Here is a 60,426-nt window from a genome sequence, read left to right as displayed (position 1 = left end):
TCTACCAAGCAAGCTGCTGTGTCTCATGGCTTATTTTCAAAGAGGGCCAGCAAGGTAACACATCATATTGTATTACTTTGAATCCCCTACCTAACTCCTTCCAGAATGTTACCTCATTTTGGTTAATCTGAATTTGTACCTCTCAAATAATGCATAAGCACTTAACCTTTACCTGGAAGACAGGGTCCACATTTTTAAATGTTTCTGTTATTCGCAGCACCTAGTATATGGCATTTGGTGTTCAATAAAATTTTTTTACAATTTTATTTTTAAGGAATTTCTGTATCCATTATGGGGCTCAAACCTACAACCCTGAGATCCGGAATCACGTGCTTTATCAACTGAGCCAGTCAGGCGCCCCAATAAATATTTTAATATATAGTCAATGTATAAGAGTTCCCTTTCCAGTGTAAAATAACTATGGTAGTGTACTAGAGAGAAAATGCACAACATACAATATATATTAGGTGTTTTTACTGTTTGTCTTTTAGTATATAATACATTCACATGGTTCAAAATTCAAAATGTACAAAATGGACTAACAGTGAAAAGAATTCCTCCTATCTTTGACCCCTAGCCTCTTCATTTTTTTGAATGAGACAACCAATGTTCTCACTTTCTAATGTATCTCTCCAGAGGAAGCTTATGAAGTTTATGGATATATTAGCTTGTGTGTGTGTGTGTGTGTGTGTGTGTGTGTCCTTTTTTTCTACTTAACAATATATAGGAAATATTTTTAAACAATACATCTTGGTAATAACTCCTTATCATTTTACAGTTACACAAAGAACTTCATTCTCTTCTATTGCTACACAGAAAGTATCCACTGTATCAGTTTATCATAGTTAGTTTAAGGTTCCCCTCACTTTTGCTATAAAAATAAGCCTGTAATAAATTGTACGTACATCTTTTTTTCTCCATTTTCAAGATAAACTGCTGGAAGTAGAATCTCTTGGTCATCAAAGTTAGTTTCTGACTGATGGTATCAACTCTTTTAGGGATGACTTTTGCTCTTCGGGGGCCTTCACTGCTTTCCCCTTCTCAATGACCTGAACAGCCCTCAGCAAACTATCCTGCAGAGCCTGGTTCTTTACCATGTTGGTGATCAGGCAAGCAACATCCCTGATATACATCTGCCTCACTTTAGTACCATAGTATTCTGCCTTGTTACCATGGGCAATAAAGAAGGTACAAAGTGCTGTGATATCTCCTTCTTGCAGCCCACACTCCGCCAGGACAGACTCCCACACGACTCTAATGCGCTGGTTCTTGACTTTTCGTCTCAGGACAGAGGCTAAGGTGGGAAGACCTTGCACCAGGTCTGGCAGCTTCTCAAGCACACAAGTGTGCAAGCAGATGAGTACTTCGATAATGTAGCTGTATAAAATATTCAGTTCCATTGAAGTGAATCTACAAAAAATGTGGAGAGCTTCTTAATCAGTAGAACTCCTTATGTACAAACATAAAACTAATTCTATTAGGATACAAACCCATGAGAAGAACCAGCGACTGTATTTTATTTTATTTTTTTTTTTATAGATTTTATTTATTTATTTGAGAGAGAGAATGAGATAGAGAGAGAGCACGAGAGGGAAGAGGGTCAGAGGGAGAAGCAGACTCCCTGCTGAGCAGGGAGCCCGATGCGGGACTCGATCCCGGGACTCCAGGATCATGACCTGAGCCGAAGGCAGTCGCTTAACCAACTGAGCCACCCAGGCGCCCGCGACTGTATTTTAGAAAATATTTTAGAATAGGGCATGCCCTACATGGGGTAGCTTAGTTCTCAGGCCCCTCACACTACACATTTCTCAACAGCAGAGGAGTTATGTCACCCATCTCTGTGTTAGCAAGACACTGTCAGAAAAGAGACACTGTGACGAGATGTATATGGCAGTACTGGCCTATCAACAGGTGCTCAAATTAACTTTTTTGAATGAATTGACCTCCAAAAATATAATTTCTTCACAACCCATTCAAATTCAAGTTTAGAATGACCACTGCAAGCTCTCATGAAGCCACAAAATTCCACCGCTTTCTCACTGGATACTCACTTCGTTGCCAGAACTGCTCTCCACAGCTCATCTTGGGCTGCCTGGCTTGCCAGAGCCTTGCTATGCTCTTCAAATCTCTGGGTCAGACTATCCTTGGTGCAGTCCAGTTCTTTAAACTGTGCTTCTAAAGCTTGGAGTTTGTGGTCTACTCTATAGAATAAAAGAATCAAGCGGGACTTTAGGACAGGGGACAAAACCTTAGTTTTGCCTTAAGATAAAGCTCTAAAACAAAAAAAAAGATAAAGCTCTAATACACTGTTTATAACTGCCATTAATTTGGGTAGCTATTTAAATGATGAACAGATGTTCCTATTTGCTGTTCTCCCTAACCATCATCCTATGTCCTATATTCCTTATATTGCCAAACCTTTCAATCGTCTGATTACTTGAATTATCTGCCATGTCTTGATTTTTGTATTGTACTTTATATTTTCAAAAGTATTTTAGGGGCACCTGGCTGGCTGAGTCAGTGGAGCCTGCAACTCTCAATCTCAGGGTCTTGAGTTCAAGCCCCACATTGGGCATGGAACCTACTTTAAGAAAAGAAGTATTTTAAATACAAGCATTGCTTTGATTCTCACAACAACCATAAGAAATGAAGCAGTCATTTTTATCATTTTACAGGTAAAGAAATTGAGGTGTGCCTGGCTGGCTCAGTCAGAAGAGCATGAGACTCTTGATCTTGGGGTCATGAGTTCAAGACCTACATGAATGTAGAGATTACTAAAAAATTAAATAAACTTTACAGATAAAGAAATTGAGTCTCCAAAAGATTGAGACCTAATGTCATAGCTAGCTAGTGCTGGGACCAGTATTTAATAAGGTGCATTTCTCTATTCTGACTGCCCAAATCCTATCCTACCTTCAGGATAAGCTCACTTTCCACTGTTTGCTTGAATCCCCTAGCCTTTCTGCCTGGAGATCACCCTGCCGACTTAATTTTCACAGGGACTGCCTCCATTACCTGTCACTCCCCACCTCCTGCTTTATTTTTAGAGTTAGCATTTCATGAATGAAATTGTAAGCTTTTGGAGGGAGGGAATCAGAGACTATTTCTGAGACAACTTTATACCTGTCCCCTAATACCTAGCAAAGGCCTTAGACAGAAGTAATAAAATAACGTCTCATATGATCCACATCGACGATGTGAATGAGTTGCTGAGCTGTGTAACCCAACATGGGCATTTTGGGTAGCTCTGAACAACCTTAATCATCAGGGGGCGCTGTGGCACCAGAATTATGTCAAACTGACTCCGAGAACTGAAACAACGCAACTCAATGGCCTCAAGACCCCCCACATTGTTTTTCATGAAAGAAGTGATAGATAAATACATATACCACTTCCCTGAGCTTCCACGTCCCCAGTGACCTGAATACTTTTAGAGTTGCCCAGGTTCTGTCCTTGGCCATCTTTTCTTCTTGGTCCTCACTTTATCTCAAGGCTAATTCAGCTTCAGGTACCACATCTCTCCTAAACTCTAGACCTGTATCTTTAACTGTGTTTTGTGCATCTCACCTGGATGGAGACATCAAACTGTCCTAAACTGAACCTGCTAACTATCCCCCTCCCCCCAATCATCAGAAATTACTATGGTGGAATTTTCTCACTGTTTTGGATATTTTATTTACATATAGATAAGGCCCTCTATGAAATGTATGGTGTTTCGTAGGAGTGTAAGCCTGCAGGACCTAATATGCCAGCAGTCTCCGTTTGCATGTCAAAACAATGTCATCTGGCATACTGTTGGTATTAATGTTGACACCTTTAAGACTATATTGCTTATAGGTCATCTCTAGGTTGAACTCTATAGAGAGAAACTCTAGCTTGTCAGTCAGTATAAAAGTTCACAATTGTTAACAGTTTTTGGGAAGCCTCTCACCAAAAGGCATTCCCACACCATTCCAAATAAACAACATGTCTGCGAATCCAAGTCTGCTTTCTACTACAATCCCCCAGTTTAGTTAGTGATATCACCAGCTATTCAATTGCTTGAACTAGAAATCTCAGAATAATTTTTACCTTTTTTTCTTCCTCTCCATTAATGCCTCTGAACTATCCCTTCCTCTCCATCACCACTAAACCAGTTAATAACTATCTTTCACTTTGACCTAGGATTACAGGAGCCTAACTGAATCCTTGCTTTCAATTTCTGCTACCTCTAATCCATCCTCTAGAAATATGCTTCTTTTTTTCTTTAAGATTTTTAAAAAATTTATTTGTCAGAGAGAGAGCATGAGAGAAAGAGAGAGAGAGGGAGAAAGAAAGCACAAGCAGGGGAAGCGTCAGGCAGAGGGAAAAGTAGGCTTCCTGCTGAGCAGGGAGCCCAATGCAGGACTCGATCCCAGGACCCTGGGATCATGACCTGAGCTGAAGGCAGACCCTTAACCAGCTGAGCCACCCAGGCATCCCTAGAAATATGCCTCTAAAACACAATTCTGTTCATGTAACTCAACTGATTATCTATGTTGTCCATTGATACAGTTAGAGCCAAATTGGATATCCTCAGGAGGTTAAACATAAAGCCCTTAGCCCTTTGCTCCCTTCTTCTGCCAGTCCTCTCATATCCTAGTCACTAACCACTTGCGACATCTAGCAGCTGACTGAACACAGCACACGATTCCAGGCTTCTGTGGCTTCCAAGTACTTTTCCTCACCCCAGAATTCCTTCCCATATTTTTCTTTCTCATAACTTTTTACTCATACTTTAAGATCCAGCTTAAATGTCTCTCTGTGAAGTGTTCCTTTTCCTAGTATAAAAGGCAAAATTTATTGATCCTTTCTTCATGTTCTCATAGCCCTTTAGGAACATTACCATCATAAGGTCATAAGGTCAATCACATTCTAGTATTTATGAATACTTCTGTTATCCATATAGGCTTTAAGCTCCTTGAGGACAGAAACCGTATTTCACTTATTTTGTGTACCTAGAATATAGCACATGAATGGAATTCACCTGGGAGTAATTTTTCTTTCTTATTTAGTTATATATATTTTTAACCTGGAAGACTTAAATCACTTTAAACAGAGACAGAATTCTAATTAGCATGTCTATAGTTCTTTGCCTATTTTTATTCTTTATTCTTCTCTTACCCATTTTCCCAGAAAAGCAGGCAATGCTTGCTCCCTCCCTGTAGCCCTTAGCAACCTTTTCATTGCCTCCTTCAAGGATATCAGGGCTGTGGTCTCATTGTTCATCTTCTTAAGGCAAAATGAAAGGAAACCAAAGAAGGAAAACAAAAACCTAATGGAGGTTTGAATCCAGGGTTTTCTCCTGTCTTCCACTCAGCAACAGGCAGCAGCAGTATGAGTATTTGATCTAATTCTGCCTGAAAGGTCACTCAGTACAAGAAGCTTTTAATAGCTTGTCCATCCAAATATAGTTTCAGAGAACTCATCTTGTGAGCACAGGTGTCTTAGAACGCACATATTTGCTTTTGTAAAATGAGCCATAGTACATCAACATAGCAAAACAATCAGATGTAATCGTGGCTCTGTGTGTATTCCAATAAATGTATATATGGATATATACAAGGATTAAATTTGATGGAAATATTAGTCTCAAATTTTAACAGCATCATTATTCAACTATAATCTAAATTAGGTTTAAAGAGATCCCCAGACCTTCTGTGATGTATTGTATCAATGCTAAAAATCTGATCATCCTTAGAAACTAATAATTATTTAGTATTAGATTAAGTATTGAGAATAAAAACAGACAGGGGTGCCTGGGTGGCTCAGTCGTTTAGAGGTCCAACTCTTGACTTCGGCTCAGGTCATGATCTCGGGGTCATGAGATTGAGCCCCGTGCTGGGTGTGGAGCCTGCTTAAGATTCTCCTTCTCTCTGTCATGCTGTCTCTCTCTCTCTCTAAAAATACATACATACAGGGCGCCTGGGTGGCTCAGATGGTTAAGCGTCTGCCTTCGGCTCAGGTCATGATCCCGGGGTCCTGGGATCGAGTCCCGCATCGGGCTCCCCGCTCAGTGGGAAGCCTGCTTCTCCCTCTGCCTCTCTCTCTCTCTCTCTCTCTCTCTCTCTCTCTCTCTGTCTGTCTCTGCCTCTCATGAATAAATAAATAAAAAAAATCTTAAAAAAAAAAAATAAATAAAAATACATACATACATATATATGTACATAAATAAGGAAATAAACGCAGACATAAAACAGGACCCCTGAATTCAATGTGTTTAAAGTCCAAGTGGGAAGGCAGGACATATACTTAAAAAGAAAATGTATATAAAATGTGCACCAAATAAGACCACAGAAATCATAGATGAGAGAGTAAGTCACTAAAGCCTTGGATAATGGAGAAATGCTAACATTGAAGGTAGGATTTGGGCTTAGCCTTAAAGGAAATGTAAGTCTTTGACTATCAGAGAAGACAGAGAAGGGTATTATAAACTGGAGTAATGTGCGCAAAATCACAAAGCAAGGTACATGATGTGGTCAGGAGACAATGGGTGGATATGCCTTAAGCAAAAAATTCATGTGAGGAAAAAAACAACAACATTTAATAAGATCTTAATAAAATCTTATTTGTTTATTTAAAAAACATTTAATAGGATCTTAATATTTATTTGTTTGTTTGTTTGACAGAGAGAGAGAGCACAAGCAAGGGGAGCAACAGAGGGAGAGGGAGAAGCAGAGAGCCCGCCATGGGGCTCGATCCCAGGACTCTGGGATCATGACCTGAGCTGAAGGCACATGCTTAACCAACTGAGCCACTCAGATGCCCCTGAATAAATAAAATCTTAAAACAAAAAAACCAGAACAAAACTTAACCACATTTTACCATTTTTAAGTGTACGGTTCCGTGGCATTAAGAACATTTACCCTGTTGCCCAACCATCACCACCATCCTTCTCCAGAACATTTTCATCTTCCTCAGCTGAAACTCTATACCCATTAAATACCAACTCCACATTCTCCCCTCTCAGTCCCGGAAACTACCATTCTACTTTTTGTCCCTATGAATTTAAGTCCTCTAGGTCCTCATATAAGTGGAATTGTATACTATTTGTCCTTTTGTGACTGGGAAGAAAGCTTTTCTGGTGACAAAAAACACACACATAGTAGAAATGGTCTCTCTTCATCCCTCATATTGTTGAATCTTCATGTAATGCCTGGTACTGCAGCAATCACCCTTTTCTGACGGTGACGGAACCAGCCACAGAGAGCAAGCCAGGATAGCAGAGCAGATAGATGAAAAGAACCTGTCATGATGGAAAGTAGTATAAAGGTTCCTCAAAAAATTAGAACTGGAAATCATATGATCCAGCAATCCCATTTCAGGGGATATATTAAAAAAAAAAAATGAAAAGAGGATGTTGAAGAGGTTTCTGCGCTCCAATGTTCCTTGCAGCATTACTCACGATAGCCAAGATATGGAAACAACCTAACTGTCCCGAAAGAAGGAAATCCTGCTGTTGTTTCAACATGGATGGACCTTGAGGGCGTTATGCTAAATGAAAAAAACCCAACAGAGAAAAACAAATACTGCGGAGTATCACATATGTGGAATCTAAATAAAAAGTCAAACTCAGAAACAGAAAGTAGAAAAGTGGTTGCCAGGGGTGGGTGATGTGGTTTTGGAATATAGGTGATGTTCGGTGGAGTGAGGTCTAGAGCTGATGAGCAAGAAAGAATTTTGAGACGCCTTTGGTGCAAAATGGTGGTTTTATTAAAGCACGGGGATAGGACCCGTGGGCAGAAAGAAGCTGCAGCACCGGGGTTGTGAGGGGTGACTGATAATATACTATGGGGTTGGAGGAGGTAAGGAAAAGGGAGGTTTTCAAAACAACTTTCATATGCCAAAGAGGACCCACCTACAAGATACCAGAGGCCTTGCCATTGTCAAGTTAAGGTTGTTTTCCCCTCTAGCAAGGTATTAACATTAAGATAGTTGGGAGATTCCTGGAAGTCACACATGTCCCAGCCAGGAGTGGGGGTGGGAGTAGGCTGCCGGGGGTCAGCTTATACTTTGTCTTCAGCTAGCCTTTTGCTCCCTCATCAGTGAGGAGTGGGGGAAATAAGGAGAGGCTGCTAAAAGGGTAAGAAAAAAAAAAAACCCAAAACCAGAAACCTGTCCCAAATTAACCTCCCCTAGAATAATTCCATTGCTAGCGTGCTTATTGTAAGGAGTAACTTTGCCTTATTGATTACGCCTTTTTATTTGGGCTTCTGTACTTTTGTTTTTTAAAAAATTTATTTGACAGAGAGAAAGAGAAAGAACACAAGCAAGGGGAGCTGCAGGCAGAGGGAGAAGTGAAGTGGACTCCCTACTGAGCAGGGAGCCCGATGTGGGATTTGATCCCATGACCCTGGGATCTTGACCTGAGCCAAAGGTGGATGCTTAACTGACTGAACCATCCAGGCACCCCTTGGGCTTCTGTTCTTAAGGCATTAACAGTTCAGTGAAGGATACTTTATATATCAAGTTCCTCTTTGCTGAGGTTTCTTCTGAAGCCCATTCGTTTTCTTATGGGTAGGTCAGTGGCCAGAACCTTGACAAAGAAATAAAACAAGAGAAGGAAGGAGAGAATGGCGGAGACTCCGATTTAACCTGGTATCTCTGTCTTCTGCTCACTCAGAATAAGGCATTGTGGAACCCTGTCCCCAGAAGAATGTTTAAAGGAGAGCAAAGAGTAAAAAGTTCTGCTCTGGGGTCTCAGGTCATGACCTGAGCTGAAGGCAGACGCTTAACTGACTGAGCCACCCAGGTACCGTCCACCGACTACCTTTTGTCTGTGTAGACCTAAGCAATACCTGCTGATCACTCCATCCTTGATTGCCTGATTGCCTTTTATCTGTCCAAACTTTTGTAATTTCCTGATCTCGTCTGCTAGACTCATCTTCCAGACCCTCCCGGTCCCCTGTCATATTGCTTTCCAAACTATTTTTTAAGTAGTGAATTTGATTTTTTATTTTTTTATTATTCTTTTTTTAAAGATTTTATTTATTTATTTTTTTGACAGAGAGAGACACAGCGAGAGAGGGAACACAAGTAGGGGGAGTGGGAGAGGGAGAAGCAGGCTTCCCTCTGAGCAGGGAGCCCGATGTGGGGCTCGATGGGATCACGACCTGAGCCAAAGGCAGATGCCCAACGACTGAGCCACCCAGGTGCCCCTAATATAGCTTTTATAATAAATCAGTAATAATGACTAAACTTTCCCTGGGTTCTGTGAGCCATTCTAACAAATTATCAAGTTTGAGGAGAGGGTAATGGGAACTTCTGATTTATAGTCAGTCAGAAGTGCATGTGACAACTTGGGACTTCTGATTGGTTTCTGAAGTGGGGACAGTCTTGTGGGACTAACTTGCAGGGTCTGCGCTAAATCTTGGGAGTTAGTTTTAGAATTGCATTAAACTGTAGGACACCTCACGAGTGTCTTCCAAGAACTGGAGAACTTCTTGGTGTGGAAAATCCCATACGTTTGGTGTCAGAAGTATTGAGTATAGAGAGGAAATGGTGCTTTTCCTTTCAGACTTATCACAAAGTGAACACCCTCATGTAACTTTAGCCCATATCAAGAAATAAAATATTGCCGGGTGCCTGGGTGGCTCAGTTAGTTAAGCGACTGCCTTCGGCTCAGGTCATGATCCTAGAGTCCCGGGATCGAGTCCCACATCAGGCTCCCTGCTCAGCAGGGAGTCTGCTTCTCCCTCTGACCCTCTTCCCTTTCGTGCTCTCTATCTCTCATTCTCTCTCTCTCAAATAAATAAGTAAAATCTTTAAAAAACAAAAAAAGAAATAAAATATTGCCAACATACCAGAATTGGCCGGGACCTCAGGGGCCCTCCCCATGATTGCTCTCCCTCTCTTCCCAAAAGGTAACTACTTATGTAGTTTTGTAATGTCGGTGAGGTTCAGTGGGCTGAGGTCCGGAGCCGACGGCCAAGAAAGAATTCTCGAGACGTCTTTGGTGCAAAATGGTGGTTTTATTAAAGGACAGGAAAGAACTGCTGCACCGGGGTTGTGGGGGGGAAGGGAAAACGGAGATTTTCAAAAGAACTTTCATATGCTAAAGAGGACCTACAGGAGACTGGAGGCCTTGCCATTGTCAAGTTAAGGTTTTCCCCTCTTGTAAGGCATTAACATTAAGATAGTTGGGAGGGGCGCCTGGGTGGCTCAGTCAGTTAAGCGTCTGCCTTGGGCTCAGGTCATGATCTTAGGGTCCTGGGGTCGAGCCCCGCATCGGGCTCCCTGCTCAGCAGGGAGGCTGCTTTTCCCTCTCTCTCTGCCTGCCACTCTGCCTACTTGTGTTCTCTCTCTCTGTCAAATAAATAAATAAAATCTTTAAAAAAAAAAACAAAAAACATTAAGATAGTTGGGAGCTTCCTGGAAGAATGTCACACATTTCCCATCCAGGAGTGGGGGGTGGGGGCGGTTTGCAGGGTGTCAGCTTATGCTTTGTCCTCAGCTGGCCTTCTGCTGCCTCATCAACTACTATTTCTCATTATATGTTAGTCTTGCCTATTTTTTTACCTTTTTGTAAATGGAATCATACAGTATGTATTTTAACAGCTTAATTGAGATATAATTTGTATATCATATAAATGACCCATTTTAAATGTGCAACTCGAGTTTTAAACATATTCACAGAGTTGTGCAAGCATCACCACAATCAATGTTGAACATTGACATCACTACAAAAAGAAACCCTGTACCCATCAGCTGTCACTCCCCATTCCCTCCTAATCCCTCCACCCCCTGCCCCGGGACTAGCAACCATTTATCTACTTTTTGTCTCTATAGATTTTCTTGTTCTGGACATTTCATATAAGTGGAATCACAAAATATACAGTTTTTTGTGACTGCTTCTTTTACTTAGCATAATATTTCCAAGATTCATCCATATTATAGCACATATCTATATTTTATTCCTTTTTATTGCTCTCATTATGTGGTGCAATGGACTGAATTGTATCCTCCAAAATTCATATGTTGAGACCCAGTGTGACTATATTTGGAAATAGGGACTTTATTTATTTTTTTATTTAAAAAATTTATTTATTTATTTGAAAGAGAGAGAAAGAGCAAGAGCAAGGAGGAGAGGCAGAGAGAGAGAAAGAAGCAGACTCCCAGCTGAGCAGGGAGCCCGACATGGGGCTCGATCCCAGGACCCTGGGATCACTATCCAAGCTAAAGGCAGATGCTTAACTGACTGAGCCACTGAGGCGCCCTGGAAATAGGGACTTTAAAAAGGTAATTAAGGTTATGTAAGGTCATAAGGGTGGAGGCCTAATCCAATATGACTAACGTCCTTATTAGAAAAGGAGATACCAGGGATGTGCATGCATAAAAGAAAAGGCCAGATGAAGACACAGTGAGAAGGCAGCCATCTGCAAGCCAAGGACTGAGGTCTTGGGAGAAACCAAACGTATATACACTTTGATATTGGACTTCCAGCCTCCAGAAATATGACAAATACTATTTGTGGTTTTTAAGCCATCCAGTCTCTGGTATTCTGTTATGGCAGCCCTCGTAGGCTAATACAAGAACAAATGGAAATTCTAGCACTGAAATATATAACATCTGAAATTAAAAATGCACTGGATGAATTATGAGCTAGAGATGAGAAAGAAAATGATGAAGGATAGTTGGAAGAAAGGCAGGCAGGGACAAGGGGCCTACACCCTAAGAGGAAACCACCCTTAAAAGGATTTTACACCACCCTGGAAAGAGCCCTCTACCCTTTCCCACATGACAGGTGAATGACAAAAATCTGATTGGATGACAGGCTCATGAAAGGTTAATCAGATTGAAACAGCCCACCAACAAGCCCATAAAAACCCCTAGACTTAGAAACGATGGTGGCAACCCTCTCGGGTCCCCATCCTCCTCAGGAGCTTTGTATTATCACTCAACAAACTTTGCTTTACTATCACTCAATAAACATTGCTTTGTTGCCCACCACTTTGTCTGGTCTACCTTTTCATTTTTCAAAGCATGTGACCAAGAACAGTGGGCCCTAAAGGAAAAGAAATCCTGTAACAAAAAGATCAATGAATCTGAAGACAGGTCAATAAAAACTCTTTATACTGAAGCACAGAGAATTAAGGCTGAAGAATAATTAACAGAGCCTCAGTAAACTATGAGACAATATCAAGAATTCTTACATATGTATATATTAGAGTTCTGGAAAGAGAGGGAGGGAGGTAGAAAAAAATATTTGATGAAAGAAATGTTTCCTAATATGACATATGACACATATAATTCCTTGAAGTTAAAAGAAGCCCAAGAAGTTGTATGTATGTATGTGTATATATATATATATAAACATACCAAAGGTGACAGTATTTGATAACACTGTGTTGCATAATTGAAATTTTCTAAGAGTAGAAATTAAATATTTTCACTGGAAAAAGATAAATATGTAAGGTAATGTATGTGATAATTAACTATATGGGTGGAATCCTTTTACAATGTGTGCATATATCAAATCATCACACTGTGCACTTTAAATATCTTATAATTTTATTTGTCAGTAAAGCTGGAAAAAAAAGAAAACCATACCAAAGCACATCAAAATCAAATGGTTGAAAGATAGCGATGAAGAGAATATCTTAAAAGCACCAAAGGAAAAAAAAGATGCATTAAATACAGAGAAATAAAAATAAACATCACGGGCGCCTGGGTGGCTCAGTTGGTTAAGCGACTGCCTTCGGCTCAGGTCATGATCCTGGAGTCCCGGGATCGAGTCCCGCATCGGGCTTCCTGCTCAGCGGGGAGTCTGCTTCTCCCTCCGACCCTCTTCCCTCTCATGCTTTCTATCTCTCATTCTCTCTCTCTCTCAAATAAATAAAATCTTTAAAAAAAATAAATAAACATCACTGCTGATTTCTCATCAGAAACAATACAAGCAGGGGAAGTTGGATTGTCTTGGAAAACAATTAAAACAAAAACAAAGGGAAAAAAATTACCAACCTACAATTCTCTATCCAGCAAAAATATCCTTCAAAATTAAAGGTGAAATAAAAAGACGTTCATAAATAAGAAAGATAAGATTGGAGTAGGGTGGGCCCTTAATCCAATATGACTAGTATTGTCTTAGTTCTTTCAGGCTGCTATAAAAAAATATCACAGACCCAGTAGCTTATAAACACAGGAATTTATTTTTCATAGTTCAGGAGGCTGGGAAGTCCAAGATCAAGGCACCAGCATGGTTGCCTTCTGGTGAGGGCCCTCTTCCTGTTTCGTAGCTGGTACCTTCTTGTTGTATCTTCACGTGATGGAAGAGGCTAGGGATCTCTCTGGAGTCCCTTTTGTAAGGCACTAATCCCATTCACAAGGCCTCCCCCCACATGACCTCAGCACATTACAAAGGCCCCACCTCTTGATACCTTTGGGGTTAGATATCAACATATAAATTTTAGAGGGACAGGTTCAGACCATAAGTGTCTTTATAAGAAGAGAAGAGACCCAGAGAGACACACATAAGGGCAGACTGTCATGTGATGACAAAGGTAGATTGTACTCCTAGAGGCTGTAAACCATGGAATGCCAAGGGTTGTTAAACTAGGAAGATGTAAGGAAGGATTCTCTCCTACAGGCTTCAGACCCTGATGACAATTTGTTTGCAGACTTCTAGTCTCCAGAAAATTCTTAAGACATATTCTTTTATGTCTTAAGCCACCCAGTTTATGGTACTTTGGTATGGTAGTCCTAAGAAACTAATATGCATGTGTCCCTAGAGAAATGAAATGTATATCCACAATATATTTATATTATGAATATTTATAGCAGCTGTATTTATAATAGCTTGAACTAGAAACAAGCCAAGTTTCCATCAATAGGTGGATCAATTGACAAAATGTGGTATATTCATACAATAGAATATTACTCAGCATTAAAATTTAATTTACCATGGATAAATACAACAAAATATACAAATTTCCAAAACATTATGCTTAGGACAAGAAAAGGCGCTATGCTGTATGATTCTATTTTCTTGAAGTTTGAAAATAGGCAAGACTTATCTATCATGAGAGATAGTGGTTCTGATAGTTATGCTGACAAATGGTTATAAACATTTGTTAAAACTCAACTATATACTTAAATTTTTAATTATGTAAATTATACCCAACATTGTTGATCAAAAATACATACTGTAAAAACTTGTAATGAATGTTCATAGCAGCATTATTCGTTATAACCAAAAAGTGGAAACAACCCAAATGTTGTGCATCAATTGATGAGTAGGTAAATAAATTGTGGTTTAGCTATATGTGTTAAGTCTTTTGTGGCTATCGATGTGATTTTTGGAGTAGTGTGGGGGTCTGGAGCCAACAGCCAAGAAAGAATTCTAGAGACATCTTTAGTCCAAAAGGTGGTTTTATTAAATCATGGGGCAGGACCATGGGCAGAAAGAGCTGCTGCTGACTCGGGATTGTGAGGAGTTATTGATTATATACTTTGGGGTTGGGGAAAAGTAAAGATAAGGGAAGTTCCAAAAGGACTTTCATATGCTCAAGAAGACTCACAGGTTCCTGGAGACCTTGGTATTGTCAAACTTACGTTGTTTTTCCCTCCAGCAAAGCATTAACATTAAAACAGTTGGGAGTTTCCCGGAAGAATGTTAAACTCTGCCTATCTCAAGTATTTGTCAATGGGGTGCAGGTTATAAGGACATTTAATTTTATCTACAGTTCCTTCTGCCTGTTTTCCACATCAGCTACCATGATAGAATCATATGGGCTGGATGGCATTTCATTTTCTCATAGTTTTGGTGGCTGGAAGTCCAAGATCAAGGTGTCAAGGTGTCAAGTTCAAGATCAAGGTTTTATTTCTCCTGAAATTTCTCTCCATGGCTTGCAGATTTCTATCTGCCTTCTCACTGTGTCCTCATATAGTCTTTTCTCTTGTACATGTACCTCCCTGGTGTCTCTTCTTTTTGGAAGAACAGTAGTCATAATGGACTAGGGCCCCACCCTTATGAATTCATTTAACCTTTATTACCTCTTTAGAGTCCCTATTTCCATATATAGTCATATTGGGAGTTAAGGCTTCACCATATGAATTTGTGAATGTTAGGGGAACAATTTAGTCCATAACGGTTTTTTTATAGTTTTCATTTCTGTCCTTATTTATGTTTTCCTTAAATCCTGACAACATTTATAATACCTCTTTTAAAAACAGACTTTAAATGTCATTTACTAGCTGTGGCTAGCAGACTGGCGCAGCGGAAGCGTGTTGGGCCCATAAATGTCATTTACTTCTATCATGTATGTCATATAAAGTTCTGTTTCTCCTGACTAATTTTTCTCCTGTGTATAGGTCACATTTTCTTGATTTTTCAACATCTATGGGATTTTTTTTTTTAAAGTTCACCCATGTGAAGTGACAATTCACTGGATTTTAGTATATTCACAAAGTTTGTACAACCATCACCAAATCTAATTTTAGAACATTTTCATTCACCTAAAAGGAAATCCCATACCATTAGCAGTCACTTTCCATTCCTTTCATGCCCCCAGCCCTAGGCAGCCACTAATCTACTTACTAGCTCTAGTAAGAGAATGAATTTGCCTATTCTCACCATTGTCTAGTAATTTTGTTTGGATGCTTGTCATTATGACTGTTACATTGCTGATTTTATGGATTTTGGTGTGTTCCTTTAAAAATGTTGAGTTTTGGGCAGTAGTGTGGCCGAGTAGTCTAAGGCACTGGATTTTGGAGAAAAGAATTTGAGTTTTATTCTGGTAGGCTGTTTAGTATGAATTAGAATGGTCCTTTCAAGGCTTGTCATTAAGCTTTGTGATGATGGCTCTAGAGTAGCCTTTTCTGTAGGTCTCACTTAGTCCTACTGAATGCATCAGGTCAATAAAGTCTCTCAACATCAGTCTCCCAACAAGATCTCCTAACACCAAGGTCTCTCTGATGGTTGTTTAGCTTACAGTTCTCCAGTAGGTTTTCTTTGCTTAGCCTCAAGGGGTCTCATCCTACCTTTGCACAGCATTGTATTTGGCCAAAGACATAAGGAAACTCCTATGCAGATTTCTGGATCTCATTCTCTGCATAGTTCCCATCTCTCTGATATTCTGCTCTATAACTTTTAGCTGCCTCAGTTTCTACAGGCTTTGACTTTTTTCTTCTCAGCTCATCAACTCTTCCATGCCTTACTTGGGATCCTCCTTTTTTTTTTTTTAAGATTTTATTTATTTGAGGGGTGCCTGGGTGGCTCAGTCAGTTAAGCATCTGCCTTCGATTCAGGTCATGATCCCAGAGTCCTGGGATCAAGCCCCACATCAGGCTCTCTGCTCAGTGGGGAACCTGCTTGTCTCTATCCCTCTGCCTGCCACTCCTTCTGTTTGTGCAAATTAAATAAATAAATAAATAAATAAATAAAATCTTTTAAAAAAAGATTTTATTTATTTGAGAGAGAGAGAGAACATGAGCAGAAGGAGAGGGAGAAACAGACTCCCTGCTGAGTAGGGAGCCCAACATGGGGCTTGATCCCAGGACCCTGAGATCATGACCTGAGCTGAAGGCAGATGCTTAACGGACTGAGCCCCCAGGCACCGCTCCTTTTTTTAAAGATTTATCTATTTATTTGAGAGAGAGGGAGAGTGCATGCAAGCAGGGGAGGGGAGAGACAGAGGGAAAAGGAGAGAATCTTGAGCAGACTCCATGCAGAGCATGGAGCCTGATGTGGGGCTCGATCCCATGACCCTGAGATCATGAACTGAGTGGAAACCAAGAGTCCAATGCTTAACCAACTGAGCCACCCAGGCACCCTGGAATCCTCCTCCCTATGCTGATATTTGGTAAATGCTACCAGGAAGAAAGCTAGGGAAATTGTAGGGCTCACTTCATTTGTTCCCCCTTCTCTCAATAATCACTGTCCTGTGCTGCCTGTGGTACAATGACAAAAATAACTATTTCACATTGTTGTAGTTATCTAGTTGTGTATGACAGGAGGTTTAGTCTGATACCAGTTACTCTGTCATGGCTATATGTGTGTATTATTTTTTGACTGGTTCCTTTTTGCCCAATTTTATATTTGTAAGATTCATGCTTGTTTTTTGTTTTTTAAGATTTAAAAAAATATTTTATTTATTTATTTATTTTTAAGTATTCTCTACCTACAACGTGGGGCTCGAACTCACAACCCCGAGACCAAGAGTCACATGTTCTACTGACTAAGTTAGACAGGTACCCCTCATGCATGTTGAGTGAAATATTTAGCTCACTTTTTATTTCTGTATGTTAATCCATAACTGAATATACCACAATTTACTTGTACATTCTATTGTTGGACACTAGAGTAGTTTTCATTTTGGAGCTTTTTTTTTTTTAAAAGATTTTAGTCATTTATTTGACAGAGAGAGACACAGCAAGAGAGGGGGAGTGGGAGAGGGAGAAGCAGTCTTCCTGCAGAGCAGGGAGCTGGATGCAGGGCTTGATCCCAGGATTCTGGGATCATGACCTGAGCCGAAGGCAGACACTTAACCACTGAGCCACCCAGGTGCCCCCATTTTGGAGCTATTTTAAATAATACTGCTATAAACATTCTTGTATCTGCCTTTTGGTATATGAATTCCTTTGGGTATGTATCTAGAAATGGAATTGCTGGATAGGCTATGCATAATAGTCAGTTTTACACATACTGCCAATTAGTTTTATGAAATAGTTGTACTTATTTTCATGCTCATGTGCAGTTGTATGTGAGTTCCAGTGACTCCATGTTTCAACACTTGATACTGTCAACTTTTTTTAAATGTTAACTGTTCTGGTGGGTGTGTTTTAGCTTGTACTTTCTGGTTTCCAATGTAGTTGATCACCTTTTCATATGTTTATTGCCCTTTTGTATGTCTATTGGCCTATTGATATCTTCTGCCCATTTTTCTATTGGGTTGTCCAACTTTTTTCTTTTATTAATTAATCAGTTAATCAATTATTTTTTCATTCTAGATTTCAGTCCTTTGTCAGTTATATGTTTCCCACATATCTTATTCCACTCTGTGGCTTGCCTTTTTATCTTCTTAATAGTGTGTTTTGATGAACAGAAGTTCTTAATTTTAATGTAGTCCAATTTATCAATGTTTTCATTTTGATGTCTTCTATTTGAAATCTTTCCTACTTCAAGGTCATGAAAATATTCTTTTTCTTTTAATTTAGAAGGTTTATTACTTTACCTATCACATTCAGATCTGAAGCACACCTAGAAATAATTTTTGGATTAGTGTAAAGAATCAATATTCATTTCTTCTCCATATGGACATACAATTGACCAAATCCCATTTATTGCAAAGACTGTCCTTTTCTCACTGCTCTGCAGTGCATGTTTGTCATTAATCAAGTTTGCATGTTCATAAATATCCATTTCTGTTCTCTATTCTCCCCAATTGGTCTATTTATCTATTCTTGTGCCCATACCACACTCTCAGTTATTGTAGCTTTATAATAAGCATGTCATATAATGTGAGTCCTCCACCTCCATTCTTCAAGTTTAACTGGGCTATTCTAGACCATTTGCATTTTTTTAAAGATTTATTTATAAATAAATAGAGAGAGAGAGGGAGAGAGAATCCTCAAGCAGGCTCTGCACTCAGTGGGGAGCCTTACAGGGGGCTCAATACCAGGACCCTGACATCCTGACTGGCCGCTTGACCAACTGAGCCATCAAGGCGTCCCTAGACCATTTGCATTTTCATATAATATTTACAAAATTCTTCCTAATTTTTATAACAGTACTAGCTGGGATTGATTAGAATTACACTGACATCTTTATAATATTTGATCTTCTAATTCATGAATATGATAAAACCCTCTTTTAGATTTTCTTTAATTTTTCTCAATCATGTTTTACAGTTTTTATCTGTAGGGTTTTCATATGTTTTTCATTATATTTATTAGTAAGTATTTGATGTTTCTTGATGTTATCATAAATGGTATTTTTAATTTTTCCTTTATTGTTGCTGTCATATAAGAACACTATCATTTTTTTTGTATATTTATCTTTTTTTTAAGATTTTATTTATTCATGAGAGACAGAGAGAGAGAGAGAGAGAGAGGCAGAGGGAGAAGCAGGCTCCCAAGGAGCAGGGAGCCCAATGCTGGACTTGACCCCAGGACTCTGGGATCATGACCTAAGCCAAAGGCAGAAGCTCAACCATCTGAGCCACCCAGGCACCCTATATTTATCTTTTTATTCTGCAAACTTACTAAACCCATTTTTAATTTTAGCAATTTGTCTCTAGATTCCTTTGATTTTCTGAATACACAATCATGTCTGTAAATAACTGTTTTACTTCTTTTTAATTCTTATGGCTTTTATTTTTTTCTTGCCATATTGTACTACCTAGGACCTCCAGTAGAATCTCAATACAAATAATGGTGGAGATACCTTTCTCATCTCTTGTTTCCAATACTAGAGGGAAATGTGTCAATATTTGCCCTGTTCCTAAATAATTCATGTATCAAAGAATAAATCACAATGAAAATTTAAATTTTATATCAAAAAAATAAAATGTTATATCAGAACACTAATGAAAGTGTGGCACATAAAACTAGCAGGATGTAGCTAAAGCCATACTTAGAAGAAATTGTATAGCCTTAAATGCATATATGCCAAAGGTTGGGGAGGGTGCTAAAAAAATCAATGAGCTAAGTGTCCATCTCAAAGTGTTAGGAAAAGAGCAAATTAAACCTGAAGATAGCAGAATGAAGGAAATAATAATAATTGGAGCAGGAATTAAACAGAAAACAAATAATAGTATTATCCAAGGCAAATATTGGTTCTTTGAAAAGGCTATTAATATTAATAAAAACTCCTGACAAGGGGCACCTGGGTGTCTCAGTTGGTTGAACATCTGACTCTTGATCTCGCTCAGGTCTTGATCTCAGGGTCATGAGTTCAAGCCCTGTAGGTTCCATGCTGGGCATGGAGCCTACTTAAAAAAAACAAAAAAGCAAAAAAAAAAAAAAAAACCCTCATGACAAGACTAATAAAAGAGGATATTACAAATTCATGACACTAATTTGAAAATACATGAAATCCAGTTTGCTGTATGTATCAATAGTTCCTTTTTATTCTGAGTAGTATTCCACAGTATGCATATATCAGATTGCTTAACCATTTACCTCTTTAAGGAATCTGGGCTGATTCCAGTACGGGGCTATCCATGAATAAAGCTGCTATTAACATTAATGTACAGGTTTTTATGTGAACATATTTTTTTAAAGATTATTTATTTGACAGAGAGAGAGAGAGAGCGAGAGAGGGGACACAAGCAGGGGGAGGGGGAGTGCGAGAGGGAGAAGCAGGCTTCCTGCGGCGCAGGGAGCCCCATGCAAGGTTAGATCCCAGGACCCCGGGATCATGACCTGAGCTGAAGGCAGACGCTTAACAACTGAGCCACCCAGGTGCCCCTGAACACACGTTTAAATGCCCAGGAGAGCAATTGCTGGGTCATACGGTTTTGGCATATTTTTTGGTAGGAAAATGCCCAACTGTTTTCCAGAATGGCTGTACCATTTTACATTCCCACCAGCGACAATTGAGAGATCTAATTTCTCCCACTTTCTTTTTTTTTTAACTGAAATAGTTGACAATTTTATTTTCACATTTCACCATACAAATGAAAATTGCCTTTTTTTTTTTTTTTTGTCCCACTACTCCCCAGCAAAAACCATTCTCTCTTTGATAGGAAGGGGGAGCAAGTCTTGTCCTGCTGTGAGAAAACACCCAGAGTCACAGCACCATGATCTCCTGGTGAAGTAGAACAAGTAATATAAAATGAATATAAAGAGGTTCCTGTCTCTCCTAATCTGTCTGGTCGAGTCATTCCTGGCAAAGTGGGCACCATCGTGGGGCGGGCAGGAGGTCTCATCATTGGGGGCCCAGGCATCATTGGCATGTGGCCTCCCATAGGTGGCCTCATTCCAGGAGCAGGTCCCACTGGCATCATCCCAGGAGGAGGAGGGCCCATCATTGGCATCATGGGAGGGCCCCCCACATGGGGCGCTGGCATCATACCAGGGTGAAGAGTAGCCGGGAGACTGGGGGGGGTGGGGTCATTGCCCCTGCAGGAGGAGGAGCAGAGAATGGAGTAGGAGGGATCTTTCCTTGTTGAAATGCAGCGGTTGTTTTGTCGATTAGGCCTGAGCCGGCTCTTCCATCCATTTCTTTTCTTTTTTTTTTTTTTAAAGGTTTTATTTATTTATTTCAGAGAGAGAGATAGAGAGCACGAGAGGGAAGAGGGTCAGAGGGAGAAGCAGACTCCCCGCTGAGCAGGGAGCCCGATGTGGGACTCGATCCCGGGACAGTAGTCTTTCACATTCTCTGTGTTTCCTACCACTGCAGTGTGTCTTTCTCACAAAAGGAGAGTCATGGGTGAGGTACATGTCGCAGTAGTCACAATAAAACTTAGGCATGTTGCTCTGCAGGCCGTTAGCCACTCCGTCCAGTGCCGCCCGGAAATGACGCTTCTCCCACTTTCTTACCAGCATTTGGTGTTGTCACTATTTTTTATTTTAGCCATTCTGACAGGTATACAAATCAATTTAAAAATATTTCAGATTATTTAGTATTTTTTAATGATTTTACTTTTATTTTTTATTTATTTTTAAAGATTTTATTTATTTGAGAGAAAGAATGAGAGAGAGAGAGAGAGAGAGAGAGAGGGCACATGAGAGGGGGGAGGGTTAGAGGGAGAAGCAGACTCCCTGCTGAGCAAACCGATGCGGGACTCGATCCCGGCACTCCAAGATCATAGCCTGAGCCAAAGGCAGTTGCTTAACCAACTGAGCCACCCAGGCGCCCTAATGACTTTACTTTTAATTAATCTCTACACCCAGTGTGGGGCTTGAATTCACAATCCTGAGATCAAGAGCTCCACCCACTGAGCCAGCCAGGCACCCCCCACATTATTCAGTATTTTTTCTTTTTAAGATTTTATTTATTTATTTGAGAGAGAGATAGAGAGCACGAGAGGGAAGAGGGTCAGAGGGAGAAGCGGGCTCCCTGATGCGGGACTCGATCCCGGGACTCCAGGATCATGACCTGAGCCGAAGGCAGTCGCTTAACCAACTGAGCCCCCCAGGCGCCCCTTATTCAGTATTTTTGAAGGGTGAGTTAATCTGCAACATAATGAATCTCTGATGGTACTGAATTGGGTTTTTGAGGGATAGGACTTGGGCACCTAGATATTTTTTAAATCTTTATTGGTGAATCTGATTTGCAGCTAAGATTATGAAGACATCTTGGTCTCAGAGGACAAGAGCTTTGAAGGAAAAGTCACCCTTTGGAGAAACATCCATATCCATTGATGGGAATGTCATAGACAATGAAAATATGTGGTAGGATAGTAGAGCTGAATGACATTTCAGAAATACAAACAAGGATTCTATAACCCTGGAAAATAATATTTTTGGAAAATAGTTTTTTAAATTTTGGAAAATTCAAAAAATTAATTTTATTTAATTTTTTTCCTCTCCCCATCTCCAAAATGGAGGTCTACTTATTTTTAAATTTTGTTATCTAAATAATAAATGGTTACTTAGAGCCATGAAGAATTCCTTATTAACAAGAAAGAAAAAAGGAAGTAAGTTAGTTGATAAAAAGATGTATAACTGTCCAACTCACTTAGAAAAGAAAAAAATAGAAAAAAGTTCAGGTAGGGACTAATCCAGTTATTTGACTAATTTGAGGCTATCAAAATCTGTGAACACCAGGAAAGTTATGAATTATGTCTCTAGGGGGCGCTGAATCTCTACAGAGCAATGCAGGAAAGGAAAATATTGAAAATTCTAAGAACCAAAAAAGGTAATGCTTCATGAACAGCATCGATTAGAAAATTAGAGCGTATTATTAAGAAAGAAGCAATTTAAGGGAAACAAAGAGAAAGAGAAATGTCTGCCTAGTCCCCACTCTGGCTTAAGGAGTCCACTAATATTCCAAATCACCCCTACCTCTCCAGTGCAGCCAGACTCCTAATAACAGCTCTGTGCCATTTTGGAGAGCTGATGGTAATGACACCAGAATGGCAAGGACCAGTCTGGGCAGATAAGGTAGGTCTAAGTAGTCAAAACTGCCCAACTTCTTGTGCTCCCTACCTGGATTTATAACCCTCGGATCCACCCAGTCTCTGAAACCAAAAACTTGGGCTTCATTCTTGACTAATACCTCCTACTGATTATGTGACTAGTTTTCCTATCTGGTCATTTTAGAATTTATTTTGACCAATCCATGTTTCTCCAAAATATCCTCTAACACAGCAAACTACTGGTTCCATCCTTGCTATTTCCCCACATTCTCCGGCAACATCACTTAGTGCTAGTCTCACATGGAGATGCTAAAGGCCACTCAAGAAGATTTTCAGGACTCTATCTACATGTCCATGCGTTCAAGCTTGGGTACTGTATGTTTTTTTTTAATTTAATTTTTTTAATTTATTTGACAGAGAGACACAGAGAGAGAGATAGCAAGAGAGAGAGAGAGAGCACAAGCAGGGGGAGCAGCAGGCAGAGAGAAACGGAGAAGGAGAGGGAGAAGCAGCAGGCTCCCCCGCTGAGTGCCCACTGGGCTCGATCCCAGGACCTGGGGTCATGACCTGAGCTGAAGGCAGACACTTAACAACTGAGCCACCCAGGCATCCCAAGTACTGTATGTTTTTAGAAGAAAAAAAATATTAGGCTTCTAGGATTAGTAATTACTTATATTGAAATTACTTTTAGTGTAATGTTGCTTAAATATGTCCAAATGCAACATTAGGTATCAACTTCTTTTAACTCTTATGTGACTATAAAATGCAAAGAAACATACATATTAAATACCAACCAAATTACAACTAATAAAATTGTCAACATTTATTGTGATAGCTGATGCTGTTTTGCTGAAACTAAATTACCTCTCACATGAATTTGGCACTAACTGCTTTAGAGGAGGTTCTTTTGCATTTGGCAAGTTGATACTACCTTGGGCAGAATAATGGCTCTGTTACAAGACATTTCTCTAACTGAATTACGTGCATCACTTGGTTCATGCATTCTCACTTTATAAATTTTAGATTTACAGAATTTTGTAAAAAAAAAACTATACCTGGTTTATTTTAAAGCATTATTTTTTTATTTCATTCCTTCCTTCTTTTCTCTCTTCCTTTTTCTTTTTCTTCTTTCTTTTCTTTCTCTCTCTTTCTTTTGTAATCTCTACATCCCACATGGGGCTCGAACTCACAGCCCCAAGAACAGTCAGTCGCATGCTCTTCCAACTGAGCCAGCCAGGCACCGCTAAAACATTTTTAGATTTTATTAGTTTTTTTCAGCCAAAGATACTCTATGACATGATAAATTCTTCCTGTTAACTTCTGCTACTGCTGTTACTGGAGAACTGATAATGGAACATTGGAGAGGGGGTTTACTGATGCTTGTATTTAGTGACTCTATTGGCTCTGGGGGACTGGTGTCTGCTGAATAACCAAAGTGTTTCTGTTGAACACAGGCCCAGTTTAAACTCTTGTATTAATATTTCTAACATCATAACTTTCAAATTAGAAAAAGGATGGAAAAAACATTAACTTGGGGTGCCTGGGTGGCTCAGTCGTTAAGCGTCTGCCTGCAGCTCAGGTCATGATCCCAGGGTCCTGGGATCGAGCCCCGCATCGGGCTCCCTGCTCAGTGGGGAGCCTGCTTCTCCCTCTCCCACTCTGCCTGCTTGTGTTCCCTCTCTCGCTGTCTCTCTCTGTCAAGTAAATGGATACAATCTTTAAAAAAAAAAAAAAAAAGGATCCTGGGATCGAGTCCCGCATCGGGCTCCCTGTTCTGCAGGAAGCCGGCTTCTCCCTCTCCCACTCCCCCTGCTTGTGTTCCCTTCTCACTGTGTCTCTGTCAAATAAATAAATAAAATCTTAACAACAACAACAAAAAAAAGAAAAAACATTAACTTAAATTGTGAAACCTAAGGGAAAAAATTCTAATTTTAAGTGAAAAATTAGTAGTGATACAGTAAGACACACATTAATGGTGTGAGAGCTCTAAACTTTCTATTTACAAGGGCTTTGGTGGTTACAGGTTTGGAAAGAGCCCTGACACTTGTCTTGAAAATGCACTTTTTGGGGCACCTGGGTAGCTCAGTCAGTTGAGCGTTTGCCTTTGGCTCGGGTTACAATCCCAGGGTCCTGGGATCGAGCCCCGTGTCAGGCTCCCTGCTCAGCGGGGAGTCTGCTTTTCTCTCTCCCTCTGCCTGCCGCTCCCCCTGCTTGTGTGCTCTCAAATAAATGAATAAAATCTTAAAAAAAAAAAAAAAGAGGGCGCTTGGGTGGCTCAGATGGTTAAGCGTCTGCCTTCGGCTCAGGTCACGATCCCAGGGTCCTGGGATCGAGTCCCACATCGGGCTCCCTGCTCCTTGGGAGCCTGCTTCTCCCTCTGCCTCTCTCTCTCTCTCTGTCTCTCATGAATAAATAAATAAAAAATAAAAATAAAAAAAAAGAAAATGCACTTTTATAGCATGCAGTCTTTTAAAAAATACATTTTGAATATAATTTGCATACAATAAAATTCAATAATTATAAAAGTATGATTTTTTGAGCTTTGACAAATATTTAGTCATGTGACCACCACCACAATCATGATAAAGATCACAGAACATCACCCCTATCACTCTCAAAAGTTCTCTTGCACTTTTTTGCAATCAATCCTATACCCTACCTCTGACCTCTGATAACCTTTGTCTACTTTCTTTGCCTTTTCTAAAACGTCTTATAAATAGAGGTGCCTGGGTGGCTCAGTTGGTTAGGCAACTGCCTTTGGCTCAGGTCATGATCCCGGAGTTCTGGGATCGAGCCCTGTGTTGGGCTCCCCGCTCGGTGGGGATTCTGCTTCTCCCTCTGACCCTGCCCCCTCTCATGTGTTCTCTCTCAAAAAAATAAACTCTTAAAAAAAAGTCTTATAAATAGAATTATACAGTATTTTGTATCCAGCTTCCATCATGTATCACCCTCCCCCCTCTCATGTGTTGTCCCTCAAATAAACTCGTCTTATAAATAGAATCATACAGTATTTTGTATCCAGCTTCCATCGTGTATCTTTTTTTTTTTAAGATTTTATTTATTTAAGGGACGCCTGGGTGGCTCAGTCGTTAAGCGTATGCTTAACGTAAGCGTACGACCTGCCTTCGGCTCAGGTCATGATCCCGGGGTCCTGGGATCGAGCCCCGCATCAGGCTCCCTGCTCCACGGGAAGCCTGCTTCTCCCTCTCCCACTCCCCCTGCTTGTGTTCCCTCTCTCGCTGTGTCTCTGTCAAATAAAATCTTTAAAAAAAATTGATTTATTTAAGAGAGAGAGAGCACATGTGGGGTGAGGGTCAGAGGGAGAAGCAGACTCCCCACTGAGCAGGGAGCCTGACATGGGGCTCATGACCTGAGCCAAAGGCAGACACTTAACCAACTGAGCCACCAGGTGGCCCCGCCATCATAATTATTATTTTAGGTCTTCTGGAACTTGCATGGTCCAATACAGTAGCCACTAGCAACAGGTAGCTATTGAGTAGTTGAAATGTGACTAGTCCAAATCTATGTAGTGTAAGTACAAAATACACAAAAGGTATTTGTGTATTTTGGGTATTTTCTTACTTGAAGACCAAGTAAGCAAAATAATGTAAAACCTTTAGATGTTTATATTTTATATGCTCTTCTGTAAACATTACCCCCCTCTTTTCCCATTAGGTTCTTCACAATTAGCCCTCATGCTCTCCTCATCTACACTCATTATTTGTCCCCCAAAATTCATATGCCGAAGCCCTAATCCCCGATGTGACAATAAAATTCAATAATTATAAAAGTGTGATTTTTTGAGCTTTGACAAATATTTACAGTCCATAGCTTGCCTTTTCCTTTTTTTTTTTTTTCAAGATTTTATTTGAGAGAGAGAGCACAGAGTAAGAGAGAGAGTATGAGCAGGGGTGAGGGGCAGAGGGAGAGGGACAAGCAGACTCCCTGCTGGGCAGGAACCTGATGCAGGGCTTGATCCCAGGACCCTGAGATCATGACCTGAGCTGAAGGCAGATGCTTGACTGGCTGAGTGAGCCACCCAGGTGCCCCAGCTGCTTTAACTGTTTATGGCTTCCCTCATTAAAGACTCAAGTGAAGCCAAGCTACATTTCTGCTCTAGTAAACTAGAGAATTCTGCTCCCCATGCCCTGATAGTAAACTTCCCTTTTGCCTCAGCAGTCTGAGTGGGTATGTTATCAGCAAGCAAAAGTTTAGGGCTGATGTTCAACTCTGGTTTAAGTACTTCTTACCTTATTCCCATAAATTTATTCAGACTCAATAGCTAAAACGATGCTGTACTTGGGTAATTTTTTCAAAAGATCCCTCTAAAACCTCCAGAGATTAGCCATGAGCATTAGTCCTTTCTGGTATTTTAATATTAGAATCATTGGATAAGCATAATATTATGATGATGGTATTTTCATTTCATTTAAGTGGCATGAAAGGTACCTTAGAGGATTTCTAATTCGAGCCCTTCACTTTCAAGAAAACTAAAGCCCAAATTGGAAAGAGCCTTGCCCAGTGCTCAAATTAGAACCTTGTCTCTGTCATTACTCAGGCCAAGGTCCTTTGCCAATAATAATTTTTTTAAAGTAATCTGTGTGCCCAACATGTGGATCAAACTCATAACCCCCAGATCAAGAGTTGCATGCTCCACCAACTAAGCCAGCTAGGTACCCCTACCAATGAAATTTTTAGGGCCAAGATGGTATTGTCCTTTCCTTAAATTCCAAGTGAGATCACTCAACAATATTTATTGATGGCCCACTTAATTGGTCAGGACTCTTAGTTGCAAGTTAAAAAAAAAAAGGCTCTAGGAATACATTTGTTTCAGGTAAGGTTGTTTCAAGGCTCAAAATCACTGAGTATTCTCTCTCTCCACCTGTAGGAAAGACTTTCCACAGGTGGGGAACCTGTAGACTCACATCTTATCAGCTTATCTATCCAGCCGTACATGCTGGATTATCCTTGGACTTCTCAGTTATGTGAGCAAAAAAACTCCTTTTTACTCCCTTAAGCCAATTTGAATTTGGTTTCTGTCACTGAACAAGTGTTCGGACTAAAATCACACTTATTAAAGAATTCTCCACAAACAAGGATAATGATAACCAGATTCTCTTCAAAACTTGGAATGAAGAGTAGTTAGTATAGGGGCACCTGGGTGGCTCAGTTGGTTAAGTGCCTGACTGTTGATTTCAGCTCAGGTCATGATCTTAGGGCTGTGAGATCCAGCCTCCATTGGGCTCAACACTGGGTATGGAGTCTGCCTAAGACTCTCCCTCTCCCTCTCCCCCACACCCCCTGCTTGCCCTCAAGCTCTCTCTCTAAAAAAAAAAAACAAACCATAAACAATAGTAGGCAGTATAAGTAGAAGCAAAAAGAACATGTAGAGAAGAGAGCCATCCAGGCCATGATGAAAAGGAAACTACTCTTGACATACTATCTTGGTTTCTATTCTCTACTTTTTTTTTTAAAAGATTTTATTTATTTACTTGAGAGAGAGGAAGAAAGAGAGAGAGAGAGAGCACAAGTACACATGCAGGGGGAGGGACAGAGGGAGAGGGAGAATCCCAAGCCGACTCTGCGCTAAGCCAAGTCCAACGCTCGGCTAGATTCCATGACCGAGATCATGACCCGAGCTGAAACCAAGAGTCGGATGCTCAACTAACTGAGCCACCCAGGTGCCCATATTCTTTACCTCTTCTATCTCTTCTCTACCTTTTATCTTCTTAGTCAGAACTTCTTATTCATAACTTCAGCCTATTCTTGGTTCTATCAGCACCATAGCTTGGATTACTGCATAATATCCTAAAGCTGATTTGACCTTGAAGCCCTTTTTTTAGAAACAACAAAAAGTAATTGTCAGCAAAGCCTTCTGAGCTTAACACAGAACAAGCAAGAAAAGGTTTCCTCTTCCAACTTGGTAAGGCTCCTCATGACATCCTATGATCTGAAATAATCAGTTATAACTAATGTGGAGACTACATGTGGAATAGATCACATGTGGGCTTCCCTGAAGGAGGCTTGACAAGACAACTATGATCCTTTCCAGTAAGTAATCATGCCTGCAATTTTCCTTGTTCTTTGTTACTTAATATCTTTGAGTCTCAATTACTGTTGCAATAAAATAAGGGAAATCACCCACATCATGGATTTGGAAGAAGAAATGAAACATGTAAAATGGCTAGTATATGGCCATCACTCAGTGAATATTAGTTCTCTTCCCTCAAATTTTAATACATCATTTACTATATAAAGTATTACCCAAATGCCTTATAATTTATACAATGGAACAGTACTATTCCACATATGACAAACATTAAGAATGACAAGAATCAGGATTTTTTTTAACCTATAAAAAGTTGCTGCAGTTTTTCAAATAATTTTATTGGATTTAAAATTCTTTTAAGGGATATACAGATATACAACTAGTTTGATCAGCTACTAATATATTTTGGTATCCTTTTATTCTTGTACTCAAGAGCCAGTTCACCTTTTCTCCATGTTCAATACTTAGCTTTGGTAAAATTTTGCCATGTTCTTCTTCATCTGTTACTGGAGCATGAGTGCTTCCACCCTGCTTGGTATAAGCTGCTCTTTTAGTTTTCTTCCTGTGAGTAGGTTTCGTAGGACTCTTCTGTTTTTTTTCAACTTCACTGCTTACATCCCACAACATTATCTTCCCATCATTCCCTCCAGTAAGCAGCAAATAGGATTCTGGCAAAAAGCAGACCTGGGATACTCCCAAAGAATGGCCCTTAAATCCCAGTTCTTGTTCACATTTAACTCCCATCACCCTAAAGATTCGAACCTTACCATCTTCTGCACCACAGCTAAAAATATTGCCACATGATGCCACAGACACAGAGTGGGCTAAAGCAGGGTTTAAAAGCTGACCAGGTGATTGTGGGCTTTCCATCTCTTCTGTTTCATCTTCCTGCAAATTTGTAATCCAGAGTGGCCGTGCTTTCTGAAGGTTCCAGAGCATTACCTTTAAATAAGAGGAAGTTACGTAGTCAAACAGAGGTTCAGCCATTTTGCTCAACTATTATGCTTACTCCACTTCTAATAAAGTCATCAAAGTAGTCTGACAATAATTACTATGACACAGTTCCAGCAATATTAAATTTTTATTTTCTTTTTTTTAAAAGATTTTATTTATTTATTTGACAGAGAGAGACAGAGCAAGAAAGGGAACACAAGCAAGGGGAGTGGGAGAGGGAGAAGCAGGCTTCCCGCTGAGCAGGGAGCCCGATGTGGGGCTCGATCCCAGGACCCTGGGATCATGACCTGAGCCGAAAGTAGACGCCTCACAACCGAGCCCAGGTGCCCCAACAATATTAAATTTTTAAAAGTTCATATGGCACCACAATATGCCAGTGGAATGCTACCCTGGTGCCAAAACTAGGATGCCAATGGGCAGTAAGGTAGGGTTTAGAAAACAAGATCCTAAATAACTTCTGATTAACAACCCCATTACAGTGTAATCCACATTCTTAAGTTTCTTTAAGTCATTGTACCCTCATCTCTGCAAGTAAAATAGAAGACTATGAAATTTATCTTATTTTTAAATACTTCATTTACTTATTTGACAGAGAGCACAAGCAGGGGGTGCGGCAGAGGGAGAGGGAGAAGCGGACTCCCCGCAAAGCAGGGAGTCCAATGTGGGGCTTGATCCCAGGACCCTGGGATCATGACTTGAGCTGAGGGCAGACGCTTAACCGACTAAGCCATTCAGGAGCCCTGAAGATTATGAAATTTATTAATTTTAGTCTATGCCGGTTGCAAGTCAAAAAGCTGTCAATTAAATAAATGAAATCTGGAATGCTTTCTCTTTCCTTTCACACTACCTAAATTACCCATTTTAGGGGCTTACCTCAAGTCGCTATCCATCTAAGAAGGCTTTCCTAACTATTCCAGCCTACTTCTCTTTCCCATATTTAATTTCTACGCTATTAACTAACATATACTACTAGCTTGTCAGTTTGAGATTTAATTCTTCTTTTTTAAAAATTTTAAGTAGATTCCATGCCCAATGTGGGGCTTGAACTCATGACCCCAAGATCAAGAGTCACACACTCCACTGCTAAGCCAGCCAGGAGCCCCGAGATTCAATTCATCTTTGCTAATGTCTAGCACAATGCCTGGAAAAGAGCAAAAATTCCATACCTATCTGTTGGTTAATTTGACATCCTGATATATGCGGTTTTTTGTTGTTCCATACTATGATTTTGAACCTACTAAATTGATTTAAATGAAATGCTAATTAAAGCCTGTATAAAACAAAACAAAAACTTTTGTGAACTGATTTTACTCTATAATCTAGTGATTCATTTTATTCCCACAGCAACTAATCCGAAAAGGAAGATATTCTTCATATTTTAGAGAATAGAATAGCCATATTTTACCATCTAGTATTTTTATTTTTTATTTTTTTAAAGATTTTACTTATTTATTTGACACAGAGAGAAACAGTGAGAGAGGGAACACAAGCAGGGGGAGTGGGAGAGGGAGACGCAAGCTCCCAGCTGAGCAGGGAGCCTGATGTGGGGCTCAATCCTAGGACCCTGGGATCATGACCTGAGCCGAAGGCAGGCGCTTAATGACTGAGCCACCCAGGCGCCCCCCCATCTAGTATTTTTTTAAAAATATTTTATTTATATATTTATTTAAGAAAGTGCACGAGCAAGTGGGGAGAAGGGCAAAGGGGGAGAGAGAGAGGAAAAAAAAGAGAGAGAGAATCTCAAGCAGACTCCACAATGAGTGCAGAGTCCAATGTGGGGCTCGATCCCATGACCCTGAGATAATGACCTGAGCCGAAAACAAGAATCAGATGCTTAACTGACTGAGCCACCCAGGCACCCCATATTTTACCATCTAGTATTAGCCTTAAATTATGACTCACAATTTAAAATGGACACTAGAATAAGCATGACCATGTTCAGTCAAAAGCATAGATCTGAATTGATAAGATTACCACTGCTGATGATATTAAGGATTGGTTTTCTATTGAAGGTAACTTCCCTCAACTCAGCCTTCCGAAAGAAGTGATATCTGATAAAACTTACATTCTGTTTCTATCAAGGGAAGCACTGAAAACCCTTTTGGATTAGATTTATAACATTATACTAAGTGGCCAGCAGTTGCTATTTGGCTGAAGACAAAATGCTAAAAAATCGAAGTAAATTAAAGTAAAATAAAGAAATATCAGAAAATATAACAAAGATGAACAAGCACTAAAATGTAATGTGGAAACAATCTCTATAAAAAAGTCTGAACACAAGGAAGATAGACATTCCAGAATCTGCTAGTTTAAATGTCTCGGCAGGTATCCCCAAGTCTTTCTTGCACAGCCCTGCGTGATGCCTGGATTATATTTTCTATCCTCCTAAGGCATCTAAGCATAAACTATACCCAAAGTGTTTTCAGCAGATTAAACATTTTTTTGTATTTACTGAAATCATCTAAATGTGTTAACAGGCATCCCAGATTCTACCAATCCAAGAATCATTTCCAAGTACTGAAAATTCCCAGACTGTTCCTGCCTGGACATTCTCTATACCATTTTATTCTAACTGCCAAAGATTCTACAGTGTTTTACAATTTCTCAACCACTGGTTCAAGCGGTGTCACCCTAAGCAAGAAAGCAAGAGATACTAAGAAAAGAATACAAAAGTTTGGGGTATATGGTCCTAAAATATGTCAGAGGGGGAGAAAGTGGACAACTGGCAAATGTTCAGAAGAGAATGCAATCACATCCAAGTGACCGTGCTTAGGAATTTTTCCCCCTACAAAAACATTTCCTTCCACACAGAAGAATCATTTTCAAGGAAAAAAAGCCTCTTCTACCATCCTGATCCTTAAGTGTTGGTACTAGTGATCTTTCAAACTCCAGAAAGAATAACTAATGTTTGAACCATTTATTTTCAGATGTGGAAAGGAAGAGCAAAAAAAATCAATGTGTATGCCACAGAAATATATGATGGCCTTAAATTTCCAAAGGTCTTTACAAGAGAAAACTATATTTGAGTGATGGCCACTGATGTATTTATTTAATTTTATTCTTATACTTTACACACATATCTTATAGCTACTTAATAAAAATTAAACAGTCTTGGGTGCCTGGTTAAGCATCTCAGTAGGTTAAGCATCTGCCTTCAGCTCAGGTCATGATGCCAGGGTCCTGGGATCAGGCCCCACATCAGGCTCCCTGCTCAGCGGGGAGTCTGCTTCTCCCTCTGCCTCTGCCCCTCCCCCAAATCATGCTTGCACTCTCTCTCTCAAATAAATAAATAAAATCTTAAAAAAAAAATTAAGCAGTCTCAAATGTCTTAATAAATCACTGTAAGGTCCCTGCCCCTCCAAGTGTGCTTTGCTTAATTATTTAAACCAATCTAGATGAAGGATATAATTTGTATAATTTCTGTAATAACAAAGATAGGTACACTGTGTGTGGCAATAATTCAATTCCTGCTTTGAGATAAAATATTTGTTCAAAGAGAAACGCTCCCCAAATTAACCTTATAAGAATTTCCTTCTACTACTATACCTACATTCTTGGACCCTTCCATAGGCTGGCTGTTCTTAAAGTTCATTTTTTTATTTTTAAAATATTTTATTTTATTTATTTGTCAGAGAGAAAGAGAGAGCACAAGCAGGGGGAGAAGCAGGCTCCCCGCCGAGCAGGGAGCCTGATGTGGAACTCGATTCCAGGACCTGACCTGGGATCATGACCCGAGCCGAAGGCAGACACTTAACCAACTAAGCCACCCAGGCGTCCCCTTAAAGTTTAGAATCATACTGGATAACCAGGTTTTAAGAAGTAAATTGTGGAAGATATTACAGTTTCAACTTCAGTTAAGGAAAGTAATTTCCTAAAGGCATAGTTGTGCTGTCTTACCACTGTTGTTATAGCACAACCCAATACAGAAATTAACCTACAGTGAATTTTTAGCAAGTCTTGGGAGTCAAATCAATTAAGTAATCGAAATCTCCTTCTCACAAAATATTTATATCCTATACTATTTTCTAGCAGCTGTCTGCCACTCTTCTTTCCCAGAACTGGAGGCAAAATGATAAATTCTGGATGCCCATTTCTCACTAATCTGAAAAGTATAAAGTTTACTGCCATGCCTAAGTTAATGAACCAGTGACTGACAACTGGTATAGGTTAAGGATAAAAAAATGACTAGTCAAAGAGACACTGTACAATCTGTCTACTTAAAACAGATATCCACCTGGACGTGTTAGGTTTTTCTGCACAAGCAAGTAGGCAGGTTATCACCACAAGGGTAGAAAATGCAGGTTTGTTAAGGGCTTGGTCAAGTGGAAAAGGAGTTTATAGGTCATAGGATCACTGTGCACCTCAAGTGTAGAATGATTCTCAGTAGAGGAACTATACACATTTTTGGTAAGACAATTTTTTATTGTTTCGGGACTGTCCCAGCGCTTTAAGACAGCCCCTGGTTCTGCCTACTAAATACCAGTAGTCTGGGGGAGGGTAACAGCAGTCATTATGAAAACAACAACAACCAGCCTCATTTATTTCTAACTTATGAGGGGGTGAAGAGGGTAGAGAAGGGAGTAGTAAATACTGCTGGCCAAAAAGGCAGAAAGTCAAATCTTTGATGCTGTTAATGGAATCATACTCTTGAAAGATACTTACACAGTTAAGAATGTAGATTAAATGCCTAGAACAGTGCAGGGCACACAGTCATGAATCAACAATGGTTCTTTTTCTAGAAGTCACCTGTTCCCAAACCAAGAACTTTTTCTACTACATTACTCATGATATCCTGCTTGATACTGCTGGTGTCACAGAAAAAATATACAGGCTTTGGAGCCAGAGAGACTGAAGTTTGGAATCTCAATTCAGGCAGCTATGTGGACACTTATTTTAAACCCCAGTCTCATTTCGAAAAAAGAAAGAGTAACTATCAGGGAGTGATTAGAATAAAAACTAATATATGTAAAGCACTGGCAAGTACTAAGTGCTCACCAAAGAGAAGCCATGATTATTCTCACTCCAGTGATACAAGATTTACTTTTAAGAGGAAGTACATCTGCTATGGGAAAGTTCAAGCTCTCTGAAAGCTCCCCTTTACTAAGCCAAAATCTGGGGGTACCTGGGTGGCTCAGTCAGTTAAGCGTCTGCCTTTGGCTTGGGTCATGATCCCAGGGTCCTGGAATCGAGTCCCATGTCGGGCTCCCTGCTCGGCGGAAAGCCTGCTTCTCCCTCTCCCCACTGCTCGTGCTCTCTCGCTCTCTCTCAAATAAATAAAATCTTAAACAAAAAACCAAAATCTGCTTCCCTAGGACTTCTATTTAGACTAGCACATTCCACTTTTTCCTCTCATGAAAATCAAGAATTAAACACTTCCATTTACCCCACAAAATGGAGTTTCTAGATATATCTACTCTCCTGATGGCTTTCCTCTGAATTTGGTCTGTTTGTGATGTTCCTCTTAAAACTCACTGAATGCAATGCTCTGACCTTGATCACCAATACACAATACTTCAATTGATGTACCACAGAATTTTAAAGTAAGAAAAAAATCCAGTTCCTCATTAAAAAAAAAAAAAAACAAAACAGAGTTTGTAGAGAATGGATGATAACGTCTGCCTTCAGCATGCTCTTTTGTTTAAAAAGATATTAAAATCGGGGCGCCTGGGTGGCTCAGTCGGTTGAGCGACTGCCTTCGGCTCAGGTCATGATCCTGGAGTCCCGGGATCGAGTCCCACATCGGGCTCCCCGCTCGGCGGAGAGTCTGCTTCTCCCTCTGACCCTCTTCCCTCTCATGCTCTCTGTCTCTCATTCTCTCTCTCTCAAATAAATAAATAAAATCTTTAAAAAAAATAAAAATAAAAATAAAAAGATATTAAAATCAAATATTCAAATTCCCAGTTTATCACTTTTAAGCATAGAGAAAGGAAGGCTAAAGGATAAATGATTACTTTGTGAATGAAACCTTCTAGGCTTTCTCAAGTTAGCATTAAACATGCAGCAGAAGTAAGGCTTATGATTCATACATAGAAAAGACATGTCAGTAGAGAACAGAAAATGCAAAGATATATTTAGCCTGATCAGTAATCCGATCATTACCAAACCCATTTAGAAATTACCCAAGTACTCTCTGCAAAGCATTACCTGCATATCCAGTCCACATGATACCAGGCTCTGAGGCCTTTGAGGCCGAAAAGCTACAGAGGAACAGATATTGGAATGTCTCTTCAGTGATCTGCTAACTTTCTTATTTTCCAAGTCTAGGATTTTAATTGCCCCGGAGTCATCAGCAGAAGCCAGCAGGTTTTCAGTTTCATTCAATGAGAGACAATTGATTTCTTCTTCATTCACATGAAATTGGTCCAAGGAACCTTTGAGGGATCTGACATCCAGTAAGCTAATGGTTTCTCCATGTGATGCATAGAGCTTGGTGGGGCAGGAGGGAGAGAATAAGACACTGGTAACATCATCAGCCCCTTGGAAGCGTGTATGTCCTAAAGGAGTCCCATCTTCACCCCAGGCCATGAGATCACCGCCCTCTGCTCCAGAAGCCACTAACCCTTCTTGACTTGCATTCAGGCAGAGAATAGGAGAAGAATGTCCACCAGTCCACTTGACTGCCATTATGGCCCAGGAGACTCTGTGAAGAGGAGGGGGGAAAAACTATAATCTCTTATTTATGAACCTGATGGTAGCAGACTAATGCAATACGCAGTATTTCATTTAAATATTTTTAAAAGATATCTAAAAAAACTTAATTTTAAAAAAGACATTTGAAGATCAAGTCTACAAAAGACTAGTTGGACACAGGATTGTGGGGTACCTGGCTGGCACATGCATAAATAGGCTTTTTTTTTTTAAGATTTTATTCATTTATCTGACAGAGAGAGACACAGCAAGAGAAGGAACACAAGCAGGGGGAGTGGGAGAGGGAGAAGCAGGCCTCCTGCTGAGCAGGGAGCCCAATGCGGGGCTGGATCCCAGGACCCTGGGATCATGACCCGAGCTGAAGACAGACACTTAACGGCTGAGCCACCCAGGAGCTCCATAAATAGGCTTTCTTTGTAATCACAGACGCAGGCAAACCTGGTCTTCCATCATTTGATGTGAAGCCCACATAAGAATAAACATAGGGGCACCTGGGTGGCTCAGTTGGTTGTCTGTTTTAGGCTCAGGTCACGATCCTGGGGTTCTGGGATTGAGCCCCATGTCTGGCTCCCTGCCCAGCGGAGCCTGCTTCTCCCTCTCCCTCTGCCCTCTGCCCCCCATTCTCTACCTCCCCCTGAAGTAAATAAATAAAATCTTTAAAAAAGGGAATAAACATTATATAAATTAGGAAAAATACTTTTTAAAAGAGAGCCGCTCAATCATCAGATTCTATCTTTTATCTGAACGTTTTAGAGAATGAGCTCTGGAGCTAGATTCTCTAGGTTTGAATAGCTTTACTACCTATTATTAGCTTGGTGACTTTGGGCAAGTTGCTGAACTTCTCTTGTGATTCATTTTCCTTCTCTATAAAATGGGGGGGGTAATAATAATAGCATCATTTTATAGGATCATAGAAAATTAAATAATATATATAAAGCACATATAATAGTGCTTGGTACATAATGAGTGTTCAACAAATATTACCATTATCACTTTCTCTATTTTTTTTTTAAGATTTATTTTTTAAAGTAATCTCTACACCCAATGTGGGGCTCAAACCCACAACCCTAAGATCAAAAGTCGCATGCTCCATTGACTGAGCCAGTCAGATGACCCTCACTTTTCCTATCTTTATTAGGCTGGTCAAAGCGGCATCACAGATCTACACCAGTGATGCTCCAAGTTTGGCCTCCAGATCGGCAGCATCACCTTGGAACTTATAAATATAAATTGCCCAATACCACCCTGGACTAACTGAATCAGAAATGCTGGGGTTGGGGCCCAGCCATGTGTTTTAAGAAGTCCTCTGGGTGAGGCTGATGTATACTAAAATTTGAGAATACTACACCAATAATCATCCAGGGATTTGGTTAAAAATGTAGATCCTTGGGTTTTACCACCAGAGACTAATTCAGTACATTATTTAACCTTATTCTCAACACAACCCTTCTGTTTAGTATTATTCCATTTTAAAGATAATAAAACTTGAGTTTCAGAAATGTTAAATAATTTGATCAAAGTCATCTGGCCCTTAGGATTTGTACATAGGATCCAATATACAGGGATCCCAAACTTTTAAATAACAAAGACCATTTTCTAACAATTCCACTTGACAATAGTTTTTAACTTGTTAGTATTCTCTGAAAGTACAGAAAATAACCAAAAGCCACGAATAATTCATTACTGCTTTTAAATGTACTCAGCTATTTTTATTATTTTTTAAAGTTTATTTATTTATCTCTAGACCCAACATGGGGCTCAGATTCACAACCCTGAGATCAAGAGTCACATGCTCTACTAAGTCAGCCAGGCACCCCATACACACTTTTTTTTTTTTTAAGATTTTATTTATTATTTGACAGAGAGAGAGAGACAGTGAGAGAGGGAACACAAGCAGAGGGAGTGGAAGAGGGAGAAGCAGGCTTCCCGCTGAGCAGGGAGCCCAACGCGGGGCACAATCCCAGGACCCTGGGATCGTGACTCAAGCCAAAGGCAGACGCTTAACGACTGAGCCACCCAGGCGCCCCTACTCACACATTTTTAATTACCTTTTTACCCACTTACACTTCACAGTAGTATTTACTGTACTTGTGTACTTACGTACTTTTGTACTTATGTACAAAATTTAGATTTCCTGATATACTAGGCATCCCAGATTTATACAATGAAATTGCCACATAATTCTACCCTGCCTCGACTGCCTGTTGGGTAAAGCAAAAAAAGGAAATAAGGGCAATTTATATAACTCGAACTGTTCAGACAAAAGGAAGCAAGCAAATCTACCTGAACAAATTTAATGTTTCATTTCACAATACAAGGGAGAATTTCTCTAGTGAGAAACTGCCATAGTTGCTTTCATATTTTCAGATATGATACCTGAATTCAATCCAATTGTACAGATAAATTTCCTAATATTGTTTTGAAAAATAATTTAAAATACTGGCAATTTGCCTAAAGTTTCTATTCCTGACACAAAGCTTATTTCCTCCCATTTTTAGGCACTCACACATACACAAAATAACTAACTAGACTGCTAAAAAACCTCTAATCTTTCAGTAATCAAAGTAACAGAGGGGTGGGGGAGTAACAGAAACATGGTCACAAAATCATATACAGCAATTTTCATAAAGACGACAAAATGGGAAAGACAAAAAGATACTTTATTTCAGCAGAAGCACTGAATTAGAATACAGAGGAAACTAATTAGAGATCAAAGCAAGTAAGTTTTAAAGGAGAGGTTTAGAGAGGAAATGACTCAGAGAGGTAAAGACAGGGAACTCTGGTGGTTTGATTTTTGCTGACAAGTAATGAAATAGTAGTTAATTTTCTACCATAAAAAAGACTTTTGCCAAATGTTCAAGATAAACCAAGAAAAAAGGACACTTAGCACAATTTAAAATGAAAGGTATTAACAATATTTAGGCCTAGGGACTGCCATCTGTGGTGACTACTGACTTGCCATATAATATAGATAATATACTACCTTAAAATATGAAGTTTGTAGTAACCATTGAAAAAGCCACTTAAGTTACAAATTTTAACTCCTTTCTTTAGAGATCTGATCACTTATTTCCTACGTTAGTTTTAGTTTTTCTACAGTGAATCAACTTTAAAGTCCTGAAGTCTGCCCTCTACAGCTTTAGGATTTTGTGTGCATAGAGGTTTTGGATCCCTACTGGGATTTTAGGTTTTATCTAAGACAAGAATGAAATAGGGTTTCTCGTACTTCTGTTTCTCCACATTATCTACCCACAGGGGACCTAAGTAAATGCTGACTGGCAGACAAAGTTTTAGCATTTTCTTCTGAATATAATTTTTTTTAATGGAAAAGATTAATTGAATTTTAAAGACACATTTGGTTAAGCTCACCCCAAAGTGTGAGAAATTAGGCAATAAATGGATTTTGTACTTAAAGGAACTATTATAAATAACAACACTGTTCCCATAAAATTTTCCATAATGGAACCAGTAGTATCTATTAATCTCACAACAAGGTCAGCTCTACCTTCACCTCTTAAACAAATTAAACTTCTAATCTCTACATCACATGGATAATATTTACTGATCACCAACCTAGTCAGAAAAATAAAAATGGAGACCATTATCTTATGCAGACTATTAATCATTGAGTCAACCAGAGCCCCCCAAATCACGTTTAGTCTACAAAATTAAAATTGTTATTACTTAAAACATACCCAAAGACCACCATCAAAAAGTATTAAACAACAGACTGCTGTGGTAGAAGGCAGTGGGAAAAAAATGTAATTAAATCTGGGTTAAATGAAAACAATCTTTCAGAAATGAGTTGTCAAGCCACTGTTTCTTGTTTTTCTCTTACTGGGACTGGAAAGCCTACCAGAAATAGGTAAGTGCCATTATCTCCATATTTAGGTATCAGGTCAACAAACTTCTCTTCTCATAGGTAACATCTAAAGGGTAATGTCTAAAGCACAGCAATTAATCATGTCCTATTGTGAATTACTCTAATTAGATAATAGATTCCTTCAACACCTAATGAGATCGTGGAGTGGGCAGGGAAAGGTAGGGTATCTTGAGAGCAGTTTTAGAAAGGGTGGAGGGCAAAGATGGAAGTTCTGAACAAAGGGCAAGAGGGTACTAAACATGGGGGAGGGGCAAGGTCGGGAGGGTGATCTGTAGAAAGAAAAGGACCTAGTCATAAAGAAAATCTTTTCCAGGGGCGCCTGGGTGGCTCAGTTGGTTGGCCAACTGCCTTCGGCTCAGGTCATGATCCTGGAGTTCCGGGATCGAGTCCCGCATTGGGCTCCCTGCTCAGCAGGGAGTCTGCTTCTCCCTTTGACCCTCCCCCCTCTCATGCTCTCTCTATCTCATTCCCTCTCTCAAATAAATAAATAAAACCTTAAAAAAAAAAAAGAAAAGAAAATCTTTTCCAGGGCACCTGAGTGGCTCAGTCGGTTACGCATCCGACTCTTGATCTCAGCTCATGTCTTCATCTCAGCGTGGTGAGTTCAAGCCTTGCACACTGAGCATGGAGCCTACTTAAAAAAAAAAAAAAAAAAGATTTAAAAGAAATTTAAGTGCCTTCCCAGACAAACCTGGACCTCCTTCCTTGGAGGTCCTATAGCTGAAAGTTGAAAAATGAATAATAAAACTCCCTAGCCTGAGATTACACTACCATTCAAATAATATAAGGTAATCATTATCACTATAGTAAGTATAAGTCAACTTTTCTTCACATGTTTGGGTTTCCCAAAGTTGGTCTTGATGTGGAGAAGCTGGATAGCAACCAAAATGATTGAAGGCCTATGGCATCAGCACTAGTAAGGAAAGAATGCTGGGAGAAAAAAACATCTGGGAAGAAGGGACTAGCAAATAATAACCAAACACCATTTACCAGAGGGTTGAGAAGGTAGTTGCTGTTGTTTTTAATGGAGAACTAGAAAGGTATTATATACGGCAGGGGAACTACTGGAAAGGTTTCTTACTACATAAAGGCAAGGCAGTGGAGTTAACTACTAAGGAAATCTGTGAACCCTATAATTATCTCAGAGTTGTTTTGAAAATTATATAAAACCCGAGCAAAGGACCCTACCACAGTGCCTTGTTCACATGACGGTTAGTATTTTCTCTCACAAAGCATTCTTTAAAGGCGGTCAGAAAACTTTTGGCCACCTAGGAAAATGCAGTATGACCAAATAATGCTTAAATTCTTTCTCTTCCAAGAAGTCATCTATAATTATAACCTCCACATCATTCTCCCTATTGGAATGTCTAATTATATAAAAACACGCTGCCTTGATCCGCCCACTAATCGGGTTAGTAGGAAAGACTGGGAAAGGCTACATTTTGTCCAAAAGAATGGAGTACTTAATCAGCAATTACGTGGCACTTTCAGGCTATCTAAACATTTGGGCGGGGGGTGGGGGGAGACTTAAATGACCTTACTTGCCAAATACACGCTAGGACACATGTTCTGATTAAGTACCACTACCAATAAAGAACAAAAAGGTCTGACCAGGAGAAGACGACCTCAGCTGCCGAAAGTAAAGGAAGAAGATCCAATTCAAGCCGAAGGTGGCGGAGCTAGGAACTGGCTAGCAAGGAGAGGGAAGTCATGCGTTAGGTTGGAGTCTGAAACAGAGACATGACACGGGGAAACCTCACAGGGAAAGGGGCCCAAGAAGGCCGACGCGAGAGCACTAGATCAAAAAGAGGAAAAGGCACCGGAGGACAGCCACAAAAGCCACAGGGGCCAGCCTCATACCTGCGCTTCCCGCTTCCCTCCTCGGCGCCTCGTGATGACCTCACCCGTGGGCGCCCAATCCTCTGTCGGGTTGGGCGCGGGGAGCCTCAGCCAAACAGTCACATCCGGGGCCGAGAGGAACCGCGAGCGAGCTGGGCGTGCGCCCTTGCTTCGTGCCCTCAACCAGTATGGCGGAGCCACGGGCGCGCCGGGGGGAGGCCGTGCGAGTCCGGCGGTTCCGACGCCCGCGCTGAGCCGGGGAGGAGGGGCGGGGGACGCCCGTGCGGCCCGTGCGTCTGCCCTCAGTGAGGCGGGGCGCGCGGCGGACGCCCCCGGGCAGGGGCGGGAGTGGTAGAGGGCCGGTGGTTGGCTGTGAAAGGGGCGGTAAGCGAGGTGCTCCGGTCTCGAGGCGAGGCTTGGCCTCCCCAGCAGAGACGGGGGGAAGCGGCGGCGGCAGCGGCGGCCCTTGGGCCGGCTGGTGAGGCGATGGCGGCGCCAGCCCCGGGGCCTGGGGCAGCCTCCGGCGGCGCTGGCTGTAGCGGCGGCGGCGGCGGCGCGGTCGGCGGCTCGGGCTCCGGGTCCGCGGGGGCAGGGGGTCGGCTGCCCAGCCGGGTGCTGGAATTGGTGTTCTCCTACCTGGAGCTGTCCGAGCTGAGGAGCTGCGCCCTGGTGTGCAAGCACTGGTACCGCTGCCTGCACGGTGATGAGAACAGCGAGGTGTGGCGGAGCCTTTGCGCCCGCAGCCTGGCAGAAGAGGCTCTGCGCACGGACATCCTCTGCAACCTGCCCAGCTACAAGGCCAAGGTGAGGGAGCCCCGGGCCACGCCGCTGCCCCCAGTCCCGCTTCTCTGCGCCGCTCTCAGTCTCAGTGCTTCTCATCTAAGCTCTGACTCAGACGCCTCGCCTCACCATCCCGCCTTTGCGCGGCTGCAATCAATACCTTACCTCACCTCCCCCCTCTGTAAAGATCCTCTTCTCTTTGAAGTTCTGCTCATTAACCCACCCCACTTCCGAGATGCACTTTTTAAAGGACCAGATAGTTTGCAATTCCTGGTTTCCACCACTCATTCCACTTTTCCACAGTCTTCTCCCAAAAAGACCCCCCACTCCCCATTATTGTACCTTTCAATACTCTTACTCTGTTTTTTATTAGACCATCTCAGCTGCCTTAACACCGGCTTAGTTTCTAAGATCTTTGCTTTCATCCCACATTCACCTCACCTTTTCCAGGCTCTGATTTTTAACTGTTTGGTTTTTTTTCCCCATTTTCTCCCAAGTTCTCTAATTCCCTCCATTATGTTTCAGGCTTATAAGTGAGTGTGGTCCTAGACATTCTGCTAACTTTCAAGATACAGGCTTTAATAGAACATTCCCCACTTCCCCCATGGGCACCACTTAACCGTCCTAATGCTGCCTTGTCCCACTATTATTGGCTACTTCCCTGCCAACTTTTTCATAGTTCCACCTTGGTGGTGTGCCTCTTCTCTTCCATTTGTCATCTAACGTGCTGATTCCAGTTTTGCTGCCTTTTTGCCTCCTAGATTCTTGGGCATATTCCTGCCTTCTTCATATACAGATAAAACTGTCAAGTAACAGGTTATGGTAGGGTTGAGAAGATTCTTCAGGCAATATAAACAAAGGCCTGAAGCTTGAATTCAGTTGGATGGATAATAGCTATTCAGTATAGCAGTCACTGGCAGCATATATGAGAGAGGATGAAGTCTGCCCTAGAATGTGGTAAACATAAAAAAATACCTTAATAACTAAAAAGGGTAGATACCCTTTTTCAAACTAGACTGCCAAGGAGGGGAGTCAGAGTAAGAAGTAAATTTATTTTTCCATGTGAAATAGACGTAAAATTTATTCTTCTGTAACAAAGGAGGTTTTAGTTTAATTTGGTAAGGAATATTGCCATTATCCATGTCAATTATTAAATTTTCTATTAAGTGAAGTAACATGTTAATTTACTAGGACAATATTTGTACATGGTGGATGCTCAGTGAATACTAGTTGTAGTTTATGTAGTAGAGCACAGAACATTGCAGTTTTGTCCTGATTTGCCTAAAAGCAGGTAGACTTCATACATTTTATTTAGTTTTAATTTTTTTTAAAGATTATTTATTTGAGAGAGAATGAGAGATAGAGAGCACAAGAGGGAAGAGGGTCAGAGGGAGAAGCAGACTCCCCACCGAGCAGGGAGCCCGATGTGGGACTCGATCCCGGGACTCCAGGATCATGACCTGAGCCGAAGGCAGTCTCTTAACCAACTGAGCCACCCAGGCGCCCTAGTTTTAATTTTTTTATAAAGTTTATTGTTTTTACTTATTTTCAACTAAGAACTTTTTGTAATTGGTCTGTAATAGATACATTTACATGAGTCAAGATTCATATAACAATATGTGTTAGGTAATGTGTTCATGTGAGTCGACATGCAAAAGAAGTAAAATAATATCAGCAAAATGTCTTCCTTTTGCCCTTGTCTTCCAGCCACCCAGTTTAGTTTCCCTTCTTGGAGGCAACCTGTGTTACCTGTTTCTTTTGTATCCTTCCAGAGATATTTTAGGTTTCTTAGGTTCTTAACACTTTATATGTCTTTCTACCACACCCATGATAGGTATTGTAAACTTGTACTAATCATATGTTCGTTCAGATGTTGCAGAACTTTGCTTGAATGTCTTGAGAATAAAAAGATTAATTCAAAAGAAGTCAGATAGCCTAGTAGAAAGTCCTCAGTCAAGTAGAGGAGAAGAAAAATGTATAGAAATAACTAACACATGATAGAAATTGCTCCTGTTAGAGATATTATAAACAGTATATACTGGAAGTATATATATTCACACACACTAGAATTTCAGTGAAAGGAGAGATGTACAAGTTGAGTGGAGGCTTGGAGAAAGTTTGAGGTTAGGGTTATATTTGAGCTGAATTTTAAAGATAGGGAGGATTTGAACATTTTAGTAAGAAGAAATACCCTGAGCCAATGCAAGACGAGAAAAGCAAAGGCTTTGTACAGCATATATTTTTATTTTAAAAAATGTGAGTGCCAGGCACTGTGCTCAGTTTTGCAAATGCAATGGTAAATAAAAACAGACACAAAACTCGAATGGATGCCTTACTTATAGAGCTTACGGTTTAGTGGGGGATGGGGGATAGATATTAATCAAATAATCACAGTTATAAAATTGCATCTGTGGTGGGTACTATGAAGGAGAGGTGCACAGTACTCTGAATGTCAGTAATGGAGGATTTGGCCAAGGTAGGGAGGTCAAGGAAGGCTTTCTCTGAGGATATAGTACATGAAGTAAAACCTGAATGATAAGGACAAGGGGAGAGAAAAGAGCCTTCCAGGAGGGAACTTGATGAGTATGAGGGATAGAAAACACATCAGTGTGGCTGGATCATAGAGAGCAAAGGTGAGACAGGTTTGAGAGAAGATGGAAGAGGTGGACTGAGGCCAAACTATAGGGAAGCCATTTTGAGTTGTAAGCAAGAGGGGGTTAGGAGTGTGGGGATTGGTGGTGTGATTTTTTTTTTTTTTTTTTGCATTTTTAAGAGGTTATTTCTGACTTCGGTATAGAGAACAGATTGGAGGAGGACCTTAGAAATATGGGTAGATGAGTTAGGAAGTGGGTAGTGTAGGAGATGGGAAAGAAATTTAGGAAAGATTTTGGAAGTAAAATCTACAGGACTTGGCAATAGATTTCAAATAGATTTGAAATAGGGGTGAGGGAGAGGGAGGTGCTAAGAATGACTCCTAGATATCGCACTTACATAATTATGGGAATCACCTGGGCTGGATTTAGGAGGAATAGTCGTGAATTCAATTTTGGTAGAGTAGAATTTACAGTGTTTTTGAGACATCCGAGAGATTTCAGATGGGCAGCTGTTAAGAGTTTGGAGCATAGAGGAAAGGCTAAAGATACAAAAGGGTCTAGTGAGATTGAATTGAAGTGGGGAATATGATTGTAAAGGTAAGTTGAAACTAGATATATCATGGGTGTTCTTGGCTTATAGGTTTCATTGTATAGTTTGGGCTTTGTTCTACCATTGTAAATCATAGACGTTTGAACAGAGGAATGACAAATAAGAGCTATGCTTTAGAAAAACTAGGCCATAGTATGAATTGGACAGAGCAGGGCTTAGTACCTATGCCAGAGGTACTTAAGACCTGAACAAATATGTAGAGGAGAGAAGAGGATGTCCGGGAGAGCTATAGCAGAGAACAAATTCACATAGGTGGACAGCTGACTGGGAGTGAATGAGATGAAGAAGAAGGAGTCTAGATAGGATTTCCAGGGAGCCTGTGTAACTAAGAGGAGGATGGGAACAGGCATGGGCTAGCATAAAACTGGAAAGTATTGTTGCCAGTCTATTTAGGATTTGTCTTCCTTTTAAAAGTTCATATTTTATGTCATCAAGGAACATCAATTATTTCAGGCATACTTAGCATCTAACTATAATATATTCTCTAATTTTTAGATCTAGATCCTAAAGTAGGTCTTAAAGTTGTTTGCTATAATGTAAAATTTAGATTGTGCATGAGACTGTGAGACAGGAACTATGGATTGTTTTTATTTATTAATTTGAATATTTTTCCATTTTTTTTAAGATTTTTTATTTATTTCACAGTGAGAGACACAGCGAGAGAGGGAACACAAGCAGGGGAAGTGGGAGAGGGAGAACCAGGCTTGCAGCTGAGCAGGGAGCCCAATGTGGGGCTCAATCCCAGGACCCTGGGATCATGACCCGAGCTGAAGGCAGACGCCTAACAACTGAGGCACCCAGGCACCCCTATTTTTCCATTTCATCTGAATTTTTCAGATGAAAAACTATCTTAAAGATAAGGATATAAATAAAAGAAAAATTATCAAAAAATTATTGAAAAGGTAAGGACACTTAATCACAATGTCAATATCAATGAAGTATAAAGAAATTAACAATAATTCCTTAATGTAAATGATACAGTGTTCAAATTTCCAATTGTTTCATAAATGTCAAATGTTATAACCTTATTTTTCAGTTTAATCAAGATCTATATAAGGTTCTCATGGCAAACGGTTGATATATCTCTTAAGGCTGTTTTAGCCAACAAATTCAGCCTCCATCTCCCCTAACTCCCATTTCCGCAACTTATCTGTTGAAGAAACCAAGTTGTTTACCTTGTTTCCCTCAGTCTGGACTTTGCAGATTTCATTCCCAGTGTTCCTTAACATGCCCTTCTGTTCTAGACTGAGAGAAGTTTGATCAGTTAAGATTAGTGTTGTTGTTCTTGTTGTTTTTCAATATATTTTCTACTAGAATCAAGTGGTCGGGTTGGATACAGACTTTTTTTTTAAGATTTTATTCATTTATTTGTCAGAGAGAGAGCGTGAACCGGCGGGGGGAGCGGCAGGCAGAGGGAGAGGCAGGCTCCCCGCTGAGGAAGGAGCCGGATGTGGGACTCTTTCCCAGGACCCTGGGATCATCATGACCTGAGCCAACGCTTAACCAACTGAGCCACCCAGGCATCCCGGGTTGGATACAGACTTAAATGTTGTTTGGTGCCAACTATGATGGATAAGAATTTAGGAGAGAGAAATCGGGGATTGGGTCGTTCTGGTTAGACTACCTTTATAGAGGGGCGCCTGGGAGGCTCAGTCGTTAAGTGTCTGCCTTTGGCTCAGGTCGTGATCTCAGGGTCCTGGGATCGAGCCCCGCATCAGGCTCCCTGCTAGGCTGGAAGCCTGCTTCTCCCTCTCCCACTCCCCCTGCTTGTGCTCTCTCTTTCACTGTGTCTCTCTCTCTGTCAAATAAATAAATACAATATTAAAAAAAAATGGCTACCTTCATAGAGATGGCAAGACTAGATCTGGTCTTAGAGGATATAGGATATGTTGGAGGAGGAAAGCAGGTGTATTACAGACAGGGAGAATGACATGAAGTTAGAAAGGGAAGTAGGAAGAACCAGACCTGGAGGGCTTTGAAAGACAGGAAGAATAATTCACAGTTGATATGGTAGTGTGGAACCATCAAACGTTACTGAACTGGGATGAAATGTAATAGAGGTGCTCTTTTAGAAGGATAGGTCTGGAAAGGATTTAGGTAGAGAGTTAAGGACTGAGTTCTGGAGAGTTTTAGGGGGCAGAAGTAGATGGTCACCAGAAAAGAGTACGGTGAAGAAAGATCAGTCCAGAGTAATAGGAAGAAGTCCTATTAAGGACATAGAAGTTTGCAGAAGAGGCTGGCAACAGTGTCTTTGTGACAAAGAGAAGAAGGATAGAGAAAAAACAGTTGGTATTTATAAGAATTGGGGAATAGACATAGGTAAGTATTAGTTAAATATTTTTTAATGAGGATTTTATAAAGTATTTTATATTTTAGTTGTTAAACCCTCTTGAGTCTTTCAATACTTAATATTTTGGGGACATTTTACTCCACCATTTAATTTTATGTTCTGATTTTTTTATGTGCTTAAAAGTAGGAACAGGGGCGCCTGGGTGACTCAGTCGGTTAAGCGTCTGCCTTTGGCTCGGGTCATGATCCTAGGGTCCTGGGATCGAGCCCCTCATTGGGCTCCCTGCTCCGTGGGAAGCCTGCTTCTCCCTCTCCCTCTCCCTCTCCCCGTGCTTGTGATCCCTCTCTCGCTGTCTCTCTGTCAAAAATAAATCAATAAAACCTTAAAAAAAAAAAAAGTAGGAACAGATAGGAAAAAATTTAGAAATACTTCAGTATTACAGCCTTCTAAATCAAGCAGGGGTTTTGTTTCTTTGTTTGTTTTTGTCTGTGCTCTGCAGTGCAACAGTGAAGCAGTGAGGTACTGGCTAATAGTAACTGAACACTGGATGAACCTGACTTTTCTTTGGCGTTCTTGTTCTAACTAGATGTGGACTTTTAGGTCCATGTCCTCATCCCTGTGTTGCACTAGGTCCCTTTGAGGCCCTTCCTAATGCTGAAATCTATGATTCTGAAGTTGGTGGCTCAGGTTAACTAAAGCAGTAGGCCCCCAGCCTTTGGCTTCTTTGAGGTAGTTTGAATAAAGAAGGAATTTTCAGAAAATATACAAATCAAGCACTTTAGGGCGCCTGGGTGGCTCAGTCGTTAAGCGTCTGCCTTCGGCTCAGGTCATGATCTCAGGGTCCTGGGATCGAGTCCCACATCGGGCTCCTTGCTCCGCAGGAAGCCTGCTTCTCCCTCTCCCACTCCCCCTGCTTGTGTTCCTGCTCTCGCTGTCTCTCTCTCTCTGTCAAATAAATAAATAAAATCTTAAAAAAAAAAAAAAGAAACTTAAAAAAAAAAAAAACAAATCAAGCACTTTATTTTTTCTCCCTCCCCCAAATCAAAAACTTTAAATTATTAAAGCATGAAAAGTGTTTACTATTTGTACAGAGTAGAGATTTTAGTACTGTATTTTGGAAGCTTAAAAAACTGGTTAGTGAAGGTCAACTAATCTGTCCTATCAATGGTGGCTGCTCTTAATGACTATCTCTTTGTAAACTCTAGTGTTTGAAATTAGATGCTATTTATGGAGTTATTTGATTTGGTAAAATGAGAGTGGTGCTTTCTCAATTTATGAGTAATAACTAGCAAGGAAGCTGAGGATCTAACATAGTTTGTGGTTATTAAAATTTTTCATAAACTTTAGAGCTGCTATGACTAAGTTCTCTATTAAAATATTTTTTATGGCAGCATTGCCAACATGAAAACTATACATCCCTTTACTTTTTGATCTAAAAATACTAAATATAGACAAGACTAGAGAAAATAGTTTAAGGAACCTCCCAAACCTGTCACCAAGCTTTACCAGTGATTAATTCATGGACAGTCTAGTTTCACGTTTATCCCGCCCACTTTCCTACTCCTGCCCTAGATATTTCAAAGCAATTCTGAGGTCATGTCATCCATAAACATTTCAGTACTATCTCTAAAATATAAGGATTCTTGTGTGTATCTTTTGATATTTTAAGAAATGGATTTAGAGAAATACTACAGTTCAGAATTTTGATCAGTAAAGATCAATAATGAAACAATGTGATTTAAACTTATAGTTATCACTTTATTGTTTAAAAACATGGAGCATAAAGGCCTAAAGTTTGGTACTTTTTTTTTTTAAAGAGAGCACACACGAGGGCGCCTGGGTGGCTCAGTTGGTTAAGCGACTGCCTTCGGCTCAGGTCATGATCCTGGAGTCCTGGGATCGAGTCCCACGTCGGGCTTCCCGCTCAGCGGGGAGTCTGCTTCTCTCTCTGACCCTCTTCCCTCTCATGTTCTCTGTCTCTCATTCTCTCTCTCTCAAATAAATAAATAAAATCTTAAAAAAAAAAAGAGAGAGAGCACACACGAGTAGGGATGGGGGTGGAGAAGGGGCAGAGGGAGGGGAAGAAAGAGAATCTAAATAGTCTCCACCCCCAGCATGGAGCCGAGGGCTCAATCTCACAACCCTGAGATCAAGAGTTGGATGCTTAACCAACTGAGCCACCCAGGTGCCCCTAAAGTTTGGGTACTTTTTAATGTTTAAGAAAAATCAAATTTCTACTTCTTTGGTCTGTTTTTCATCTTTTCAGGTACGTGCTTTCCAACATGCCTTCAGCACTAATGACTGCTCCAGGAATGTCTACATTAAGAAAAATGGCTTTACTTTACATCGAAACCCCATTGCTCAGAGTACTGATGGTGCAAGGACCAAGATTGGTTTCAGTGAGGGCCGCCATGCATGGGAAGTGTGGTGGGAAGGCCCTCTGGGCACTGTGGCAGTGATTGGAATTGCCACAAAACGGGCCCCCATGCAGTGCCAAGGTTATGTGGCATTACTGGGTAGTGATGACCAGAGCTGGGGCTGGAATCTGGTGGACAATAATCTACTACATAATGGAGAAGTCAATGGCAGTTTTCCACAATGCAACAATGCACCAAAATATCAGGTGAGAAACTGGGTATTTTCTCAGTTGTGGGCCTTTGTTAAATCATGCCTTGATTTGTTTTAAATTTACAAAGTTTTATATAGCAGCTTTATATGTCTTTTTGGTAACTTAAAAATAAATAGTGTAACTGGCCTTTCTTTGCTACTCTAATAATCTTTTAGTATTTCCATATTTGTTTCCTGATACATATTTGACCTTGAGCAATCTGTTTTTGCTCTAAATTGGGAGTTGGCAAACTTTTTTCTGTACAGGGTGGGTAGTAAATACTTCAGGCCTTGCGGTCCATGTGGTCTGTGTCACAGCTATTCAATTTTGTTGTTATAGTACAAAAACAGCCATAAATGATATGTAAATGAGTGAGCATAACTGTGTTCCAGTAAAGCCTTATTTATGGGCTGCAGGCAAGATTTGGCCCAACAACCATAGTTTCCCAGCTTGTGCTCTAGATTGTCATCTTTCCTATATCATGGCACATCCAAATCTACTTTTTCTAGACTTCTTACTCCCACAAATGCACCATGCACATGCACACACGTACCCTCTACTATTCATTAATCTGTTGATTCAAAGCCTCTGGAGGTGTCAGTGATTTCTATAAGACAGGCAAATTCAGGCAAACTACTGCATTTTTTTTTATTCTTTTCATCTTAGCTTTATGCCATACTCACTTGATTCTGTGGTCAAAATTATAGTTCCTATTTGTAAAAGTCATGATTACCATAGAGTCAGCTGAGTTTAAAACACAATAATCTGATAAGAAATTGGAAGTTTTAAGGAATTATAGACTTAAAGACAAGGAATATTATTAGAGTCATTTCATAATAACAGAGTTAATCAGGTAGGGAGACATAACAAGGTAGGGAGATATATGTGTAAACATATATGCACCTAATAACAGAACTCCAAAACACATGAAGCAAAAACTTACAGAACCGAAAGAAGGAATAGAAAATTAGCAAGTACAGTTGGAGATTTCAGTACTTGTCTGATGCTAATATAGCAACTTCAACTTTCTTATGCTTACTATTGCAAGGTATCTCTTTTTCTCTGTTCTTTTACTTTCAGTCTGTCTTTGTGTTTAAAATGGGTCTCCTAGAAAGCATATAATTGGGTCTTTTTATCTAACCCAATCTCATAATCTCTGCCTTTTGAGTGTTTAACCCATTTACGTTTATTGTAGTTGTTGGACTGCTTGATGTTGTCATTGTCTTTCTATCACTGAAGCTATGTTCTTGTTTAAAAAAAACCTTTTTCTCTGGGGGCGCCTGGGTGGCTCAGTCGTTAAGCATCTGCCTTTGGCTCTGGTCGTGATCCCAGGATCCTGGGATCGAGCCCCTCATCAGGCTCCCCGCTCCACGGGAAGCCTGCTTCTCGCTCTCCCTCTTCTGCTCCCCCTTCTTGTGCTCTCTCTCCCTCTCTCTCTCTCTGTCAAATAAATAAAATCTTTAAAAAAAAAAAATCTTTTTTCTCTTTGTTTTTTGGATCAGATAATCTCTCCATCTGCAAGTTCATAGATTCTTTCTTCTTACCTATCAATTCTTCTATTAAGCCAGGCTAGTGAATTTTGGTTATTTTACTCTTCAGCTGTATAATTGTCATTTGTTCTTTTTTGTAGTTTCCATTTCTCTATTGAGAATCTCTGTCCATTTACCAATTTAGATTTTGCTTTAATTCTTGGCACATATTTATAATGACTACTTTGAAGTCTTTGTCTGCCAAATCCAACACATAGGCGTACTTAGAATCAGTTTCTATTGACTGCTTTTTTCCCCAGAGTATGAGTTGCGCTTTTCTCTTTCTTTTCATATCCAGTCGTTTTTAAATTGAAAATTGGAAATTACAGATAATATGTAGTAGTAATACTGGAATGTTTTGTTTCTAGAAATCACTTTGTTTTTCTGAAAAGTGTAGATGTTCTAGTAGGCAATTAAGTTGCCTGGATTCTTCAGACTGTAAACTCTGTCTCCCCCATGGTGTACAGTAGCTAGGTCTTTGTCAGTTTTTTGGGGGGAGGGAGTTGGCTTCTAGCTGCTACTTTTCCAGCCTGATTCTGTGGGGATTTCCCCTGTGTCTGTGTAAGACAGTGATCACACAATGATTTGGGTAGTTTATTCTTGTATTTGGGGCATCATCCTCTTTGTGGTTCCATTCCTTATGGAGTGCCTCCTCTGAGTTTCCAATTGTTCCGCCATCTCCCAAGTTTTGCCCTCTGACACCTAAAGCTAGTAAGACTTCTGCTTTCTGCTCCCTGTGCTGTATGCATGCTGTACACTCAAAGGTGAAGCAAACTTGCAGATTTCACCAGGAGTGGTTCTGTCATCTTAGTTTCCATCTTCTGTAAAATAGGGATAAATATTAGGATAGATGGGAGGATTAAATGAGATAATACAAATAAACCACAAAATGAATACCCAGCAAAATATTAACTTTTCATTTCTATTGTTTCTTGTTTGTTTTGTTGGTGGCAATAGTGGTGATGGTGATTATGATGTTTTTAGGTCCATAAAATGGGGTGCGTGTTAATCTGTGAGTTGGGCAAAGGGAAGAAAGAAGCAGATGTTTGTAGTTGTCCGTGACAGGAAATACAATGAAGGAAAGAAACAACAACAGCAGGAATTAATATAATTGGGAAGTATTAAATTCTGATTTTTGATTGCAAATGTTAGGACTTTCTGCCTCCAAGTGTATATAGATGAAACAACCTTTTGTAGGTGCATAGCATAAAAATAAAACATCTCATTTGCTTACTTTTCCATGTGGGAAGAAAGCTGGATATATTGTGCTTCTGCTTTAGTTTAACAATCAGTGCTGCTGTTTTTATAACAAACAGGTGTTTCAGAGCAGTGGCCCATAAAATGACTAATAAGTTTATTCTGCATCTTTAGAATCTATAGTCAGATTTGGCTCTTCATGATTATATAAGTTCCACAGTATATGTATATGTAGAACTGCTTGTGAACTTTAAAGGTTATGTAAGTGTTTTTTTATTATAGTAACTTTTTATTGTGATAAAATATGCATAACATTATTTATTGTTTTAACTATTTGTAAGTGTACAATGCAATGGCATTAATACAGTGTGTATATCCATCACCACTATCTATACCCAAGACTTTTTCATCTTCCCCAACACAAACTCTGTGCTCTTTAAACAAAAACTTTCCATCTCTCCCTTTCTCCAGCCTCTGGTAACCTCTATTCCATTTTCTGGCTCTATGATTTGAATATTGCAGGTGCTTTATATAAGTGGAACTATACAATATTTATATTTTTGTGTGTGGCTTATTCCACTTAGCATACTGTTTTCAAGGATTATCCATGGTGTAGCCTATATCAAAATTATATTTCTTTATATGGCTGAATAATATTCTGTTGTAATATAGTATAATAATTTGAAAAGGTTATTTAGATAGCTTTTTTTTTTTTTTGGTAAAATGTACCAAGTTACAGATTTTAGTAGTAAACTTCTTAAGAAAAGCCTTTAAATGAAGAGGAATTAAATTCTGGGACCTGTTCAGGGGGAACATTTAAATTTTTGTTATTAAATGTAGATCCCATCTTAAAAAAAAATTTATCAAAACAAGCATTTGTGATGAAATTGATGTATGTTGTTTCTTCTAGATGTTTCTCCCTGACCAGAAAACTTCTCTGATCATTTTTCCAGATAACTTTATATTCTTAATATTTTCTTAATTTCTTAATAATTTCTTTATATTCTTAATATTTTCAACTTGTTGATTTGTATCTTATTTCTTTTAGCTATGCCCTTGGTGAGTTTCCTTCTAACCTTCTTTTGTTGTCTGTTTGCAGATAGGAGAAAGAATTCGCGTCATCTTGGACATGGAAGATAAGACTTTAGCTTTTGAACGTGGATATGAGTTCCTGGGGGTTGCCTTTAGAGGACTTCCAAAGGTCTGCTTATATCCAGCAGTTTCTGCTGTATATGGCAACACAGAAGTGACTTTGGTTTACCTTGGAAAACCTTTGGATGGATGACAGTCGCTTTCTTGGGATGAAAGACAGAATGGAGGCGATATCTGCTTGTGGAAAGTAGAATCATGAAGTGACAGTGTCATACATGCATGCCCAAGAAACATCCTGAAAAACACACGAAATTGTTAACTGGAGAAGCAGCTCTATGGCAGAGATTATCTTAGTGTTTCCTCTTTGTACTGGGCCAGAAAAATCCTCAGGGTTGCAGTTGGTTGAGTGGGCAGTTGACATATGCATGTTGCAACAGATTTTGTCTCTAAGTTAGCAATGTGTCATTTCCAACTTTTAAGGTGAGATTTTAGAGATGCTATAAAAGGGATAAGATAAGGAAATAGCAAGATTTTTAAGTAGTGTGTTTGTGAAGAAAGACTGATCCTGTTTTACAACCGCCTGTTTTTTCTCCAGACCCTTTTTCCAGCCAGCTTGACTATTAGAAAAGTATGAAACTGGTTGGGTTTTATTTAATATTTTTAATATATTGAGAAGCATGGTCTGCCTGGACTGCACTTCTCTAACAGTGGATGTAAAATTGTGCAGCTATTTTAAAAGTTGTATATATAATAAGTGTGTAAAAAACTGTAAAAAAAAAAAGGACAAAGGGGTTGCTTTGTTCTAGTTCAGTTTCTTAAAAACCACTACATGGTACAAGATTAGAATAACATTTAGGGAAAATTAGGTAACTACAAAGAAGAGGATTTTAAGAGGAGATGTGTTGTATTGGCTCATTTTTACATTAATATGGTTTACAGTTTCCATAGCTGTTACAGTCTGGTATTTTTCTTTTAACGATCAAAATTATTGTAAAGACCCCTCAGTGTCCTGGTTTAAGATTGAGGGAAGGCAAATTTTATTTCTAATCCTACATAGGTCAGTAGTAATAACAATAATGTGCATCTTCTAGTATCTGGTTTTATATTTTGGCCTTTTGAGAAAGTGTCTCATAACAATATAGAACATTGCCATTTGCTCTTACAGGCCTCAAATATGAAAGCTGTTAGTCACAGACCTTTGGAAAAGAATTAATGGTCCTTTTATTTTGTAACTTTATAATGCTGTAGATAGTATAATTTTTTTTTAAATTTCATATTGTTTACATCATGGCAACAAATCTAAGCCTCAAACACTTTGTTGGGGTTATCAAGAAAATGTTTACTCACCCATCTGAAACAGTGCCAGCCTGAACCCAGGTTAAGAATGTTCTTAATCTCATTATAGATAATTGCCCCCATGGGACTTAAAATAAAATACCTTGTGCTGAAAATGAAAACTTCAGGTTGGCAATATTTTGAAGGTTTCCTTGTAGAAGAGCTTGACATTAATTCCTAATCTGAGTTTTTGACAAATCTGATTTCACTAATTCTCTTGAATTAATCTAACATACACGAGCTGAGATTTTCTTTTGTTATAAGAGAAACAAACATCATCTTTCTGTATGAAAGTATAAATGTATGGTTTCAGATGCATCTTTGTGATAAGAATTGACTAAGCAGGTGGTTCTTTGCCTTTCAGCTTATTGCTGTGTGTAATTTTGTTTTAAATCTAATCAAATTAGGGACAGACAGTAAGCAGCTGGCTAGAGTTCTTGGCTTGCTCCTTGAGAGTTAAGATTATCAATACTCTTATGAAGCAGGGAATTTCAGTCATGAACAAAGATTTATTTTTGCCACCTGACAAGTTTACAAATATTTATTGTGTATTTGGTATGTTGCTTACAGTTGAAATCTGTTAAAGATCCTTTTCAATATCCATGTCAAGAAGAAACCTGGAAACCATACTTAGTAATAGTACAGAGTGAAATTATATGTTAAATGTGTTAGAGAATATAGCTGCTACAGAAATTGATTTTTCTTGGTGTAGAACAACTCAATTTGGCAAAGTTTAAAATTTGAAGAAAAGAACTGGTTCAGGATGAAGGTTGATAAATGATAAGACAATAAAGTCCCTTATGTGCTTGGTTGTTTTTTTTTCAGGGAGTGATATAGCCAATTCCAAGAGCTTTTGCCGAGAGTTTTGTTTATAATTTCTGTTTTGTCTTATTAGTATAATATTGTCTTATTAGTATAATATTCATTTGTAACAAAGTTTTGAAGGTGCTGAATGGAAAACAGAAACACATGGTTATTGCACATTCAACCTAGAATCAAATAATTGCTTAAATATTTAACAACAAGCCATTCTTATCTCAAAGACTTAAATTCTCTAATATGCTATTTGCAAAGTTTATAAAATGGAGGTTCATATTTAGAATGAGCATCAGGGGAATGAAGAGCCTTCATTTATAACCTGATATTTTATTACTGGAGATCATTAGTCGTTGTACAGAGAATATTAAACTGTTACACTGTTTAAGGAAAAGGAATCTCTTTCATTGGTGCTGAGAGAGCATTCAGGTAGAAGACAGTTGCACCTGAAGGTTAAGTATAAATCATCTAGACCAGTGGTTCTCAAACTTAGCTGTGCTTTGGAGTCGTGTGCATTTTGAAAAATATTGATGCTTGGGTACCATACCCTAAAATTCTGATGTTGGCCTGGGATATGACATGATCATAAGGATTTTTTTAAACTTCCTAGCTGATTTCAGTATGCTGCTAAGGTTGAGTTTTAAATTCACCTTAAGTTTTCTCATCTGCAAGATTAAAAAAAAAAAAAATCCTTGCTCCCTCCCTTCACTACCTCACAAGCATATTGAAGAGAAAGGAGAAAATAATAGGAAATACTTGTATGATGGATAAAATGTGTTATTGAAAGACAAAGTAGTATTGGTTGTATTTCAACTAAAACTATTGTCAGGAAAAGAAAATGTGTAATTGAATTTATTTTGTTGACTTGGGAAACTGGGAGCATTCACTTTGGTTCTTTAGCAAAGCATGCAGATGTGTAAACAAACGATACTATTATTCATACTATGGTCTTCTGTCATACTTGAGATAGGCTGTTTTAATTACCTGGTTCTACATAGGAAAGAAATATTGAGGCTTAAAGTCTGTAATGGCCAATGGCTCATAATTCATTAAAACTTTTCATACAAGGCGTTCTGTCGTTAATATATTATTTCATAGTTACCATTTTTTTCATTATCTACTTGAATATTAAGCCATTTATTTCATCCTCATTCTTATGTAAGTTTATAGATTTTATAAAGCACCTAAAGCAAGTAGGTTTTGCCCAGTTGAATACTTAAAAGTCATGGCTCAGTGATTAGGCATCTTCTGCCTTTTAGATATGATTTGACCCGGGAAAGAGAGTTGAGAAAATAACAGCCCTAAACCATATAATAGGTATTACAATTAACTTTTGATTTAAGTCCCCAAACTGCTGTTTATATAGACTATAATACTAATATTTTTTGATCTTTTTAAAAAAATAAACAGTTTTGAAGAACTAGAAATGTAAAGAGTTTTAAAGATTACTTTCTGGAAATCAACACCATCATCATCAGGACCCCTCTGAAACCCTCCTGGAAGGAACAGTCCATAACCAATCCAAATAGTACCCTCATAAAGCATTCCTAATTTCTCTAGCTCGACGTAATCTTTTCTTCCTTGAAATTTCCCTATTTTTATATTTATACTTAACTCATGCTATGTTACTTTATACCTTATATAAATTTATATTTATTATTTGTTGGTGTCTTATCTCCTCTAAACATCTTAGGACAGGATCTCTGATGGACTCATCTTTATACCCACATCACCTAAGCCCAATAGGCAGGTGCTCACATATTTGCTCAAGGAATAGAGAATTATGTAGGCAGACTAAAGCCCCTCTGAGGTTACAGACCATAACAAAAGATAGATGAGAAAGAAATTCTGTATCCTGTTGAAGGGAAGCACTAAGGAAAGGGATATAAATCTGAGGCTAATAAGGAAAAAAAAATGACTGTGAATGCATTTTAGCCATTCCCCTTTATTCTTGAATATTGATAAACTGATTTAGTGTTTGGTGTAGATTTCCTATTTGTTTAGAATTAAAATTAGAATTCTGTATTTTAATTTTTTTGAAATTCTGTCGTTTTGCTTTAGTTTCTTAATAAAAAGTTAAAACATTAACCACCTGTGATTGATTACATTTAAAACAACTTTTATGTCTTGGAAAGGAAAACGGGTAGCTTAGTAGCCAATTTGGTGATGGAATTTATGTACAAACTGCATGTCTTTTAATAATGGAATCCACATTTCCCATGTTTAAAATGGAAGGTGAACAGGGAATAGTAATTCACTAGGATCCTGTTCTATCACCTCCACCCCAGGTAGTTTTGATAATGTTTGCAAGAGTTACAAGAGGCAAGCATAGATGACCAAATTGCTCCTGTGATCCAAAAGCTTAAATGAGAATTGGTTGATCATGTTGCTAAATGTTGCTTGACTCATCAACCTTTTTTAATAGGTTCAAATTTTACAAAGCATTTTAATTTCCTAAAAAAAGTAAGTGTAGAATTTCTGTATTTATCTTTTTTGTTTAGGGAGAGCTTTACTGTCTGTTGTCCTAATTTCCTTTTTGGATCCTCTCCCCCTGCCCAGAACCACCTGCATTTTATTTAATGTAGTCATTAAAATATTACTGAGGGCATGTTCTATCCTCTTCAGTGTATGGTTCTTTAAAAGAAATAGCCCCTCAGAATTGGAGAGTGTTGTTAATCAGCCTGTGTATATAGGGATTTCATGATGAGTGACTTAGGAAGTAAGACTCATTTAGGGAGTTCTCCTTAGTTACCCTGTTGACAGTCCTTAATTTCTGTTTCTTTTTAGACAAGAAAACATACAAGAAAGAGTTTAGGGAAATCGAGTCCTGTCTGTCTTTTGTATGATACTTAGTAAACTATATTGTATTTCAAAAAAATTATATTTCTGCCTTTTTTCCTTTATAAACAAATTAGAGATAAGATTGAGTAATGGGAATAGGTTTTGAGGTCCTATCTCCCTTGAGAAAGGCTCCTTGAAGTAATTTATTAATGCTAATATCTAAAGTTAGATTATTAGAGGCATATTGTAATGGAAATAGGCCAGATATCTTTGTTTATTGTAGTGTAGCTAATCTGTTCACATTTTCCAAACTGTTTAAAAGGTTTTTCATTTGTGCCCCTTTGTTGGTCACTTTTACCTTTAAGGAAAAGATGCTTTAAGG

General features: G+C 39.5%; 3 protein-coding genes and 1 pseudogene across 5 annotated transcripts; 1 reads left to right on the top strand and 3 right to left on the bottom strand.

Moving 5' to 3' along the window:
* Positions 1–943: 943 nt before the first annotated feature.
* Positions 944–5,323, bottom strand: SMCO1 (single-pass membrane protein with coiled-coil domains 1). The gene is made up of 3 exons (XM_027585520.1): positions 5,198–5,323; positions 2,052–2,201; positions 944–1,410 (listed from the first exon to the last, which is right to left on the bottom strand). The coding sequence occupies exons 1-3, from the start codon at positions 5,245–5,247 to the stop codon at positions 966–968; spliced, it is 645 nt and encodes a 214-aa protein (XP_027441321.1). The 5' UTR covers positions 5,248–5,323; the 3' UTR covers positions 944–965.
* Positions 5,324–18,197: 12,874 nt separating this feature from the next.
* LOC113915920 lies at positions 18,198–21,429 on the bottom strand (annotated as a pseudogene).
* Positions 21,430–29,289: 7,860 nt separating this feature from the next.
* Positions 29,290–42,492, bottom strand: WDR53 (WD repeat domain 53). 3 transcript variants are annotated; one of them, XM_027586541.2, is made up of 3 exons: positions 42,185–42,379; positions 36,187–36,682; positions 29,290–30,030 (listed from the first exon to the last, which is right to left on the bottom strand). In XM_027586541.2, exons 2-3 carry the CDS (start codon positions 36,664–36,666, stop codon positions 29,434–29,436), a joined length of 1,077 nt encoding a protein of 358 aa, XP_027442342.1. In that variant the 5' UTR covers positions 36,667–36,682; positions 42,185–42,379; the 3' UTR covers positions 29,290–29,433. The 3 variants fall into 3 exon arrangements, with proteins under 3 accessions (XP_027442342.1, XP_027442341.1, XP_027442340.1); XM_027586540.1 differs by lacking the exon at positions 42,185–42,379 and adding an exon at positions 41,108–41,169; XM_027586539.1 differs by lacking the exon at positions 42,185–42,379 and adding an exon at positions 42,434–42,492 and having other exon boundaries at positions 29,291–30,030.
* A 115-nt stretch (positions 42,493–42,607) lies between these two features.
* FBXO45 (F-box protein 45) lies at positions 42,608–59,345 on the top strand. Its single transcript, XM_027586542.2, has 3 exons — positions 42,608–43,216; positions 50,953–51,309; positions 55,120–59,345. Exons 1-3 carry the CDS (start codon positions 42,899–42,901, stop codon positions 55,303–55,305), a joined length of 861 nt encoding a protein of 286 aa, XP_027442343.1. The 5' UTR covers positions 42,608–42,898; the 3' UTR covers positions 55,306–59,345.
* Positions 59,346–60,426: the final 1,081 nt, after the last annotated feature.

This window comes from Zalophus californianus, chromosome 1, assembly GCF_009762305.2.
Source record: "Zalophus californianus isolate mZalCal1 chromosome 1, mZalCal1.pri.v2, whole genome shotgun sequence".
Taxonomy (NCBI): Eukaryota; Metazoa; Chordata; class Mammalia; order Carnivora; family Otariidae; genus Zalophus; species Zalophus californianus.
The sequence above is the reverse complement of the archived record's forward strand: the minus strand, read 5'-3'. Positions and strand labels throughout refer to the sequence as shown.

Bases quoted from the DNA above. Each gene is read 5' to 3' on its own strand.
- SMCO1 (XM_027585520.1), bottom strand. From the start codon at position 5,247: ATGAACAATGAGACCACAGCCCTGATATCCTTGAAGGAGGCAATGAAA. The intron at 2,202-5,197 runs GTTGCTAAGGGC...TTTATTCTATAG, and splicing joins TTGAAGGAGGCAATGAAAAG to AGTAGACCACAAACTCCAAG. The intron at 1,411-2,051 runs GTGAGTATCCAG...CATTTTTTGTAG, and splicing joins AGAGCAGTTCTGGCAACGAA to ATTCACTTCAATGGAACTGA.
- WDR53 (XM_027586539.1), bottom strand. From the start codon at position 36,666: ATGGCAGTCAAGTGGACTGGTGGACATTCTTCTCCTATTCTCTGCCTG. The intron at 30,031-36,186 runs GTAATGCTTTGC...TCTTATTTAAAG, and splicing joins CATGTGGACTGGATATGCAG to GTAATGCTCTGGAACCTTCA.
- FBXO45 (XM_027586542.2), top strand. From the start codon at position 42,899: ATGGCGGCGCCAGCCCCGGGGCCTGGGGCAGCCTCCGGCGGCGCTGGC. The intron at 43,217-50,952 runs GTGAGGGAGCCC...TCATCTTTTCAG, and splicing joins TGCCCAGCTACAAGGCCAAG to GTACGTGCTTTCCAACATGC. The intron at 51,310-55,119 runs GTGAGAAACTGG...GTCTGTTTGCAG, and splicing joins ACAATGCACCAAAATATCAG to ATAGGAGAAAGAATTCGCGT.